The sequence below is a fragment of the Erithacus rubecula genome (assembly GCF_903797595.1).
Source record: "Erithacus rubecula genome assembly, chromosome: 11".
In the NCBI taxonomy this organism is placed as follows: Eukaryota; Metazoa; Chordata; class Aves; order Passeriformes; family Muscicapidae; genus Erithacus; species Erithacus rubecula.
The window spans coordinates 6,665,699-6,737,357 of NC_136663.1; the positions used below are offsets into that span (position 1 = coordinate 6,665,699).

Consider the following 71,659-nt stretch of genomic DNA (forward strand, 5'->3'; position numbering starts at 1 on the left):
AGGACCAACCTTTTCCTGGGCTATTAACCTTCTGTTTAAACTTCCAATTGCACATGTGCTATCTGTCACTACCCAAGCTTTACAGCATTTTTGAAAGTGCTACATCATTTCCTTTGAGCTCCTCAACTAAGGAAACATTGTACAGGAGCTTTGATTAACTCTCACTGTCAGTGAAGATACAGATTAGAACTCGAGTAGCCTGAATTGTGCTTACAAGGATTTTGTTGATGCCTTTTTATAGACAGTATGTTGACATTTTGTACAGATGGAAAAATCTGGATTTCTTTCTCCCACTTACTGTTCTCCTACGCATGTACACACAGTCTCCCATGTATATATTTACCAGCTGTAGGAGGATCAGATCATCACAATTACAAGAGGGGAGTTTTAGACACCAGATCTGTATGTTTATTTCTCACTCCCAATATCAGCACAGAGCTACATCTGTAATTAGTTGCGACAGCAAACAATTTCATTTGCATATGTAAAAACTTAATTTGTGGTATACTAATTATCATCCATTCTTAGGTCAGAATCACAAAGCTATTTAAATGCCTAACTTCTGGGGGTTTTCATTCCTTCTAAGGTATATTCTGTGATTTTAGCTGCCAATATCTTTAAAAACACAATGGTGTCAGTGTTGTGATGTGCTACAAAATGTGCTGCAAAAGAGAGATGCATGGAATGCATAACTTGCATATCAAGTTGTCTCTGCATTTGATTTAGACATAATATTGGAGCTTGAAGTTTTTTGGTTGGGCTTGGGGTTTTTTGTAAGAGAGCAGTTCTGGCCCTTGCTGTACATTTGGCAGGGGTCCCTTTCTTCTGCTCTAAGTCATGGCCATTACCTGCACACATACACACCTTTATTTCACAGTAGTAGTTCTTTTTTTCACATTTCAAGGTACCTCCTCCTGTTTCTGCTTTAAATTTTAATCTGTTTCAGAGCCCCTATTCCCTATGATTATGTATTTTGTTCAACTGCTTAATAAGACAAGAATCAAGAGGAAATAAACAGCTGTATATTTCTTATATTCCAGAAGTTCCAGCCAAACCATGCCTGGACTTTGACACTTGATTGCTCTGATTAAATCACAATTATAGACAGCAGGGAAAGCAAAGAAAGTTTAGTTACCAATTTCTGTCTTTCATGCTTGGCCTGAAACCTGCTGAAGTCAGTGGGAGTCCACAAAGTCTCCATCCAAATTCCCTCAGAGGCACAAACCTGCCCATTAAACCAGTGGCAGTTGTTTTTGTCTCAGCCTTTGGGATTTCTTCACTGAGCCAAAAGGCAGACTGGAGCACCAGGCAACAGGTTTTACTCATAGGTTTAAAAAGTTTTATGATAGAAACAGGAAATCTCTAAGAATAAATTAAAAACCTAAAGATAATTATTAAATTCAGAGCAGATATATATTTTTTTCCATGGCTTGTTAATTTACTTACAAATCATTCCAGCTTTCTGGATTTAACACTGCGAGGAATTCACCAAATGTTTAAACAAACAAATATCATATACATGCATCAGTTTGGCATTCCACTGTTCCATCTGGCCTCTGCTTTTGGTTGATAGGAAAAACAAACCTGATCTGTTGAAAGACTAATGAATATCTACTTATGGCTGTTACTTACTAGAATTATATCAGCCCGATAATTCTGTAATTAACTTCTCTTTCTGTTTCTAAAAGTATTCCTTAATCACTGTATTTCCAAAAAATTCTTATTGAGATAAAAATTAATTGGAAATCATATCACACCAATCCAGCTTATCATTTTTAATGAGAGATTCACCTGCTAAAGACAAAAAATAATTTTTAACATTTCATTTGTTTTTAAGGTATGTTCATGCATTAAATGGGAGCAAACACAAAGATAATTAATCTGCATTTTGAATTCGTATTGCCAACTGTTTAGCTCCTCATAAGTTAATTAAAGCAGTTTCAATTTTTTAGTTCTAGTGTAGTTTAAATAATTGCAAATTTAAAATAAATGAGGAGGCTGGTAATTAGTTTGTGATGATGGTTACATGCCTGGTTCATTGTGAACAATTGAGAAAACAATTTCTGATTTTTGTACATTGCTTTTTAGGCAGTATTTATTGCACATGTTGCACAAATAGAATGTTAGAGAAACTGACCATGAGATACATAAACAAGCATGTTTTTTTACCAGAAATAAACAGAAATCCAATTTTTAGAGACTTTTTTTAGCAACTTTTGAAAATCCATACATGTTCTATGACAGTTGCGAAGATGCAAATTTCTGGAAAAAGAAATTTATAATGAAAACGTGAATACTGCTGTACTACAAATGAAAGACTTAATAACCAAGAGAAGTTGCATGCTTAAGGATCTCCTTGTAGTGCTTGCAGCCTTGAGGTCAAATACTCACACTGTATTCTGCTACACCCTGGAAATGTAATTTTGAAGTCTAAGTAGTGATCTATTTTGCTGACAGGAAAGTTTTGGTGCTGCTTTAAGGTGCAATCACTCTAAAACTTGAAAATCAGAATGACTCTCCCTTGCTATAAACCAGGAGATACTGCCAGTCAGTGGAGTGTTAGAAGCTGGAAAATCCATGAAAGCCTCACAAAAACCTGTCTGCTCAGCACACCTGCTGCTGAGCCCCCATGTATCACAGGAATTTGCTCTGCAGGCAGGATTTCTAGTATTGTGAGCTGTACAGGTGGGTGTGTGCATATTGTCTGTGTCATGATTGCTGCTAAGTTGACTGCTGGGGTTCCTGCCAAATAAGTAAACTTTCACTCAGCACAGCCTGGTTTTCATATTTAAGGTTAAAGATTGTCAAGGGCAATGTTTCCTCCAGTAACCTCAATTTCACCTGAAGCCTCTAAGCACTTCTGTACTCTGCAGGCACAAAGCTCTGCACTGGGTGCACAGGCTGAACTCAGAGCCTACAAAGGCTCAGCAGTGCCACTGCCTGCAGCCAGACAGAGATCCTCAGCACTCAGAGGGGGGCCTCCACTGACATTTCCCAACCATTATTTCCCTTGTACTCCAGCAGGGTCTAACTGCAGATTCAGAGCCCGGGCAGTTTCCACAGTCTGTCTTTGCATATTTATAACATGCAGCTGACTATTCTTTGTCTACATGTTTCTAGAAATCTGAGATGTGCAAAGGTCCTTGACACCAAAACTGTGCTGAGCAGACTCCAGGTGAGTCTCCATCACTGAAATTGTACTTTCTTACAGACCATGCCAAAGCTGGGCTGAATAATGAACTTGTTACAAAGGGAAATGTTTGAATGGCAATGGTTTGGGTTGCTCCATCACTCTGAGTTTGGGGTTGTTTTCACATTTCCTCCATCATATTTGGTGATTATACCTGCAGACCTTGTTTTCCTCATAGTAGGGCTATTAATTGGCTAGCAGTTATTCTGTGCTGAAGGTCCCTTCATCAGTCATGAACTAAAATAATATCTTGGATATTGGACAGTCTTTTTGTTGCTTCATAAATTAGCAAATCTAGGCAGCAGGACAGCTTTGGGCAGAATTTTCCATAAGTCTAACACATCTGGAAGTACAACTCATCATTCTCATTACTGCTATTAGATTCCTCTTCCTTAGCTCAAAGGATATATTTAGTTGAATATTTCACTCCTGTTTGCAACAGACTAAAATTTATCTTCAAATGTGCCCCAAATTTACAGAGAATAATACGTTGACATGACATCTTGAGGAACTCAATCTTTTTGTCAGTGATAAAATGGGGCACAAAACCCTTTCCTGCATGAGATTTTCTTGTAAGCTTCACCAGTGATATTGGATACTTGGAAACATTTGAGAAGCAGCTTGACCTTGTTGCATTCAAGCTGTGCTCACTGGGTTTGGAGAAAATCTGCTTCATATTTCACATACCCACTTTGAAGTTCTGTCATGCCTAGCAGTGTTTGGGTTGTTCAGGGGCAATATCACTGCGAGTTTGACCCTGGGTCCAAAGCTGGTGTGGTGTAGATTCATCATCTTTTTACTGTGGGGGTTAAGGGCTGCAGGATGGATTTTGTGAGCTGCCTTTTGGCATGCACTGACCCGGAGTGTCAGAAGATCGACATCCAGCCTGCTCAGACAAGTCTGGTTTCAAAGTATCTGGAGTGTTCTTCCTCCAGCAGGGTGAGATCTTGACTTGTATCACTCTCCTGCAGAATCAGGACACTCCTGCCCACCCTGTGTTTACTCAGCAGATGGGATCAGGCACTACTCATCCAGGCAGTTCCTAAATCAATGGAACAGAGGATTAGCAGCATATGGATCATGCCCCATCCACAGGCCTGGCATCTCCTGCCCTGGCTTTATTCCAAACTCTTCCATTTATCATTATTCCTGTCTGAACTGTGGTGGCTGCTATTCTCTTCTATCAAAAGCATTTCCTATTAGGCAACTGAAGTAAAGCAAACAAAGAATTCAAAGAACAGCAGAAAATTTCTACCACTGAAAAGATGGAAAGACATTTTTAAAATCACAGTGAATATGCAGAAAGTATACTGTGAAAGAAAAGAATCAAAAGCTTGTGTGTGCCCTGGATGAGGTGGAACAACGTTCAGTATGTCACAGTCTTACATTATTTCTCATTACTTCTCAGGTTCATTACTATAACCTGAAAAATAGGAACAAAAATTAGAAGTTCATGGTCACATACTCTGCTCTGGCAAAACCATTTCTGAAGCTGGAGTTATTTGGGGTAATTTAGTTTGCTTGATTAAGATAATTTCAGGATGTTTTTGGCCCAGACAGAGAATGGATCACTTCAAATATGGAGTTAGCCCTCATGTTCAGGGGCAACTAATCTAACTTCTATGTATTATTGTGTTACGACTCGTTTTCCTGAAATGCAATTGATTTTATACAAAGAAGAAAATGTCTGTAAGAAGAATCTATTGTTGTAGGTGGTTGTGCTTTAACAGTAATTTTTTGCTGCTGTTTTAATTCCAGAAGTTGTAACACACTGGAAGTCTTTATTCATAATGTCTAATTTCTTGTACATTGTGTCTGCATATGAGGCTGGAGAAATGCTTACACAAGCAGAGTTCATGCTTCAAACAACTTTTTTTTTATTTTATTAGCTGTTGTATTTGCTAAGCAACACAAATTAACTCTTACTCCAAATACCATTCCCTCAAATAAAACTGCCTCTATTTGCAGTTGTGCCACATGGCTCAGGACATTGCACTTGCCACATAACCCATCCAGGAAAGGCTCCTGTTTGCACTGGATCTATGCAGGTGCATTAACCTTCCCATGCCAACCTGTGTCTAATCAATCTTAATGTCCAGACATTTCCATCTGGCATTAATGGCATTTCCCCACCCTGGTAACCAGCAATCTAAGAGCACACCTGGTCTCATACAGACCAGGAAGACTTGAAATCAAAATCTTGGCAACTGTTTGGTACATAGTAACTGTTGTGCCTCTTGTTTTATATTAAAACAGGGGTACATGGAATGAAACTAAAATATGAATTTGTCCTTCCACTGTCTTCCCCAAGTCTGCTACACCAGTGATATCCCTGCTGGCTTTGAACTGAGCTTCTGAGACCAGAGTGTTTGATACAAACCTTGCCCTCTAGGTCATGCTGCTTCCTAGAGGAGTCCGTGCCCTGATCTGCTGACAGCCACATTGCTATTTTTTCTTCAGCATTGTATTGAGGGGAGGAGTGACATTATGCTGTTTGCAGTGGGTTTGCTCCCCCTTCCACCGCCCCTTTTAAAATTAATTATTAAATGTGGTACCAGGGACAAATTATTCTTGGGAGCTGAAAAACTGGGATCCTTCCAATAGACTTGGATTATTTCCAACTGGTTTTAAGCACCTTTCTCCATTAGGTGGAGAGGTGATTAGCATGAAGAGCCTCCTGAGCGAAGTGTCCTTTAGCATCCTAAGTTAGCTCTGGGGAGCAGGCGCCAGGCAGCAGCTTGGTGTGCCCCCAGCCCATCGCCTTTTCCTGAGAGCATTGCCCGTGTTCCCTGTTTCAGCAAAGCCAGGTGACACTGTGTCACCTGTGGGCTGTGCCGAGGGGACCCTGGCCAGGGACAGTGCAAGGAACCAGGATTAGGAACACAGCGGAGCTGAGCCCAGCCCCGCGCCGCTGGCTCACGCCCTCTCATTTATTCACAGAATCCCGGAACCACTCGGGCTGGAAAAAATTCCGGAGATTATTGAGTCCAACCTGCGGCCCAACACCACCTTGTCCATTGGAACCACGACCATGGCTCCAATTGACCACCATGACCATCTTGACCATGGAACCAAGTGCCACATCCAATCTTCTTGTAAACAGCTACTCGAGCAGTGACTCCACCACCTCCGTGGACAGCCTGTCCCGATGTCTAATCACCCTTTCTATGAAGAAATTCTTCCAATGTCCAACCTGAACGTCCCCTGGAGCAGCTTGAGGCCGTTTTGCCTCGCCCTGTGGCTGTTCCCTGGGAGCAGAGCCTGACCCCACCTGGCCGCACCTCCTCGAGCGACCCCCGTTGAGGCGGCGCGGCCGAGCCCGTGACACCCCCCGGTTCTGGTCCGTAATACCCCGGTTCGAGCCCATGACAATCCCGGTTCGGGTCCGTAATACCCCGGTTCGAGCCCATGACAATCCCGGTTCGGGCCCGTGACATCCCCAGTTCGGACCCGTGACATCCCCAGTTGGGGTCCGTGACACCCCCGGTTCGGCCCCGCTCTGGGCGCTGCGGGCCGGGGCCGGCGGGGGCGCAGCGCCCCCTCCCGGCTGCACCTCCACGGCACGGCCTGAACGGGCCGCCGCTGCCGAGCCGGACAGGATTCCCGCGGGGAAAATCTGTGTGGTTTGCGCCGCGTGTTTTCATTATTCTCTCTTTAATTACTCTCTGTGTATAAACCAGAGACGGGCCTGCGAACAGGGCGGGCGGCTCCGCCGCCGCTCAGCGCGGTCCTCCCGCCCGCCGGGGGCGCTGCTGCCGCCCGGTCGCGCCCCGTCGTCGTTGCCCGAGCGGCGGTTCCCGTTCCGGGCGAGGCGGCGGCGTTGGCGCCGGGATGGATCGGGAGCTGCTCCGGCAGGCGCTGAACCACCACGGCCCCGCGCTGCTGTCGCTGCTCCGCGCCGAGCAGCACGACAACCCCGACTTCCGCGGGCTGCTGCCGCCGCCCGGGGCCGCCCCGGAGCCGCCTCGCGGGGCCCCGCCGGCCGCCTGGTGAGGGGCGCCGGGGCAGCGGCCGGGCGGGCCGTGAGGGGCCGCGGGGCGCGACTCACCGCGTTCTCCTTCCCCCAGGAAAGAGAGGGCGAGCATCGACACCGAGATTAAGCGCTTCATCGCCAAGAAGGCGGATCTGCTGTTCGCGCACTCGTGGAAACCCAACGGGCCGATCGAGGACACCATCGAGGAGAATGAGGGTATGTAAGCTGCGGGGTGTCACTGAAAGGACAGCGTTTGAATTTACGGTATCTTTAAAAACAGGCTGAAAATTTCTCCTGGTGATTTTTGTAGGCAGTACGTAAGTTTCCTGTTAGCACAAAAAAAAATAAAAAATCATATTTTTAAGTGTTTTGTTTCGTCAAATATTTTGTGATCTCGGGGAGGAGCTTGGCCGTGTGTGACTGGCTGTGCCCTTGTTGCAGAGTGTTACGCTGTCATGCCACCCCTGGAGAGGTTCTTGGAGGTGCCCAGGGAGGAGAGGAGAGAGCTGTTCTTCCGTGACATCGAGCGTGGCAATATCGTGATTGGGAGGATTACGTCTATCCGTGAATTTGGCTTTTTCATGGTGTTGATTTGTCTGGGAAGTGGTGTCATACGGGAAATTGCAGATTTGGAAATCACTGTAAGATACAGCTTTGGTCAACAGTTCATTTTTGACATCTGTTTGTTACTTCTTGCATCTCTTAACAGAGTGGAATGTGTGAAACAGCTTTGGGATGATGGCTAGAGTCTGACTGTGGGCAGCTTGTGATGCTTTGCTCAGCCAGTGAACCCATCTTGCTATGACCCACATTATTGGGAAGAAAAGACAATCATTTGTGGATGCATGAATTTCTACTTGAACCAAGCCATATTTTAAGAATTGCAGTTCCAATATGCATTAAGCTTAAAATAATATTTTTTGGCTTGATCTTGGGGAGGAAAGAAACCCCAACCCTCTAGCTTTATTTATGACATTCATGCTCTGTTCTGTTGCAGGCCCTGTGTCCTGTGAGGGATGTGCCTCCTCAAAGCAACCATGGAGATCCTCTGTCATATTACCAAACTGGAGACCTCATTCGAGGTGAGCAGCTGCAGAAGTCCTCAGGAATCGGTTTGTCCAGGGTTTGAGCCATTTCTGTAATTTTATCCTCCCCTGTATTATCTCTGCAGCTGCACTCAAGGATGTTGACCGTTACCATGAGAAGCTGGCCGTGTCCCTTTACAGCTCAGCCCTTCCACCCAGCCTTTCCAGTACCAAACTGGGCGTGATCACCTCTGATGACTTCCCACTGCATTATAAGTAAGGATGTGCTGTTTTGCACTTGCTGGTGCAGTCAGTGTTGGAAGAGCATCCCTTAAACTTTTCAGTGGGCTTTCTGATTTAATTGGTGGTCACATCCTTCTTGTAGTTCCTCTCTTTAGCATATTTGTATCTGGATATATAGGTGTGGTTGGCTTTTTAGCTTCTTTCCAAAAATATAAGGAAAGCAAAAGGCAGGGTGAGGTATCTGTTGCTTTTGGACTGTGTTAACAAACAAATAAAAAACCCTGAAAACCTTGGGAGACTGAAATAGGAATTCTCAGCATTTTAAAATTCCCTTTAGAAGATGGAGACACAGCTGTCTGTAACATTTTGTATGTTTTTGTGTGTCCTGGTGATAAGTGGGTGACCAAATAGGTTTCAGAAGCTCACTTGGGGTAAAGGACATAGGGTCAGTAAATATCAGGAAAATACATGCCTGTAGAAGAGAACAGTTTGTGAGCAGTAATACAGATATCATATAGGCATGAAATAGGGTAGGTCTCATTTGTATACATTGGTGCTGTTTTTAAGGAGAAGCCTGGAAGTTGCCAACACAGGAGAGACATTTGAAGAGGTTTTGCATCGTTCCCCAGGATTCGCTAATCCATCATTAGTTGAATATTTAACAGAAAAACTGGGGCTAAGTGAGTCAAATCCACCGTCTTTGCTGAGAAGTCTTCAAATGTAAGTGATTTTTCCATTGTTCCTCTCCTGTAACTCTGTGGAGATTGTTCTAATCCATTGAAATAGACTTGTGAGTGGGAATCCTAGACCACTTATACTTAAGCCGTTTACGTTTTGACTTGCATGACTGCAGCATACACTTCCTAAAATATTTAAAAGCAAACTCCTCTGGAGTGAGAAATTTGCATTTGAAGTCCTGTTGCTTTGAATAAGCAAGACACCTTACTATACACAGTGTTTGATATCAGATACTTATGGAATTTATTGTGTAGCTCTTGTCAGTATCTGTGGATCAAAATGCAGGATGTTTCGATTTTAATGTCTTCTGGCACAATGTTTCTTTTAGGTTTGACCCCTTTTGTAAAATAAGAGTCAAATATATGCAACAATTGATGTTGTGACCCCTATGTATATTAGTCTCAAAACAGGAGTGGACTTGGTATGTTTTTCTAAATGTACTGCAGTTCTGGTTCAGTTCAGCATTTACAGAATGGTTTCAGAAATATGCAAGAACAGATCTGACTGAGGGAGAGCAGGAAGGCATGGACAAATAATATTTCAGCATATTTCAACTGCACTGCATACTGTAAACTTGACTTTGTAGACTTAGACAGCCAGCTTAATGTTTTTGTTCATTTGTTCCTTAAAGTAAAAATTTCAATGAAGAAGACTATGCCCCTGCCTTGAGGAAAAAGCAGTCTGCATCTTGGGCCTTGAAATGGTATGTGATACTTCTTGTCAAATCTTGTTGTTAGATTGGGTTACAGATTATATTTCTGCAAAGAAAATACACATTGAAACAGTTTCTCCATGGTGTATGTAGCAAGGTAACCAGGATATTATTGAAAGTAAACCTGTCTGCCAAGTGGGAATGTGACGGATAAAGTCCTGAGATTCAGTTCCAAAATGTGTGTCAGGTTTAAGAGAGTCGTTCCTAGAATACTTTTAATATCCTGACCCATTCTAGAGTTGAGAGCAAGATTTGTGATAACACCAAACACACAATTTTGTGTTTTATAATTGAGTGTTGAATGACCTCATACTTGTCAAGTCCTTTAAGCCTCAAACTGTAGATGTAAAAAGTACACTTGCAGTGTTTGGAAAGTTAAATGGAGCAGCATCCCTGGATATTTACTTTTCTTTTACACTGTGCAGTGTATTTGCAATGTTGATTAATTGCAGAAAAGGTTGCTTATAATGTTAAATTAAATTTTAATTTTTTAGAAAAGTCTGTAAGGAATTGTTCTGGAAATCAGCTTATATCAATTCTCTTTTAATAAGTTAATCTCTTGGAAAATGTGCAAGAAATGTTCAGGTAATATGAACTGTAAAACCTCAGGATATTTGTGTGAGATGAGCTGGTTTGGATGTGTACCATCTGCCCATGACACCTCGTGCCATCTCTCTAATGGGGATTTTTAGCTTTGGATATAATTAAGCCTGTTCAAGGTTAATGATGGTAGGTCACACAAAGTTTTGTGCAGAAAATTGCTTAAACAATAATTCCATACATGAAAAACAATGTAATATACTAGCACTGTCTCCAGAAATGCTCTCAAGTGCCTTAAGATATTGGATTAAAGACAATACCTTTTTCACCTAATTGAAACACCAGTGTGAAGTACACAATAACAAGCCCAGGTTTGAAATCATAATTTGTGAGTAACAGAACAATCTGCACAGACTAACTGTACATACTATTTTCTAAATATTTTTTCTCTAGTGTAAAGGCTGGGGTGGATTATTTTAAGCTTGGACGCCACGTGGAAGCCATGAACGAGTACAACAAGGCTTTGGAAATTGATCCACAAAATGTTGAAGCTTTGGTAGCACGTGGAGCTCTGTAAGTCCACTTGTTTCACTTTTTTCCCTTTTTGTCAAAGAGAACTATCACTGTTTCATATGTAACTTTCTGTTGTAGGTATGCAACCAAAGGAAGTCTGAACAAAGCCATAGGGGATTTTGAAATTGCTTTAGAAAATTGTCCTACCCATAGAAATGCGAGGAAATACCTGTGTCAGACCCTGGTGGAAAGAGGCGGGCAGTAAGTGCTGGGGTTATCACTTTGGCTGGTTCCTAACAAGTTTGCTGGTGAGGACACAGAATGGTATCTTTCCTTCCTGGCTATGTGTTTAAAAAAAAAATATAAGTCCTTGGAAATAGCCATCCTTGTGTAACTGATGTACATTTTGTCCTCTGTTCCATTTAAAATCCTGGCAAAATATTTGAGGTTTAATCCTCGGTATCCTTTTTAATCCTTGATACCCTTTCACTGGTAGGATACCAGGCTTGCATAAAGTCCTGTGAATTGTTTGAATATATTCCAAAAGGTTGAGGATTGTTTGGTTATTTTTTTTAAAGTTTTGTAACAAAATTATGTTATGTTACTCTGCTGAAATATTGTTGACCCACTCTAATACAAAATTTTAGTTTTCAGTATTTAGGGAAGAGGTTGCTTTTAAGCCCTGTATTAAGAGAGAGACAGCATTTTTGAAACTGGAATTGGTATTCCAAAGAATGGTGTAACAGGTCAGAATTATGAGATGATAAGGTCAGAAATACTGTTTGTGTGTTAGTGAGGTGAGCTGATAGAGGGTGTCCCAGAGGGATGCAGTGGTAGTGTCATAGTGCAAATAAGAAATACTTGCAAATAAGCCCTAAAGTAAGAAATAGCTGTCAAAATCTGTGTCCTCACTGTATATGCATTATCACTTGAATTACAGGTTGGAAGAGGAAGAAAAACTGCTAAATGCTGAAAGTTATTATAAAAAAGCCTTAAGCTTGGATGAGACTTTTCAGGAAGCAGAAGAGGCCTTAACAAAACTCCATAAGCACATGCAGGTGATTCTTTACTTTCTTTTCATATGGTGACAATAAATGAACATCAAAAATCATATTAAATCCTTTGAACAGGGAGGGGTTAAGTTGATGGTTTGTCTTATTCTCTGCTTCCCTACTCCACAGTAAAAGTTTTCTAGTGAGCATTATGGCTGTACCTACCAGAAGAAAGGTACCTCTTGGTGACTCCACTGTTTTGGGATAGCAAAGAAATACCAGACAGTGGAGACAGGGAAAGAGCAAAGCAGGGATAAGAATATCCCATCACACAACATGATTAACGAGGTTAATTTAAAACATTCTGTGAATACAAATGGTTAAAGTGTAAAGTACTTCCACAAGCCAAATGTACATTGTTACATAGTCTGGCCAGACCTTGAGAGAGTAACACCAGGCAAAGCTGAGGCACAGTGAGCTCACATAAGAGGGAAATTAAAAGGCAGTTTGAAGGAAAGCAGCAGGAGGTGGAGGGTGGTCGGGCAGACAGTTTGAATATCTCAGCTTTCTCCTCTGCTGTCTGGTGGTTTTTTTTCTCTTCCCTTGCACGCAGCATTTTTCCCAGGTGAGCCTGCTGGGTCTCTGTGCTAATCTGAGTTGTCATCTTTTCCCTTTTATTTACCTCCTTTGCTTGTGTTGTCTTCCAGAGTGGGTCAAGGAGTAAAATAGAGCACTGAGGAACAGGCTTGTGTTGTTCTGTGCTTCTGCATGTGAGGATGTACACAGACTGGGGTAGATGGCCTTAGTCAGCAGTTCTTCAGTTGGTGGAGCCATAATGCTGACAGGATGTGTGGAAACAAGGGGGAAGAGGAGATAGGACAATCTGATAAAACTGAGCTACACCAGACATAGAGGTGTATGTTATTTGAGCAATACCTGCATTTAGCTGCTTTAAAAAGAGGTGTCAGTTAAAATAATGAAGAATATTCTCAGCAAGTAGGAGATAAATGTTACTCCTTTGACATTCTCCTGCAGTCATTGATGCAGCAGATAAAGAATATGATAGCTGTTGTTTGTTGCTGTGCATGGCCTTGGCTGCAGTGAAGGGTTTCCTTTGTTACAGCTGTTAAGACAGTTGCTGAGTTTTGAAAACTATAATCAAATTTTTTGTTTAATCTCAAGAGCGACTCTGTAGGGCTGTAAGTGGCAGAAGTCTGATCTCTTATGGACTTAAGTAGTTTAAGGATTATTTATCTACTTAGATGCTCTCCTGCATTTACCTGTAACTTAGTACTTAAGTGTGATACTGTCCCTGCTGTGTAGAGTAGCTGAAACAGCTGCAGTGTGTTTTCCTGTAATTCTGATTATGTGTTTTTCTCCAATGCATTTCCCTCTGAATGGAACTGTTGTTGCTGTGCCTGCCGTCTGGTGCTGCTCATCACCACCAAACCCCTGGAACTTGATTTCTTACGTAAACTATGCAACAAACTGCTCTGTGAAATTGTTACAAAACGGTTTGTATTCAAACATGGCCAACTTGAATTCGTCTTCAACTGGGTTCTGACGTGTTGCTCTTGTAAACTACAATAATGATGACACTTTCCCTCAAATTCTTCTCTCTGTTTTGGTTGTTTGGGGTTTTTTTTTTCCTTATTTTTCTACATGTTGGTCATATTGGGGATTTTTTTGCATATTCTATTTACAACTTTTGGATTCCATTTTTCCTGGTGTGCTGGATCATGGGTATCACTGCAATGACTGGTCAAATATATTTTTTAATGGAATAAAAACTGCAATATGGTTCTTAAATATATACCTGTAAATATATGTATAATATAATATATATACCTATAAATATATACCTTAAATAAATACCTGTCAAAATGGCCAATACCAAATTCCTGAAAAATACTAATTTTTGGTCTGGGAATCCTGGTAAAACATTCCTGGTGTATACATCTGGATGGGGTTGAATGGGGGTTAATAACCTGTGTTAACACTACTAATGTAATCTTTTTTATGATGCTTGGGTTCAAAAAAGAAATCTTTGGAAATGAGGGAGAAACAAGCTGCCAAAGAAGAGAGAGAGAAAGCAAAGAAAATAGAAACAAGTGCAGAAAAATTGCGTAAGCTCTTAAAAGAAGAAAAAAGGTAACTGTTACATTCAGTGTACTGGTTATGTGGCAATAAGTGCAGATGAGACTGTGAGCAATCCATCTCAACAAACAGTGAACTGGGGAGAACAACTCCCTGGGTAAGCTGCTTTTCCCTCAGCATGTTTTTGTGCATAGTGTCCTTTAGTGCGTAGAACTTTCAGTGGAGATGTGTGTGGAAGAGAAGTTGTTTAAGGAATATTTCCCAAGGTGACATATTTGCAAAGCATAATGCCATGTGAAATTGGGAAAGAGGTCTTTCATAACAGAATGTTCAGTGGATTTAATCTTAATTTTTTGATGAAATTTTATTTGATATTGCCAGTCAGGCTCAGTTTCTCTTCCCACTGTACAGTACAAGCTGGGGTATGCAGATTTGCTTTTTATGTGTAGTTTTTGCCTGACATGAAGGTTATCTCACAGGTTTATTATTTTTTTAGGTTGAAGAAGAAAAGGAAAGTATCTACTTCCTCCTCCTCCTCCTCTTCTTCTTCATCCTCCTCCTCCTCCTCATCATCAAGCGATTCATCATCAGATGTATCAGCTTCTTCATCCTCCTCTTCCTCTGATCACAAGAAATGTAGGAAAAAGCGTCGGCGTAGATCTGAGTCTGCTCGCAGCTCCAAAAAAAGCTCATCTAGAGCTTCTTCCCATTATAAAGATCAGAATAGGAAAGAGGAGTGGTATTCCCCTCCAGCTGATACCTCTGCTTCCTTTCTTAACCAAAGTTTTGAAGTGGAAAAGCTGCTGGAAAGGCAGGACAGCGTAGCGTGCCCAAAAATGGAGGTAAAAGAGAAAGACAGACATTGTTCTTTTTCGAGGACTTCAGGTGATGATGAAGACACTTTTGGAGGTAGGTCTGAAGATTCAAGAGATTCTTACAGTAGCTCCAGAAGTCAGCCAAGTCGTAGCAAAACTGAAAAATACAGTAAACCAGAGAGATTTTTCTCCACTTGGAGGGGTCCTTCAGGTTCGTATCATAAATCAGATTATAAACCCAGGATGCATTATTACAGGAGATTTGAAAGGGATGGAGAGTGGAGAAGAGAGCAGTTTAAGAGACATGGCTCAGGTCAAGACAGGTATTACATGTCCCCAGGGTCTGATTATTCTGGTAGGTCAGGGGGGAAGTACAGGTCATATTCTAGGAGCTGCTCACATGAAGGTGACAAAGGTTATGATAGTGACAGGCACCATAAAAATGAAAATGAGTCTAAGAATAGAAAAAGAAGTTATGAAGAGCCTGATAAAACAAAGGAACCAGATGAAGAAGTGTCGTTAAATGGTACAGAGCAAACAGAAAGTGGTGTTAAAAGAAACCTGCCTCAGAACTTAGTTAACATATTCAATCAGATAGCCGAGTTTGAGAGGGAAAAAGGAAATAAGCAGAAGAAACAGTGAAGTACCTGAAATTACACTACTTGGATGAGTGTAGTTATGTGAACTTTTAACTTAGTATCTTGTGAGGAAATACACACAAAGAGTGAGAGAAAGGCAGACATTTTTCTGCATTTCAGAATGTCAAAGAATTCTAAAACATCATATAGTGGAAGGAGATGGAAGAATATCTTACATAAAGTATCAGTTATTATTTAAAAGACAAGTTTCCTGTGCTCTTTAATTTGAGGTGTTCCTGTACAATATTCTGTCTGATGGGCTCAAATCCCTTGATACCCCTGGGTGTAGTTAGCTGTGCTCACATCAAATATGCACTTTAATAACAGCTGGGCTTGGTTTTCCTTGTCCCTGGGGTACTATTGACTGTTGATATTCTTCTATCAAACTTAACATCCAGCTATAGAAAAGGGATAATGGAATGAAGTCATGTGCCATCAATGTATATATAGCCCATTTGATCATTAAATTTTCTTAATTTTTCTTAATTTCTGTGTCTGTGTTTTTGTGAATGTTGCTGGGATGTTTCATCCTGGAGCACTGTTACATACTCTGTGTACTCCATGGAACTCTGCTGTGTCTGTGAAGGCAAGTGTATTGCACATTCTCCAAGAGTAATGTTAAAAAAAAACCCAAATACCCAACTTGAAGTAGACAAGCAAGTTTTGCAACACCATTTATTGTCCAGTTAAGCTCAAGTGTGAGTCCTTGGTTTGAGCTTTGGTGGGGATTTGCTTTACAGGCGCTTGGAGGCAGCAGTTGTGTTGCTGAAGAAAAGGTTACATGGTTTACAGGGAGACTTGCAAAGGTGGGTGGCAGAACCACACAGTGACAATTGTACTTCAGCTGCAAGTTTTCCAGGTAACTCCATGGATGCAAAAATTAAGAAATCTCAACTAATGTAGCCTTCAAAAAATGACTTAAGACTTCTTGCGTTGAGAAATCCCAGCGGTGCTGCCTCTGCTGGCTGGCTGGGAGCCAAGAGCTGCTGCTTCCTCAGGGATGTGGGTAGGCAAGGTCAGCTCCACCACTTTGGCTAATGAAGCCTGACCAGAGGCTGAAGTTTTTCTACTGGAGAATCTGAAAGACAAAAATTTACTAATTGCAATATAGAAATCCCTGCATCTAAAACAGAGCTGCCAAGGGTGGCTCACAATGAAGCCATTCAGTTGCCATGTTCATTCCAGGTGAAACCCCCTAGAAGATCTCTGTAGCCACCACCACTAAACAGCTTCAGTAACCCGTGGATCATAATTGGGTCAGCACAGCACAGGCTCTAATTGAGCATACCTTGAACAGGGGAAGAAGGTGCCAGTAAAAGCATCAATATCTTCTATTTAATTATGAAGGGGTGTTCACACTACCAAGTGTAAAATGTTGCTTAAATTTGTGCTTTCATAGCATCAAACAGTAAACAAAAGTAAATGTAATTATTCTGTAATTATTGGGTTTTCTAAACTGATGGATGCTGAAGTAAAATTCTTTGTGTGCTATGAAAATGTAGTTAACTTAAAGGACAGAGTAAGGAGAAAGTTTTTGCAGTCTTCAGCAAAAAGACAATTGAGATGACCTTCAAGAGTAAAGAATTCTTTAGGTTAGGGACTAATTTTGCTGGTTTAAACTCGATCTTAGAAAAACCTCAAAGCAACCCAAGAGTATTAGAACTTACCTGGTAGCAGGTAATGAGCTCTGTGGGGACTGAGGAGTTTGATTTCCACTGGAAGAAGCAGTTGAAGGAAGCTCTAAATTGAACTAGAAAATTTGGAAAGAAAAAACAAGTTGACCTGATGGTTGTATAATAGGACTGGGGTATCAGGAGCATTTATAGTGCTCAGCATTTGAAGAGAAGTTGAAAGCAGGTGAACATTTCCCTGTTTTCACATACTGTGAGCTGTCCTTGAAAGACACTAATAGGCTAGAGCTCTCAAGATTTTTGTGGCAGTTAAGTGGAAAGCTCACCTTGTCAAAGTGCATTTGAAAGGCTGCAGTTAAACCAGGATTTGCTTCTAGAACATCAGCAATCACTTGGTTGATGGTTTTGTTCAAGCCTTTCAATTCACGAAGACGAATGTCTCTCTCTTCTAGTGTTTCTGTCCCACCTTGCCTCTGTGACTGAATTTCTCTGGATAGTTTGGAACACTTAACACAAATATTTTTAAAACATTATTCTTATGAAAATACAACACTTTTTCAGAAACCTGCTAAGTTAAAACCACAGAGTTTAACCCATAGAGCTTAACCCACATTACTGTCTATCGCTGTAAAGTTGGAAGTTCTCATCAATAAGCACACAAACCTGTTTTATAACTCTCTCTAGTTTTGGCTTCTGTTCTTCAATTTCTTTCTTCAGCTGCAAAATTACAGCTTGTTTTTCCTTCTTTTCCTCTTTGAAGAGGGCCTGCTGCTTCTGTATTACATCGAAGTGTTGTTGCATACTCTGCAATTCATTGGAACAGTAATATTAGTTTACAAAGCAGGTTTGGTAGCCTTTCACTTTTTGTACTTCTTGTCATTAACTACTTGTTTCTACATGTAGCTCAAGCAATTAGTGCTAATGTTTACTGGAAACTTTCTGCTAGTCCAACTGTTTGTTGGATACAGACCTGAGCAAAGGAATTTCCAGGTAATTTACATTTTTTAAAGGTACTGTTAATGAAGTAATAGGTATGTCTTTTTAAATGTATCTTAGTGGCCACAAACTGTTTACTTGGCACCTTAACAACTTACAAGTGCAAGCTATCTTAAAAAAAACCCCATTGTTATTTCCTGTGGGAAAAGAGGGATTCCTCTGACCTTTGGTATGAATAAAATCAGCTCTGTAAGGACAGCTGGGTTTTTTAATAAATAAATAAATGAAACTTAAAGAAATTAAAAGGCAGAAATTAGATTGCTGTAACACCTCATTATATCCCAGGACTTACTCCTTGATGAAGCTCTGTGTCCCTTTTCTTTACCTTAACGAAACAAGTAACATCTCTGAACTAAGAACTGTGTCCTAGGGTGGTAGAATAAGCAACAGGAATGCTTGTTAACTGTAGGTAGTGACTCAGGTCTTAGAGCAATCATATGGAATATGACCATGTGCCTTTGCTTTCTTCTGTCTAATAAAATTATAACTGAAATGTCAGAATTAAGTGTTGCTCTTTCTTAAGGTCCAAGTGATTTTTTGATTGTCAGGGGAACCATGAGTCAGTCCTTGCTATGGAGCCTGAAAACACCAGCTCTTGTTTGCCTGTATTTAGGGGTCAGCCTGCTAAATTGCAAGTCAGCTAATTTAATCCTGTTTAACTGAGGAACTCTCAGTGCTAATAAAACTGAATCTGTTCCAGGAAAATCCTGGGATGTAGATGCCAGAGGTCCCAAGGTGTGTGGATTTGAATCTGCAGTGCTGGAGAGGATGGTACAATAGTGCTGTGTGCTGCATGGGAACATAGCTGCTTTAGTGGCTGCCACAACAGCAGCTGTCAGTGCATGTGGGATTCTGAAACTTCTAGCTGTATGTGACTAAGCACCTGAAGTTTTGGTGTGATTCAAGAAAACTCAAATAATCACTCACTTTTTGAAAGGGGATGTTGTAGAGTGTTCTAAAAATCATATCTTAATAAAAGAGCAAAAAAAAAAAAAAAAGTACCATGGTTTCCTATTATTCATCTAGGATGGCTTGCATGGAGCTAACTACATGCTTTAGTCCTGTCTGACTGGAACTTTACTTGTATTTCACCTGGAGATTTTCCTGAAGTTCCTTGATCTTTCTTTGTTTGTGTCTGTATTTTTCATCAGCATCCCTTTTGTCCTCTTCTAGTTTCAATCTTTCCTGAAGTTCCTCACCTGTGATCCCAAACAATGAAGCATCATTAGTGCTGTGAATACAACTCAATTTCCACTTGAAAATAACTGCATTTCAGAATATTACTATACTGGTGTTGCCAGTATTTCAGTGCCTCAGGGTTTGAGGGGTTTTTAAATACTCTTCTACTAATTCCAAATCACTGTGAAAAAATAACTGACTTCATAAGGGAGAATTATTTAAGAGCTACTGGTTCTAGAGCCAGCAGAGGGCACAAAAGTTAAGTAATAAGTTCTATTTTCTACCCAATTTCTATTTCACATACTTGTCTCAGGGAGTATCTTGAAAGAGTTTTTGTAGTTTGTGTTCCAGCTTTTAAGTACACACAAACTGTTTTCCATAGCTGTGATTTCTTTTTGAGCTTTGCAGATCTTTGCATCCAAATCATCACCTTCTTGTTGAAGTGCTTCCTTTTCCTGTGCAGCCTGAAAACAAACCCAGTATTTTAGGTGACTGCAGACATACTGCAACTATTAAGATAATTACACAGAAAATATTTATTATATGACCATATTTAGGGGTTAAAACCACTTGAAACTGAGACTTGGGTGCCTATGGAACTGGAAGGAGAGTCATCTATAGTACTGAAGTTCTTTGAGGTGTTTCATCCACATGCATTTCATTTTGGGTACCTGCCTCTGCCTGAGCTCACTTAGTCCTGCCCAGCAGCATCTACACCCTGCACAGAGCAGTGTCTGTGCCTTGCACTGCATATGTGAATTACATCATGTGCTTCACCTTTGCTTCCTTCACTCAAAAAATCCAAGATTTGAGGTTGTACATCATATAACCACTGAGAGACTGTTAGAAATCATCCAATTTTGTAACTCCCCATTGATCTGACCAGTAGATTTAAGAAACAACCAGCAGGTGAAGTATTTTTCTATAGCCCCTTGGAATATCTGTTACAGTGAAAAATCGCCATAGGTGGAGAGGGTATTTTGTACACCCACAGTGTACACATGGCTTCTGCAGAGGGTCTTCTGCTGTCCTGGATCTCACAGTAGCACAAATACCATAATTAAGAAATTTAACTTTTAAGGGTAAGAAAAAGATGAATTTCAGAACCAAGCTCACAGCTGCAAGTGTGTTGATTTAACAGGAAATAAGAGAATTTGTGGAGATCAAAATAAACAGATTCTTGTTCAAGAACCAGAGTATTGCATTTTGGATAAAGACTGGTTTGTTTTTTTTCCAGTGCAAAGCTGAACTATACATAGGTGATTGGTAAGTGAAAGGGAAAAGAAGACATTCTTCAAGGTATGAACCCCATATGATAAAATGAATACCTGGAAATAACTCTGACAGTTAAGGTCTCATGTGAGACTCCAATAATGTTTCCAGTTCATAGTGGATTATCACTTGACCACTAATTCTTGTGTACTTGAAAATTAATGAGCACTGAAGTGAAGTTTTCAAACTACCCAGAATTAAGGCTCCACATAAATTCTTGGGAAATTATGGTATCATTTAAATAATCAGTGGTGTCAGATAACATAAAACAATTAGACTCAAAGTAGGCAGTAGGCAAGGAGGTTGTCTAAGAGCCCAGGGAAATCTGTAGCTTAAATAATTGAATTATAATGAATGATGTTGATAAAATACCTTAATTGCATAGTAGGCCTGACTTTTCATCTCCTCTCCCTCAGGTGGCATCATGGAAAGAGTAAACATTTCATATCTGCATTTCATTTTATCAATTTTCCATAGGCGATCTTGAAATTCAGCACTGATTTGTTTGGGGAGAAAATAAATGGATTGAGAAAGTGTTTGGCAGTGTTTTGTGGGCAGTTCTTGTTGCAGCAGGTTAAATTCCTGGTGTTATGCCAGCAGCCTCTACTAGGAATTGTGCTGCTTGCCACAGGTCTTGCTGGTTTTCTGTGTTCTCCCAGCCACAAATATCCCTTGTTCTGGTTACTTATGTGATTTTGCATCTCAAAGTGCAGTCAAATGTGCATATGTAATTATTAAGTTTTAATTCATTATATAGGATACATAAAGGAAAGCTGTTTAGTTAAAAAGAAGAAAAGGCCCAACCAAACAAAATACACCACAAAGCAAACCAGTTTTACTGTTTGAATCAAAGAAATTATGGTTTTATCAAGCAGCTGACAGTAAACTCTCTTTAAAAGCAACTCTTTCCATTTCATGTACTTTGCCATACCTCCAGACACATGGTTTCACATGTCCAGATTGTTTTGAAAGAGGCAGAGTCAGACACACAGTGTTTACTGTAAAAAGATGTCTGTGGTTGAGGTCTCCTCCCCCTTCTGCTGAGGTTCCTCACTCACAGCAAGGCCACAGACCCCTGTTCACCAAGGGGTTAAAGCTGCAGCCTGGCGATCACATATGGAGTCTCTTGCTGGCTTCAGCTGTCTTGGCATAAAACTTTGAGCAAGATTTATTTAATCTTCAGTTTCTCTAATAGTGAAGGTGGGTAAAATGCTTCTCTTTTTACTTAAGTCCCCATAGAAAATTTACTCAGTCAAAGCTACAGGTTTAATTTCTATAAGAACAGTTACCTCATGCGATGCCTTTCCTGATCCAGCAATCTTATCTGGGAATCCAGCATTGCCTTATGGATTCTGATTTCCTCCATTCTTTCTGCTATGGCTTTCTTTAACTCCAGTTGCTGTTTTTCCAGTGACAGAACCTTCTCTGCTTTATTACACAGAGTATTCTGAAGACGCTTCAGTTCCAGTTTTAAGAGATTATTTTCGACCATCATCTCCTAATAAGTGCCAAATGGTATCAAAATAAAAAATCATTGTTTTAATTAAGATTATTTTTCATTTAGTAAGTTAGTATTTATTCATTATTTTACCTTTAGTATGTATACAACAGCAAGACTAATTGTGCTCTTCATTTAAAAATCTTGTTATTTTCTCATTTGTCAACAGTCACAAAGGTGATTGTGATGGAGGTAGATTGTTTCCTGAATGGTTTTATACAAATTCATCAGACTTTCTGATTCAGGCTGAATTTTGTGTTATTAGACTTTTCTTTCTACAACTTTTTCAGTTTAGGTGGTTTCAAATAAAATAAGAGACCTTATAAGGAGATTTTTGGAGCAGTTAATATCTCACTCAAACCCTTAATTCTTGGAGTATATTCTAGATTCTGTAGGCCTGCAAATCATGTTGTTACATGAGCAAATTTTGTATATACCAAAGCTTATGAAAAGCAACAAGTGGTGAACTTTATTAGCATGCATTAAACCACTTCTTAAAATCTTGTATGACGCCAATCCCACCAATTTTTATCTGAGTGCTTTCAGGTCATCAGCTTTTCTTGTTCCCCTGAATTTCATGCCTCCAAGAAAGTTCCATATTTAGGGAGAGTTTTCATTGAGGAGGAAGTGCACCAGCTTTTCCCTGCTACTTAAACTCTGCTTTTTTCTACTATGTTAGTGCCTCCTTTAGGAAGGCTAAAGCTTACAGAAAAAAAAAAAAGTGCAATAATTGGAGGAGTGGGAACTGTATTTTTCTGCTTATCAAAATGTGAAGAAAGGATTTACACTTTGTTCCTAATTCCTTACATTGGAATATAAATGGATTCAAACCATCTGTTAGAAAAAAAATGCTTACATTTTAATAATAATACTGTGCCAAATTTATTAGTACCCATCACAGATTGAGAGTAAAAACTCAGTGTTATGTAAAGACATCCTTGAACAGTAAATATATTTTCTATTTTAAAGGTAATTGTTTCTCAGGGGAAAAAACCTCAACATCACTGACCTGGTGGATATTGTGCTATAACTAAAGTGGGATTAAATTGATAGTTCATCAAACTTTATGCTGTGTAGAGAGGAGAAGCAACACTTTGCCTACTAAGATGATAGTGATGAAGATAAGTTCAAAATTTGGGAAAGCAGCATAAATTAGAAAACTATAGCAAGTGTCCTCATGTATGGATGTAATGATGTTGCTTCCACTGATGGAAGGCAGATGACACCCTAAACAAACAAGAGTGTCCTCTATAAGTAAATTTGTAAGATAATACTGTACCTGCTTAATGTGTTTTGCTTTTCTTAATTCCTGAAGTGATCTCTCATTGAAAAGAGTTAGTTCTTCTATCTTCTCTACCATACTGCTTGTTTCTTCTCTTGTCTTATCAATTGTTCTCTTGGTGATTTGGATATCATTCTGTTTCAAAATAAGTTATATTGAACTTATTTCAGTAAACCAAAATTGCAACAAAAGTTATCAGTTAATTTTAAATGAGATGTATTTACGTCCTGGAACCAGGAACCATCATCATGACGTGTCCAATATGCTCCTCTGCAAACTGCATGGCATGACCTCATGCAGAGTGCTGCATGGGGGCTTAGAACAACTTTAAATGCAACTGTACTTACAAATTTATGAAAACTATAAAAGTAATAGCTTTACAAATCAGCTCTCTCCTATTTCTGCACGGGCCTAATGATAAACTCAGACATTTGCAAGCAGGCAGTCACATCTTGATGAAAGCTTAGCTTGACTTTCCAACACTCAGTGCTTGTCTTCATGTTAAGATGCATCACTTGGGCAGTAAAAATCTATTTTTCTGGAAATTATAGGGAATTTATGAAGTTTTCCACATGGGTTACACAAAGTTCAGATACCTTTTTAGTCTAATACTAACTTCTTGATTACTAAGACCAAATCTACTTGATTCACTGAGGTTTCTAAATGATATGCAGTCAAAATTATGTAATAAGCAAGTTACCTGAAGTTTCCTGTATAGTGACTGTAAAGCATCATATGCCTTTTTCTTTTCTTCTAAGGTTTTCTTAAGTCCAGCAACTTTTTCTTCCAAAACTTGTTTTTCATCAGCATTAATCTCCCCTTCTAACCGTGACAGCCGTCTCTGTACTTGCTGAATATAAAAATCCTGTTAAAATAAATTTGAAGAGAATTAATAGTCTGAGATAAGCAATAAACTTGGATCTAAATGTTGGCTTTAGGACAGTCACCCAATTAAGCTATTGTTTTTATAATAGTTTCTGGCTTTTAGACCTCATTAGCAAAATATCTTAGATGACTGATGAGCAGTGATGGTTTGGGGTAATCTTCTAGAAGAGTAACAAAGCACACTCAGCACAGGCTGCTGTAGGGAGGCTTACAATGGAGTTGCCATCTTGTTGCTACCAGTGGATGCTAATATAAAAGAGAAAATTTTCAAAGTGGTGCATAGGAAATATGCACATAATCCAATTAGTAAATAACAGGATTTTGGCATGTACCTCTTGTATTGCTTTAAAAATATACCCTGAGGTGTCTGTGGTTCAGAGGGATCAAAGTAAAGAATGGATTTTAGGAATTAGTGGGAAAAGCAGCAGATCCAAAAAATAATGAAACACACAAGTGCAAAATGTAGGTGATACTTTGGCAAGTTTCAGAGATTTCAATTTTATCTGTACATCTAGAAACAGAAATAAATGCAGACTTCAAATTATACTGCATAACATTTCCAAAAAGGAAAACTGTTAAAGACTACAGAATTCAAGCAATGTGCTATCAGTAGACTCAAGAAACAATCATAGTGTGAAAATACATTAACATTTTACCTGGTTATATATTAATTCTTGTTGTTTTAACAGATCTGTGTCAAGTTTGCGCAGTCGACTCTTGAGATTTTTAAGTGATTTTTGACCTCCCTCAATTTGTGCCAGAACAATCTTCTCCTTATCACTCTGTGCTTTTAACTCCTGATTCTTCTTGAAAAATAGGTCCTTTAACTGTCTCAATTCAGTTTCTTTTTCCTGGTGACAAATCGATCATTAAGTAGATTAATTGCAATTAATCTCATCAGAATTAACCTCTGAGAAATTATTTGTTTTTATTAATCATATATAGAAAAAATATTATTACTATATCCATTAATATGAACATGGAATTTTGTAAGTCTTCAAAATGGTTGGCAAAAAAAGTATTTGACTTAAAGAGAAAGTAATACTTTTTAATTAATTTTTTAAAAATAGAATCCTACACTACAATTACATGACTTTTCCCCCCCAGTTATAGGAAAGCTACTTTTTTCAGCCTTTTAGAAAACTAAATTCCTGTCATTCTTTTCAAAAAAACCTCCTTACTGCCTCCAGCATCTGTGAGTATTTGAGAAATATAATACAAGCTTTTCAACGGTTTATTAAATCTTGTAACGCTCTGTGCACATATATGTACGTTGTGTGGTTATCTGAGGTGGAATAATTCTGAAAAATTACACTTTCTAGAATCACTTCCTTTTTCTCAGAGCTAAGTTGCCATTAATACCTAAATCAGTGCAGGAAATGAGGTTTTAGTAGGATAAAAAACAATGCTGAACATTGCAGGTGACCCGAAATGGACTGAAAACAATGAAAATTGAGATTATTTTCTTTTTATAACCCTAATAAGAAAAACAATTTTATTCTTTCCCTCCCTCCTTCCACCTCTCCCACTCAAGTAGCCAAAGACCCTCCAAAGCTCAGGCCATTGAGCATGCCAGTTTCCTGTGAGGTGTATCCTAAAACAAGTGATGTGATTTCCCCTTTCTGTTCCAAAGCACTCCTTTACACTTAACTCAAGTCTGGTACAGAATTTGATGTGCATTTAAATTAATATGCAAAACACCTGAGAAGTCACTTTTCTACATAGATTAACAATGCGTTTATTCTGGATTTAATATTTTCTGGATTTAATATGTATTAATTTCTGGCTTAAATAATAGTGAAAGATAATTTAATTCCTTCTCTGGTTTGTAATCACATTGCACATTCTACCCAACAGAATTTTTTTTGTAGAACTTGCTGTAAGTGCAATTTCAAATTCAAAACTCTGGATGTAAAAGGCAAGTGTAAGTTTAATATGAAATCATTATGGACGTAGAACATGTCAGTGGGCTTTGGATCATGCTTGAACAAAGGAAATTTCTTCTGGAAGCAAACTGATTTTTAAGTATGTGCTAAATGCTGATCTGTATTTCTGAAGAAAATGACAATTCATCCACTGCCACTGGATCATGATTTGACCTTCACTTCCTGGTCTTCCCTGCATATCTAAATTAATCTATTTAACAGAAATTGTTGCTCTCCCTTTAAGTGAAGTTGTTAACAGTTATAAAATACTCAATAAGCCTCACTGTGCAACAGTGTTTTTCCACAAATTGAAGAAGTACCACAGAACTAGAGAGCAAAACACTGACATTTCATCCACATTGTTCCTGTAAATATCTCTTCACAGTAAATTAACAGATGCAGCAAATAGCCATGTGTGTCTAATAGTGATGGAAGGGAGGCTTCTGACTAATACATTACAGACATTGTTCAAGAACAGTTCATCCTAGCTAAAATATTTCCCTGCAGCTGTGGAGCTGCCAAGCTCAATGTCATCTTAGGTTATCTGCCACAGACACAGGGAAAGAAACCCTGCTAAGGCTTTTGCCACCCTGGAAACTGTCTTAAGGGGAAGCAAAGAAGGTTTTCACTTTAATGAAATGCTACACCATTACTTGTTTTCAAATTATCTGAAAAGCCAAAACAGTAAGGCCTATAATTTAAGAAATTCTCTATAAAGGAAAGATATCCTGTCTCTAGTTTTTGAAAGTATATTTAAAATGTGTGATTAATGCCTGTGGAGTTAAAAAGTTTGGAAAATGACATTCAATCTACTACAAAGCATTATTTCACATGCATGCTCTAGGAAACACTAACTAGAGAAGAAAAAGAAAGAGCATACAGTGGTATGAAAGAGCATACAGAGGTACAGCTTTGTTGTCAGTCATGTGGGACACCTGCTGTCACATTAATTTAACCTGGTCATTCTAGAGCAATAAAAGATTCAGCACATCCAATGCTCAGTTGCCCAGCAAAATGTAAAAGAATATTTCTGTCATGTTCAGCCAGAAGCTAAGTAGTGAAAATACTTTAAGAGAATTAGTAGCAAAGTGACAAAACAGTATAAGCATTTCCTGAAATGCAGGAAAGTTCAGAAGATTGCATTACAACACTGCATTTATTCAAAAGCTCTTTACAGCTAAGTAGATGATAATGAATTTTTTCCCTATACTTAATTTGCAACCTAAGTAGTGGGTTTTTAATTTTATAAAAGTATTATTAGGCATGTTAAAAAATGGTAACCTTATTATAACTTGTACATGCCACTTCCCAGATCAAAATCTTTATTCAGAAAATTAATCTAAAGTGAGCCACTAATTATTTAACAGTCCACATATGTAGTATATAGTAGAATAATATGTAGTAGAATTAAAATAATGAAGAGTAGACCAGGCCAGCCAAATTTGATTAAAAGATTTCTAAATATTTTTAAACTATTTGCCAAAATCACAGCTCTCTGCAAGTTTATAAATTTTGGTGGTGTTTTACTAGAGTCACAAAGTTTTTGGTGGCAGTGATACTGAAAAGTTATCCTGACAAGATTCTTAGTCTTTAAAAACCTTATTGATGGGTATCCTGAACACATACAGTTGGAATTAATAGGATCATTTTCCTCCAGGGTTTTCTCAGCACAGACACATCTACATGCACACTTATTTCAGTATTTAATGAAATAGTCACATCATATCAATACTTTCATTTCATTTTAATAGAAAATTTTTACATTTAAAAGATCATTTTAAAATATAAAGCTTGCAAATACAAACGAGTCCTCAATTCTAGAAACCACGAAACCATTTTACCTCAACACTTTTTTCTTCTTCTTTCAATATTTCTTCCAACCTTAAAGCTTTCTCATCTGCACTGAGTGTCTCCTCGATTGCAAGCTTCAGTTTATCAGAGAGATTTGCAGTTTTTTCATTAAGAAGTTTTAATCTAAACCAAATGACAGAAGTTAAATGGAGGTTGCCTAGACAATGCTGCCAAAAGGAAGCAGCAAATCTGACAGTAGTTGCCTCAGTCTAAACTTCAATTTATGATAAGCAAGGCCCCCCCTTTTTTTATCCACCCTTTAAAAACACGAATTACCACGAGTATTTTGCCTAAATTACCAAGTGCCAAAACTGTGCAGGACATGAAACAACCAGAAATTTAGAGATTTCAGTCATCATCATTATTTAAGGTTCCTTTCTATCTCAAGGATTGGGCTGTATTACTAATCCTTACAAATGTTATCTTTAAAGGTCTGTTTCTTACCTGGCTTGTTTTTCCTGAATGTCTTTCTTCAGATTGGCTATTTGTGTTCTTGAAGACTCTAGATCAGAAGCAGTTCTGTTCACAATGGCTTTCAAAGCCTGCAGCTAATAAATTAAAATATCGAGCAATTGAGCTCTTATTTGCTTTTACATTTAAGATATTTAAAATGATACTTTTCTATTTTTTGGAAATAAATTTCTTTAAACCACACTCTCCAAATGAGGAGTGCTGCAAATTCTGAGGCACTGGTAATTGGCCCAGCTAGTAAATTCAATAGACTAATTACATAGTATGAATACTGGCAAAAAAATAATAATAATTATGAACATAGAATGAATTATGGAGGTGCTATGAGCTGCAATTCTTGTCCAACAGCATCTGTATGAGTGGAACCATGGTTTTATAGGGCACAGCTGACTTTGATGAGGTTCTTTGTGAACATGGATAACCTTATACATCTAATAAACATTTCTATGTCAAACTTTGCTGGATACATAAAATCATTTTGATTAAGATATCGCTGTGACAAAAATACACAGATATTTAATTTGGCAGAAATACATTAAAGCATGCATTCATTAAATAGAATAGAAATACTTTACAATCAATAGCTCTTTCATCTTCACAGTATCGCTTAACAGAATAAATTTAATTGTTTTCACTTCCACAGATGAAGAAAACTGATCAAGGGCAGGTATAGCAGGCTTCTTAGAGGTCACAAGTTATTGGTTGAACTGTCTCCTTTCCTTGTTTCCCACATGCATCCCACAGATGTTCTAATAAGGGGAGACTATTCTATTATCATGGAGTATTAATTGTGAAAAACTTCAAGCAAGAATTTCACAGCTTGAGATGAAAACCGACCAATTCTACAAACCCTCAAGCTTGCATGAATTATAGCATGATCTAATAGCCTACACCTTGTTTGAGCTACCTCCAGTTTAATTAAGAGATCAGTCTATGAACCACCTGCTACAGAAAAGCTATCCAAAACTTACTGTAAAAGCAGATGCAGGGTTTTTCAAAAAATCACAGAGCTTGCTGAGTACCCCAGTGTTACCATTTTCTTGTTAAGAAAAAACTTAGATAAAACAAGTGTATCTCTTCTCAGCAGAGTCATGAAACTTCAAATACTTCTTAGAAATACTTCTACAGGCATTTAAGTAATTAAGCAGTGCAGCTCGTTCCCAGATCTAAGTGCACATTCAGTATGGCCAGGGTCAAGAATGACTTGTTCACAGGGCAGCCCTGTCCCAGTGCCTCTTGATTAGAAAGCCATGTGAAAGCACTGGGTATTCTCCCCAGGAATAGTAACCTGACTACCAGACCATCACCACACACTTCTGAGAGCAAGGGACAGGAATTGTTTGGAATCTGGAAGAGATTTCTTTCATCTTTATACAATACTGCAGTCTGTGGATGCTAATGGAAAGAAGCTTCCTGAGGCATCTAACAGTGTTAGACCATTTAAGAGAAAATTCATCCATTTTACACCAATACAACAGAGAACACATTTCAGTCTTTGCACCACTCTCAATGACAGGATTAAGTGGAGGGTTCAGACCGCGATAAACAGGAGTAGGCTGAGAAAAGCAACATTCTGAATTATTAAGAGCCTAGTACAAAACCAGAGAAAAGGAAATGCTATTGCTGTATTTCCTCCATCTGGTGCTCAGTTAGAGATTCAGTCTGTTTTCCTGAACTGTTTGGCCACCCTTACCTCATCCTGCAGCTGAGTCCTGCGAGTATCCTGAGCCTGGAACTCTTTTCGGAGGTTGTTTGCTTCCCGCTCAGCAGAGAAGATTTTCTTTTCATATTCCATATTATTAACAGTTTCATTTACCAAAAAGGCAGTCTTCTCTTTCAGCAACATTTCTTTGTTTCGGATCTCCTGCTTTATTTCTGCAATTAGCTAGCAGGATAAAAACTTTTTAGAATTTCTTGCATTAGTTGTGTTAGATTAATAAAGGGTACAGCCAGAAGATCAATTCCTATTATGATTACTATTTGCCTGAGACAGTCCAGTTATCATTCTTAAAATTACTTTAATCCATGGATTACACGTACATCATACCAAAAACTGGAAACTTCCAAAATATTCCAATAATTTAAAAACAAAAAGACACTGCAAACTCTTTGGGAAAGAAAATAATTCTTGATTGATTGATTGAATTGGGAAAAAAAGCTAAGCAAAACTTCAGGTAGGCTTGAAATAGATGAAGTTAAACAGGAAAATTACCAGCATTAGTGATGCTTACCTTACCTGACAGATTTATAGCTACTCAGGGAAAATTCTGCATTTTGAAAATTATTGTAAAACATTAGCTACCCAGAAAATTATACTGTAGTTGTGATGTTAAAAAAAAAAAAAAAAAAAAAAAAAAAAAAAATCCCACACATCAAACCCCAACCCTAGATATGGATCAGTTACAGCAGTTTTACCAAAGCACATTGATCAATCTCCTGATCCCTTTTTTGCATCTGATGAATTGCATTCTCCCACTGCCTGATGACTTCTTGCCTTTCTTGATGAACCCTGCGAAAATCTTCAGCTGCTCTGTCAAGCTCCATCTGCTTAAAAGAAAGCACCTCCATGTTTTCTGAAGTTAAAAATGTCACATATAAACAAGGGATCTTTGAGAACCTTAAGCACAAACCTGAGCTGTCATGGTTTCTGTAAGCTCATTGTCCAGAGCTCTGCGCTTCTGGTTTGCTTCCATGGTCAACTTTTCTATTTGAAGGGTTAATGTCTAAAATGAAAGGATATGAAAATATTTTAAAATTAAGTATTTCAAAATAAATAGATCACATTTTATAAATTCCTAAAGCCCTGCTGCAATCAAGGGTTAAATTACTGAGGCATCAATTTTTATTGTGCTTTAGAAAACCAAAAATTGACAAATTTTCAGTCAATACCAGTGGCCATAAGAACCAAACTGCAGCAAGGCCAAAGTAACCCTCCACTGTGTGTAATTGTGTGTGGTGTCCCTTTGCATGCAGCAGTGAAAGTTTTTCTGTAAACCAAAGTTTTTTGGTTAAGTATTTAATGAGTGAAAATCAAAATTCTACTCACCCTATTTAAAGGCTAAAAAGGGTAATAACCAGGATTATTAATCTCTACATTAATAATATACTTGGGAACTCACCCTTATAAATTCTGAACTTTTGACTGGAATTCCTCTTTCTACAGATATATATGCTTTTGTCTTCCATTATTCCAGGTAGCTTTACTGAAGAAGCTGTTATTTATTCTCAGCAATGTTAATAAACTCTAAAGGGAGATTCTATTCTATTTGCCCAAACTTGGTGTGAATTTTTGAACAAACTCCTCTTAATTCAATGCCACTGCTTTCTAGACTTTATTATCTATTTGTGCACCCTCTCAAAAAATTTAAACTTAAATCTAATCTGGATGAATAAGCAAATTAATGTCCTCAATTATGTCTCTCATTATTGTAAAACCTGTTCTCTCAACTTCAAAATGAGCCTCATATGGAACTGCTATTGTTGTGCTAAATGGAAACTAGTGTTATACAAAATCTTGTCTTCATTTTATCTGACTTGATAACATAACAAAGTTTTCAAGTGATAAAGTGGTTCTTTGTTAGATTTGTGAAAACTGCTGTCATTTCTACTTACTCCAAGTTTCCCCTCATCTTGCAGTGCATACTTCTGGATTACAACAGCATCGTTATCAGTACGATTGATTTCCTGTAGCCAGCTCTCCAGAAGTTCCTTATCCCAGTTCATCTGTTGCTTTAAGTTTTCCAGCTTCTTCGTGGTTTTATTTATAGTATTCTAATAAAAGAAGAGAAAAATAAAAGGTTCAATATCAAATGTCTAATATCCATTGAATAGTAATTGAAGCAACCAGTTCAAGCCATTGTAACAAGTCTACCCACATGTTGTCGACAGAATTGAGAGTTTTCTTTTTTCATTAATTGTGTTGTACTTGAGGAATCCTATTGGACATCCTGGTCTTAATGAAAATGCAAGACAGTAGGTTGCCACAAATTTAAAATGTAAATAATTTTAAGAAAAGTCAGCCTCTGGCAAGATATAACTGTCTTAAGAGTCTTTTTTCCATATAATAAACTGATTTGAGGCCTTCAAAGGTAAAGGTTCTCCCTCACTCATTAAGGCCCAGTTGTTAGACCTTATCCTACATATCAATTTTCAAATGTAACCTCTTCACCTGACTGAAAAGACTTTATCCTGCTACCCATTCTGAGAAACTGGAGATTACAAACAGACTTAGGAAGAAAAAGAATATTTTTTTAATGGAATTAAATAATCAATAGAAAAAGAAAGACAATTTCAAACCCAGAAGATCACCTGCAATTTAGTAGCATTAGATTATTTTGTAACTTGAACCAAATCTTTGATCTTGAAATCATGACCCAAATTTATTTTATGTAGAGAAGATTTGCCACCAACAATATGATTTGAAAACCATTAAGAAAATAACTGTGAGAATTTGAAATACAGTGATTTGGATGAGTAGCTGTGTATCTGGCATTAAGAACATAATTCTTTCAATATCTAATTAATATTTGCTATGTCTTGACCAGTCTATGCAGTAATATCCTCAGTGTCACTCTACTTGCCTACACAGGAAAAAGCCCATCCAGATGATCTACTACAGTTTATAAACTTTAATTATGATTAGCTATTATTGACTTCTACTACTAGCTGTATGTGCAAGTGAGGACAAGTCATAAAATTTTGCAGTATAGGTGTTCCCTTCCAAAAATGTCAAATCTTACTTCTTGAGTGTTTTTCTTTTGTCTCAAGGAAGCTATCTCATCTTTCAGTTGCTTAAGGTCGTTTTTGAGACGTCCAAATTCTCTCTCAGCAAGGGCTTTAAAGTGATGTTCAGTTTCAATTTCATTCTCTTTGGCTTTGTAAAGAGACTGCAGGATAATAAAGTTCAGTATTATACAAAAAACAAAAGGCATACATCAACAAACTTCTCTTTTGCATACAATTAAATCCCAAGTCAGAGATGCTGTGGTTTCATCATGCAAATGAAGGAATTTTCAGAGAAAATGTATCTCAAATACACATATTCCTATATGTATGTAGGTAAACATTGTATCAAGTATCCACAGATCAACCTTTTGTAGCCCTAAAAACTAAATTCTAAGATTTTTCACCCAAGATTCAGAATCCTAGCATTTCACCATCAAAATCTAAGTCTCTTGATCCCCAGTGACTTTACATCAAATCCAGAAAGCACAGCAAAAAATATATTTTATTGTTCTGTGCTGAGACAGATTTCCCCTGCTGGCCAGTAGCAGTATCTTTCCTTTAATTCAAATTAACACTTGAATCTGGCAAAAAAATTAAGAAGTTGATCAGATGCAGATTTTTTCAGCCAGGATATTTTATCTGAAAGGTATAAATCTTTATCTCAAGACTCTTTGGAAATATAAACCAGCCCTTTTGCTCAGTTAATTTGGAGTGTAAGTAAAGACTTAGATCTTGACCATGACTTCAGTTTTCATGTCTATGAATTAAGAATTAAGCATTTTGCAAATAATTCTTCACCATTGTAAATATTATTAATTTTTTCCCGCCTTACACTGGTATTTACTTTGACCTATTTTTTTTATTAACACCTACAAAAGTTCCCATTCAGGAAGAATTCTAAGATGCACCCTTCCTCGATATTACTACTTAGGTACAGTAACTTGAATTTGTGTGGTCTTAATAACCATCAAATAATATCACTGAGTTACACAGTTTATCTTTTGTTTCCCTTGGCAATCCTGGAATAAAGCCCTAACAAACCTCTAACAAAGCTGGTAAAATATACAGAGATAGCAGCCACAGAGAGATATTCGGGTTACAGATGTCTGACAAAACGGATCTGCTGGAGGTGGGGATTTACCTGAGAGAAGTTAATCTCTTGTGTCACATTTTTCAAATGAGATGTCATTGCTTCTATGCGCTCCTCAAAGTTGGTCAACTCATTCTGCAGCTTCTCTTTTTCCTTCTGCAACTTCTGCAGCTATTTAAGGGTTAGAATCGGCAAGTTAATGTTTGCGGTTGAGCGTTCATTACCCGCAACTACCTAGAAACAGTCATTGAAATTACTAATGAAAAAATAAGGCAAGAAGTAGCTGCTGCATTCCTCCAAAGCAGCGAAATGAGGGATTTCAGGAGAAAACCCGGAGCTTTGCTAAGGGAACGGAGACAACTCGCTCGGCTCCTCCTGCGGGGCTCGGGGGATGCGGGTGCGCGGGTCCCACGCTCCGAGCGGGGATCGCCCTCCGGATTCCCCGGGCAGCTCCGCGGAACCCGCTTCGATCATCCCTCCATCCCTCCCTCCATCCCTCCCTCCATCCCTCCCTCCATCCCCCCCGGCCCCGGGGAACGGCGGGCTCCTCTCCCTGCCGGCCGCGGCCCCGCGCTCACTTCGTCCTCCAGCGCCTTGTTCTCGGCGTTGGCCACGGGCACGGCGTAGCCAGGCTCCCACTGCAGCTCGGCCAGCACCGTGGCGGCGGAGGGGCTGCCCAGGCTCTCCATGGCCGCGGAGGGGCCCACAAGGGTCGGGCTGAGGCAGCGCCGCGGCTGAGGCGGCTCCGGGCGCTTGGCAACGGCGGCAACGGCGGCCCGGGCCGGGCGGGCCTCGGGTGGATGGGCGCGGCTGGCAGCGGGCCGGGCACGGGCTGGGCCGCTCGTGGCCGTGCTGCGGAGCGGGGTGTCAGTCCCGGGGCAGCGGGCAGCCCCTCAGAGACCCTCAGAGCCTCTCAGAGCCCCTCGAGCCCCCCAGAGCCCCTCAGAGACCCTCGAGCCCCCCAGAGCCCCTCAGAGACCCTCAGAGACCCTCAGAGACCCTCGAGCCCCCCAGAGCCTCCCAGAGCCCCCCAGAGCCCCTCAGAGCCCGCCGGCCCCTCCGCCAGAGCCCACTGCGCCGGGGCTGCGGCCGGCAGAGCGGCCGCTGGTCTGGCGCTGGTGACACCAGATAGCGCTGAGGCTGACACCGACACCACCTGCGCTGGGGACACGGGCTGGCAGGTGTGTGTCTGTGAAGGGACACCGACTGACAGGTGTGTGTGAGAGGGGACACGGGCTGGCAGGTGTGTGTTTGAGAGGGGACACCGGCTGACAATGTCTGTGAGGGGACACAACACGCCCTGTTTCTGACAGGTCTTTGGCATTATCTCCACAACTAATGGGTGAGTTTCCTGAAATGCACAGGGTTCCGGTGACCATAAACACTAATGCAACGTCCTTCTGGACTTGCCTGTCACCTTTTGAAGTGTCCACCATCTGTACTTCTGGGTTGCCAATTACCCTATGCCACCGAGTTCCACTATTTGCAGACCAAGACAGACACAACACTTGTGGCAGCAATCATCGGGTCATGGAAAGGTTTGGGTTGGAAGGGACATTAAAGATCAGCTGTTTCCAACCCTTGCCATGGGCAGGGACACCTTCCTCCAGCCCAGGGTGCCCAGAGCCTCGTCCAGCCTGGCCCTGAGCTCTTCTAGGGATGGAGCATCCCCAACTGCTCTGGATAACATGTGCCACTGTCTCATCACCCTCACAGAAAAGAACTTCCTCCTAATACCATATCTAAACCTACTCTCTTTTTAGTTTGGATCCATTCCTACTTCTCCTGTCACTATATGCTCTTGTTAAAAGTCCCTAAAGAAAGGAAGGGTAGCCTTGATGCAGAAACCCTCCCATGGTGACAATTGTCTGGCTAAAGCATCTGAAAAAACATTAAAGGAATTAATCAAAGCATGATTGAAAGGAGCCTGAGCCAAACAGCATTAAGCACTGACAAATATTTGGGAGGTGGTTTGGAAAAGCAAGGAGTTTGCAGTGAAAATTCTTACAAACATGGGCCCATGGCAGACTACCAACACAGACCACAGAAGACATTGGTCTTGCTACATATCTATAAATGTATTATGGGATTTTTTAGAGAAGAAAAGTTTACTGAAGGGCAATATAAGTCAGGCCTGATGAGGACACACCAAAAGCATGATTTGAAGTGTTGTGTAGATTATTGCTGGTCATTTCACTGATGATCTCCAAGGAACAACAATGTATGGGGGCAACAGTTTCTTAAAAATGAAGGAATGGTACAGGGTTCAGTGCCTCAAGTTACCTGTGAAAAATATATAGATGTCATGAGGAAGATCTTTTTTGCCTCTTGTCTTACCTGGCACAGCTGGCTGTGGGTTCTGAATAATATTTTTGAAGAATCAAGGAAAACTGTGTCTTGAGACAGTAAATGGCAGCAAGCAGCCTCCTGCCACCTTCCTGCTTGCCCTCTGGGATGTATGAAGGTGTGATGGCCAGTGTCCTGTGTTTTGATCTTGCTGTACACTTTCCCAGTCTGCAGCTCAGTGGTGATGTGTCTGATTGTGAGAATGATCTGCTGAGTACAGTTAGTGTCTTCCAGAGGGACGTGAGATGATTGAACCTTCATCACCAATGTGGGCAAGGCAAAGATGCAGGTGATGCAAAAAGATAGCTGAGATATACAGCTATTAAGAAGGGAAACTTCTACAGGCAGAAAATTCAGACTTATACATATATTCCTGATTCCAGCATACATGGAGGAGACTTCTAGAAGCTGGACATGTGTGTCTTTTCAAAACTAAATCTTAGGACCAGCAGCTCGCAGCACTGTGTCAGAAATGGGGATTAGCACAAAGGGATCAGTGCAGAGGTGATGCAGGGGTGTGAGGACAAGCAGGGAGCCTCAGCTGAGCCTCAGTGAGTCAGGACAGTGCCAGGTGAGTGTGGCATGTGAAGGACTGAGCCCTTTGTCCCCCTCGAGGGTCATGTGCCAAGAGCCACCTACTGCAGAGTGCAGTGAGGTGACCTGGCCCAATGGAAAGGTGGAATTCCAATGACACTACAAGCTACTAGAGAGACAGCAGAGACTACAATATGTACATCCTTGTGCACATATTAGGGGCTCCTTCCTTTCCTACCCAAAAAGAGAAGCTCCTTTTACTCACTACATATGAAGAAAAAATGCAATTTGCCTTGCAGGGGTTTTAGACTGACACCTGTAATTCAGTGGCTTTGCAGTGATGGGCACCTGATAATCTTGTATTATCCAAGCTGAGCTTGTGTGTGAAAGAACATGAGACCATGTAGTGCCTGAGAAGAAGAAAGCAAATTATTGGAAACTGTTCAGAGGTGAGCAATCAGTCCTGTTCACTAAGCAAGACTTCCTGTGAAAAAAATGGTGATTTATAAGCATGTGCCTTAATGCATGCATGAAAGAAATCAAATAAAATAAATGTTGATGCAGTTAGTTAAATTACATACCAAACTTCTGAATTTTTGTCATAATAAGAGTGCTGTTCACATATTTTTGAGTCCAGATTTATACATACTGTCTGAAAAATACAAAGTTTTATATGAGTAAAGACTATTACTTCACAATTTTCATGGAAATTCCACCCTTCTCACTTTCTCTTGCCTAATTCTGACTAAACAAATTTCCAGGATATGCTTTTGTTCATATGCTTTTTCTATTCTACTGCCTGTGGAAATGTGTTCAGTAAATGCAGAACTGTTTGCCAGATGTGCTAATCCACCAGATGGTGCTGCATGCCTGTAGATTTAGTGGGGTTTTGTTGGTGTCTCTTATTAAAATAGCACCAGTTAGTTATTGACTCTTCAGTTAAAAGGGAATATAAAATTCCTGTTCTCATATATATACACATATATATATACACATACAGAAGGGTTTTTTGTTTTATTTTTAAAATTGTATCTCTTATTTTTAAAAGTGTTAGAGGAACAGGAGTACTTGTAACATGGCAAACTATTTTTCTGTTAACATTCCTTTTGGGTTGAATTTTCACTTTAGTTGACCACTGTGCCCATTTATTCAAAAGACTTGAATCTCCTCTTGTACCTGTTAAAAACGTCATTTTTTGGTTTTTTTATGCCAAATCTCCTTAAACAATTATCTGTGTGAAAATAAAAATTTCAATTATGGATCTCTTTCTAATGCATGACACTTTTGCTGTATAAAATATGGGAAAATATTTTTTCCTGACTGTACATCTAAGACATCCTCTGAAAATAAGCCCTCATTTAAGGGATTATTGGATTGTTTGTAACTAACCCAATGTAGCCAGTTGGTGTCAGTTAATCATTGTTGATAATCAATTTTGCATGTGAACCTGCAAGTGGCAGGGTGGTTGATAATGGGATGTAATGGCCTACACTGTATTTTCTCTTTCAGATGGGTACACTAAGGCTGCTGGCACAATGGAAGAAACAAAAACAGGAAAAGAGATTGAGGGGACCACACAAGTGAGTGTGAGATCAGGACATGCAGGAAGTCTGAAAGATGGAAGATCTGGCATAATAATGACTGAAGTATTGACTAAAAGCTAAATGTCTTTATTGAAACCTGGACCTCCTGGCTTGGGTAGCAGAAGCACAATTGCATAAAAAGGAGAATTGCTCATAATTCAGGTCTGATGTGTTATCAATTATGTTTACTCTATCACTAACCACTGAAAGATATAAATTAACAGCAATTTAATACATTGGTCTCGGGGGCTAAAAAACCCGACAAATATGAGCAAAAATCAAATACTTTTGAAGTCTGAGGAAGCTTAAATTTGTTCTCTATCCTGCTCTACACTTTTTGCATAGTTGTGCTGGCAAAGGCTGCAATGTTTTCTGGTACAGTGGATTTTGTGCTGGAGATGGGTGCAGAGGACAAAACCCCCACCCTTTTGCTGCAATATTCATTTGAAAAGTTACTATAAGACAATGTGCCATAGGGTAATTTATTTTACTTGTATGTCCCGAGTTTCAACAAGCACTGGGAGGGCAGCTGAGAGCAGTGCCTGTGGAAAGGCAGGAGGGATTTGTGGAGGGGCAGAGCAGCCCCTCCAAGGCGCTGCCCGGCGGGGCGGGGTGTGCCTTCTCCAAACACTGCTCAGAAAACGTTCATGTAAAACCATTACCAGGTTTTATTTAATAACCTCCTAACCCCCTCTCTCTCTCCTCCTCCTCCCCTCTGTTCCTCTAATGCCTTTTACAGCTCTTGCTGCACAGCGTGAAGCCTCAGAGCTGTATTCATCAATGACTCACACCCTTGCTTAGGGGCCAATTTTCATGGAAGCTATACAGGAAAATTTTGAAATGCACCTATCTCATGCAGGGCACAAGATGATTTCTCTATTCATTACTATTCCAAAAGGACTTGTTGTCCTTTGGCAATGTTCATGTATTACTTACATTTGTGTGTGCATGCATACATGTGCAGGGCTAACTTGCCTTTAGATTTGAGTGGTCGAAAAATAAAAATGTATTGTTATTATCATTGGCACTAGTGACTGAAAGGTAACTAAGGGCCTGCTTACACTGAGTGAAAGCAGACAAATGTAAAGGAAAATGCAGCATTGTGCTCTAGGTGAACAAATTCTACAGACTCAAGCACAAAACTTGTTAAAAATCACCCTTTTGTTTGATGCTATGAGTAGCAGCTTTCTGAGGAATTTAGGAGTAAAGCCAAGGACTTACTCTGAGAAAAAAAAATTGCAGTTTTGCCTCTGAAAGCTTTTCATGTTGTTCAAGGTTATAATACCTTTCAAAAACACTCCAAAAAACCATTTTCATTTCCTTTAAGGCACCATGAGTTAACTCAAGTTTTAACTTTGAGGGGAAAGAGAGGTAAAAGCATAGAAATTATTATCCAAAATGACCTTTCAGTTTAAAACCCATTTGACAGGAGGGGAATCGTTACTGCAGAATTGCCAGTCATAGACTAATTGTGTTCTCAGGGGTTGCTAATTATATCCAAAATTACTTTAAACAGTTTTGGGGAAGAGAGTGAGACTTACTGCTAAGCATAAAGCAGTTTATTTACGCATGTACAAAGTAGCTTACATCCCTAAGGGATTAAACCAATTTCAATATTTTACTGTAAGTTGTAAAAATTGTGTCATGCAATGATGAATCAGAAGTGGTATGAAAAAAGAGGGCAAAACATACTTTTGCTTTTCATAATTTTTCCTACAGGCATTTCAAATTTTAATTCTAAAAATAGCTTTTTCCTTTACTTTGTTTCTTAAACAGAATGGAAAAATCTCTTTCTGCAGATAAGCCCATCCACTGACATTAATTTCTACCTTCTGTCTTTGCAGGTGAGTCCCTCAAGAATGCGTTAAAGATCAGATTTGGGTTTTCCTTTTTTGTTGATGTTGTTTTGCTGAATGAATTTTGCTAACAAAACTTTTTGTTTGAAAGATGAGCTTTGTCCATGGCCTAATGAGAGCACTGTCTTACAGGAATGCACAGAATTACCAAACTCCACGTGTATGTTATATAGGTCAGAAAAATTCACAGCCCTGTCAGAGCCAAAAAACCATACTGAGTCCTATGCAGGCAGTAATCTGGATCCTTTAGAGATGACAAAAGAGGCATGAAGAGGTTAAGTAAATTCTCTCATATTGCCCAGAATACCAAGCAGGAAAATAGAAATTTTTGTATTTGGTTTTTATTTCCAGGCCCACTTTAGCACCTCTGGGGAAGTAATGGCTGTTTTGTTTACAGTGGGTAGCCTGTATGCAGTTCTTCCTTCCCAAAGTCCATTTGTGCTGTAGAGAATATGGAGGGATTGTGAATGTACTCATAAGTAGCATTCCACAGTTGAACTAATTGCCAGGCCAAGCGAGAGACCACAGTAAATGGGTGAATAATTTGATCCAAGATGGATTTGTACTCTACCAACACAGCCTGAAATCTTCTAATGCTTTTGGATTTGACTGTGAGCTGTTCATTGTTGTTTGAGCCTGTTCTTTTCTATTACCATATTTTCTCTGGATATCATTTCTGTGTACCTTATCTTTGTATAAAAGGCCACATCTTTACCATATTTCCAGGGAGTAGTCAGTAGAGGCATACAAAATTTACTGCTGTAGACCAAAATATGACAGATAAAGGTAGTGCATTACAAAGTTCTTGCCCTCAATCATGCAGAAGGCTCTCTATGCTTCTGTGAGGAGTGGCACAAATGTGGCTGCACTGTAATGGGAGAAGGGTTAACAGCAAACCACGACATTTTCTGCAGGAAAAAAGAGATGGAATCTTCTCCAAGCAATTACCTTTTATGTAATAAACAATGTCAGTGGTCAATAAAGGGAGTTTTCTTACCCTAATCCCCTTTCATTTAGCTTAAAATAGAAGTGCTGTTAGTTTGACTAGGTGGTTGGTGTATCAAGAACATGGTCATATCTGGTGGTATGTTAAATTTAACTGCCAGCAGAAATTTAACTGCCAGTTAAATTTAACTGCTTCAGTAACTTTTGTCTATGCTTTCCTTGAATAAAACACAATAATGCATGCTAGAGCTTCAGTGGTGTTAGGTGCATTTGTCAGATGTGTCTATTGATAGGCTGCAGCCTTTTGGAATACAGAGTGCATTGTTTTTTATTACAGATTTTATTGGCATCATGAAGTTGAGAGTAGCTTCTCCTGTACTTTTATCTTTTATTGGCTCTGAAAATCCAGCTCTAATTACTAATGGATACTTTACCAAATAATTTCTTTCTGGTAAAGGATGCACACAACCTGTTATCATGAGATGTCTGCTGACAGTACACACAGCTTGTACTTTGGCTAACCCTTGAAGGAGGGGAGGGTTTGATAAATGAGAAAAGCCAAAAGCTTTTGTGCTTATATGTGCTTAAGGTAAGGTGGAATTTAAATATTACAACAGCATATCTGTCCTCCTACATATGAGTTGAGGCTTTCAATAGATGTCATGTTCCTCATGGATGCAGTGAGATGTGACAGAATGGTCACACAGCTGAGTATTCCATGGCTGAGTAGCCCTCAGCTCAGTTACAGGACACAGAAAAACAGAGCTTCAAGGCACCATGTTTCCTTTGTGTTGCATACAAACTGCACCTCTGTCTGCTGTCCTTTCTAGTGGAGTGCAGCTAATGTGATCTCTTTCCTCACCATCAGTTTTCTTGTGTCTTCTTTTTTGCTTAAAAATTACATTTATTTGAAGCAGACTTAGAGAGAAAAAAAAAAAGAAATAAAGGAAATAAAGGAAAGTTAGTCCTACTTAATATTATGAAAGGTTATATGCAGAATCAGTGAAGACTGCAAAACTTTTTAAATTTCTTTTAGAGTTTTTCTTTTGTTTCCATTTTTTTTTATCACCTTCTTTGTGGAGTATAATGTTAAAGCAAGGGCAGTGCCATGGAAAGCCAGAGGACTTCCAGTTACAAAAGGGTGATCAAAGAGAAGAGCCTTAGCCTGACCTCAGCCACAGCCATTCCCAGCTCTGTTGAAATCTCAAGCAACTGTAATTTCTCTGTTCCCTACTTGTGTTTGTGAATTCTCAGTGCTTGAATCCTGCTGCTTCTGGCTTATAAAATCATGTGTCTGTAGCAAGTTTCTTCATTTTCTTTCTGTTTTTGGCACTACTGAAGGAATCAGAACACTTTTAATTGTTTATTCCTTAGCAGTTCTGTATTTTGTGGAAGGAAATTTGCCTTCCTCCTGCCAGCATCCATGGAGCTAGAGAACACCCCAGAGTTGTCAAGGCAACAGCTTTTGCTTGGGGATCTGCAAAAGAGAAAGGGACAGGAATGTCCTCTGGAGAACCAAGGGCTTTTTTTGCAGGGCACAGAAACCTGTGTGATGTTCTTTTACTGCAAACACCATCTATGGGTGGGTCAGGGAAAGCAGAAGTTACTCACAGTGCAAGATAATGAGGTGGAGCTTCTGAGAACAGCATCCTGATGTACACTCAGGTCTGGAATCACAGGCCCAGACTGGGCTTCTCTTCAGTGTTTTTGTTCTGTTGTGCAAGTGGTTTTAGGCTTTTGGGAAGGAAAAGGGAGTTTGGTTCTCTTTACACGTACAACTTCTAGCAAGAAAACTTTCTATTAAAAAAAAAAAATTCCTATTCAGTGCTCCAGAAGGGTGTCTATTGGTATAATTACTGACTGGATTCCTGTGGTGATATTGCTTGCCTTTGCTGGGAGATTTGCTTTTCATCCTGGACAAAGCTTATAGTGAAAAAGATCATTAGCTAGAGTAAGGCACAGGGCTCACCTGAGCCAACACACCTATGCTGAAATTTACCTCATGCAGATTATGAGCTGCATAATTTCAACACAGAAAGTGCCATTGCAAGAGCTCTAGAAGTACATATAACCTAGGAAAAGGTCCTTTATTCTATCCCAAGAACAAGGATACTGTCTGCATTGTAGTATTCCTGGTATTTCTTCTGCTTCAACAGCCAACGGTTAGAAAATCTCACACCTGTATATTATACTTGGAATAATCAATGCATATTTCTGTGGAGGCATGAAAAATTATTCATTTCCCATTAGACACACAATGAGGCTATCAAGGGTTTAACAAAATATTTTATATGAGGAGCTCAGATGGCCCCAAGACTTGTTGCTGTGCTTAGTATTTGGCACGCAGTGTCACTCTCTTCATGCAGTAGCTACTTGATATCTCTGAAGTGCATATTTGCTGTCATGTTACTGCTATGTGCATAGTAAAATGATATATAGGACATAGCATAATCTTGTTTGATATTATGATCCTGTAATTTACTTTAAAAAGATTAATCTTGTAAATACTGTAAAGTTATATTAGTAGTTGCAGTAAGCTGTTTAAGATTTATGCAGCAGCATTATTTATATTTATAGTCAGTGACCTTGATACTTTCTACTTAGAGTTGAGATATTTTTATGTTACTTTGTTTCTTTATTTTCTTGGCCTTGGTTTAAAAAGAAAAGCACCCCCAAAAACTAAACAAAAACATTAGATTTTTGATTTTCAAAAGATCTCCCAAACTTTTACAAACTGTAATACACAGATTTTTAGAGGTTATTTTAACACTTATTGCCATTTCATGTAGTCATTGAAGTCATTAGGTCATGAGTAAGGTACACTTTAGAGAGACAGGACATTATCTATGTATTAGCCTCTTTGAAGTGCATTTTATTGTATCAGTCATTCCAGAAAAAGGTTCTGAGCCTAAGAGCACAGATGAAAATATATACAATCCCTTTAAAAGGTGGAATATTTGAATTTAGCTTGCAACATAGTTGCATGAAATTATCACTCCTGTCATGTCAGCTGAAATATAGAAATCCTATTTCTAATCCTTTCCATGTAATGTGGCACAGGAACACAGATACATATCAGCCCCAAAGGGAGCCAGCACAGCCTTTCTGACAGACTCTGCAGGCTGCCTACAATTCAATTCCCCTTCTCCAGCCTCCTCACCCACTGGTTGAGCCTCTTGTTGCCCTTCCAACACCTAATGCACTCCTGACACAATGGAGGGAGGGCAGGAGCAGTGTGGTGAAAAATCAGACACTGCAGACAAAAACTTGACAGACTCTCTGCCTCCCAGTGCCACAATATGAACTGGCCAAGTGAAAAGTGATGGCCATTATCCTGTCTCACTGAATTACTTAAATGACTTACAGCCACACGCAGAGAAAGTTCTTTGGACTATTTCCTTTGGGGGTTTTAATTTAATTTGCATGATAAGATGTACAAGGTAGGTTTTTACAGTTTGAGGCAGCTTCATTTTCCTCTGAGTCCTGTGTAAAGTAAGGATAATTTCACCAAAGTCATTGGAGTAACTTCATTATCAAATGGATGTTGGGAGAGCACTTTCACAGTCCTTAGGCAGCTTTCCAGTCATTGCTCCTCAGTGCTCACCATAAGCTCCTATTTACATCTTCCCTGAGGCTGAGGAATCTGCTGGGCACTCATCCAACACTGGTCATCTCAGGAAACGTGGCTACTGATGGATTGCTCAGTGTAGTACAGGACAGAACCTGAGTCAACAGCCAGCAGTCTCATGCACCCAACTTCTGTATTAATACCAATCTGGAAAATGTAGGTGTTCTAACAAGAACAGTGTTGTATTTACAGCTTTAAAAATGCTACCTCAGGTTCCTTTGAGCACTTTGTCTTTGACATTCCAGGCTAGTACCTCTATGCTGGGATGTTGGCCACGGGTCTCTTTCTTTGCTTTGTCACAGATCTTGACTTGGGATATTTTTCTTTCTGAAAGTTTTGCTAAAATGGATAAACTCTGGTGAAATGTTTCAATTCAGAGAACTGATTTCTTGAAGAATCCCCAGCAGGTTCTTTACAAAAGCTCTGACAAAAGCAACTACTCTGCCTCCTTATCCAGTGACTCCTGCTAACTCAAAAGCATATCCATGGGCTTGAGAAGAGCAGCTGTGAGAGCAGAAGCAGCCAGAGACTAAATGTAAGCAGAGAAGTGATGGAGCAAGATCTGTGTACTCCTGTCATTGTTGTATCACATGGAAACTTGAGGCACCAAGCCTGGCTATATTCCCTGTTATGTGCTGCAGCCTCTGGAGCCTGACATGTCCAGTAAATCCTTTAATTATTTACAATTGTGCCATACTTTTATACATGTCCAGAAGCCAGGAGAAGGCTGCTTAGACCCACTCACTAGTCACTGTCAGTGTGTGCCGTTGTTAGAAAGCACACATGGAGCAGCCAGGAAGTATGACTTGAGAGGCAAAAAAAGATGCTGCTTGTCTTGTATTTATTCCTAATGTAGATAAGGTACTGTAAATAATGGCAAGCCAAAAAAAGAAAAAAAATCAGATTGTTGCAAGTGCAACATACCAGAAACTGCTTTGCTCGCTTTGCAGTGAAAATGCATTTTACAATCTCTTCCTATTTATTATTTCTGATAGAAGCAAAATCTTACCACATGATAAAGCAATATTTCATATACCTGAATCCCCATTCATCCTTCCAGCAACATCCTCCATATTTTCTCCCTTCCTTTTCTTTTTTTGGAATTTGTGATTAGGCAGTTTTTTTTGAAAAATAATATTCTTATGAATTATTACTTGCAGAAAATCAAATAATAATGTGTGCTCTTTTTTGGGTTTTTTCCACCTTTGTTCTGATGTGCTAAAATCATGTTTTTTGGCAGTTGAGCAGTCTGTTGATGAAGCCTGAAGTACATGACAATATGAGTGAAATTCATTATCAAGCAAAGAGTGTAGTGAACTTTGCAGCAAATCATCACAAAGTAATCTTGCTTTTCTCTCTAGTCTTACTCTAAATGTGATTTGCACTCTTATGGAAAGGACTTTGTGCTGGTTTTGATGTTCCACACAAATAGTCCTGCTTTGTAAAATTCCCATTATGCCTGTTTACATTTAGCAGCAGTGCTATTGATTCAAGCTGTTACTGATTGGAAAGCAGAAGTTGTTAACACTAAGCCCCTTCAAAGTTTTTCATAAATTTGTGGCATTTTTCCAGCGTTGCTCACAAAACAACATAGAGCTGCTGGAAGGAAATTCTCCAGCTGCAGGGATAAGTGGAGCCAAAAAGTAACATCCAAACAGAAATTATCCAGTTCGTGATTTTGCTTTGATCACCAGATGTTTGCCATGTGACTTCAGCATTCGAGAACACAAGAGAGGAGAATGTGATGGGGTGGTACCTAGCTTAAATCTAACACAGGGGCTCATAGCTCAGCAATAGATATACACAGCTATTGGCTTTTGCCATTTTTTGAAAAATTCCTTGCTTTATCATGATACTGATTACAGCAAACTATGTCCTCATGCCATGTTTTGCTTTGGTTTTTCAATTCTTTAAACTCTCAAAGACTTTGGAAGCAGAGCACGATACACTCCAGATTAATTGCATAGTTTACTCTGGTTTGGTTGGTAATTTGTCTCTATGAAGACCCTGGTTAGTGATGTTAGCAAGTCATAAAGAGCATTACTCTCCACCTCTAAGGGTTTCAGATTTAGATTTGTATCTTTTTCCTAGTTTTTAGCACTAGCAGTCATTTGATTTAACTGCCTCAAATACAAGGTACTCAAGGGAGATTTTTCAGCTTTTCTTGGTTAAGAATTAGTTGAGGCAATTCAAAATGCACAGAATTAAAAGGACAATTTAGAATTTTCAAGTTGTAACCCTTGATCAGCTTTGTCAACCATCTCATACAGTACAAAGCTTCATTTAAAATCTTACCGTTTTGCTCTTATTAACCTCTCAGGGTGGCTGATCGAAATTTTGGGTGCTTCAGAGATCAAAAAGTCCCATGAAATGTCCATTCAAAACTTACCCTGAGTCTGTTTATAGCCATTTATTCCCATAATTGAAAAATTATGTGGTGCATGCCATAGAATTTCTAAGTGAATTTGGATAAATGACTCTATGTATGATTTATCCCAAAGCAGCAGTTCTTCCCCCTCCATCCTCTCCCACCTGGACACACATTTTTTTCTCTTGCTGCCTCAGGTATTTGCCAATTCTTTTACTGTGTCAGTACTTTACTGTGCCTGGTTTTGAAGGGATATTTTTATGTTGGAATGGTGAACCAGGACAGCTCAGCAAGTGGCCTGAGGAGCTCACAGAGAGCCAGGGCCTGGCAGTTGCCCTTCTGGTTCAGCTTGCTCTGGGACTACAGCCTCAATCATAGATTGATAAAGGTATGATAATTCTTTCTTTCCCAACATTTTGAATGATAATTCTTCATTTTCCAACATTTTTACCAAAGTATCTGCTTAGATTTTAAATTCTGCCGATCAGAGTGTCTTTTAGTGACTTGCACAGTAGCAAGCACAGTGGAGTCCCACATTTAGATATTAAGACAGTGCAGATACCATAGAACCTTTTTGATTGCTGACCTTCTACCCTCCCTTTTTATGTTGTGCTGCAAATGTGTCCATCTGAATATAATCTGAAAACAGATTATATTCTCTGTCATTTGCTTCCAGCTTAATATTTACTCTTATAATGTGAATTCTTAATTAAGTCAACTTCTTTTTTCATTAGTGCAACAGCATAAATTTCATTAACCATATAAATTCCCACATTTCTCTTTTACATGAAAGTTTCTTGATTGTGAACCTCCTTGACCTACTTAGCAGTTCTAACAGCAAATAGCACTGATCCTCTTTATCTATTAACCTCTGAAATGTGTGATATTGACTTGCAACACAGGTTTTAATGTAAGATGAAATAATGCCACATATTATTTTGGAATATGGACCAAAAAAAGTATTTTATAATGGGTTCTTTTAAGTGAAACAAAGTATTCTTAACATTTTTAACTATTTCTGAACATACTGTCTCCACCCTTCACTACAGTATTTTGCATACATCTTGGATTGCTGGGTCTGTTTCTCACAACAGTGTTGAGAAAATTTCATGCTTTCACATTTTTCAGCTGTAATACTATTTGCTTTGAAGAGAACTGAATATCCTCTAGTATTCTGCCAGGTCCCTCTCTAGACTTCCACAGTGAGGTAGTTTTATTTGATCCTTTTATGTGAAAGATTAAATTTCCTTGTGTTGTATGGTGAGATACCAGTGCTTATTTTTCAGGGAATTATCTCATGGAATTTTCTGTGTTCTAAATTATTTGCACCCACATCCAAAATGCCAGTAGTCTTTGTTTCAGTAACAGAACATCTGATTTGCTCTTGTGGTTCCAGGGAAAGTCCATTCCCCAATATTTACATATGTTCTCCATCTTCCATTAAGGAGTCAACCTCTTAATTCTTACTTAGGAAAAAAACTCAAATAATTATAGTTATTAATATTCCAAAGGTAAATGGATAAACTTACATTGAGTCAACTGCTGGGAAGGAGTTCACTGAGAAATTTTGAATGTTCATTGGTTTTCAGCTATATGAGCTTAAACTGAACTTAAGGCATTTATTCCAAAACTTTGTGCAATTTATTAATTCTTGACTTTCTGAAATGTTCATTTAATTTGCTATATGAATGCCATAGGTATTTCAGAACCTGATCACATTTTCTATGTTCAGACAAATATCCACTTTCTCCAGTAAGGAATTTTACATTGTGATAGGAGTTTTGACTGAGGAGAGGAAGCCAGATCAGTCCCACATGTTGTAGAGACTTAAAATCAGGAATTAATATGCAGCAGAGCTATGACAGTGGCTTTAATTCTACTCACATTAATTTTCACTGTTATTATTAATTAAGCCCTGAAATTCAGGGATTTAATGGAAACTCTGACAGACCTTTAATTATAGCATTTCAACAGACTTATAGTATAGGATGTCCTCTACTAGCACACAGGACATTCTGTACTTGAGAGGGTATAAAAAGGAGTCGTAGTTTTTGGTGTACTTTATGTTCAAAACGTTCTTTAATTCTTGATAGGCTTTTATTCAGTGTTGTCTGCTGCATCTGGGTAAGTTACACAGAGTGAATACTCTAACTGTTGTGTTCAAGAACGGTTTGAAAATAATTTTTTTAATGCAATTGCTCATTATTGTTCAAAGCCATCTGTCATTGTTTTAGGAGAAAGGGTTTCTCACCAGCTATTTGTGTAGCAGAGTGCATTGTGCTCATAGATACATCTACAACTTAAATTATTTAGATTGCAAATTTCTGACAGGAAGAATGACCTTTTTTTTCCTCCTGTTTGTGTGCCATCTACCATAGTTGGGTCCTAACCAGAATTTCTATGAGTACCCATAATATAAGCCATAAATTCCAGCCATTCATCCCACATGGTTTTACCACTGTGTCTCAAGTCCTTGCATTATCTGTGTTCCATGGAGACTTCACAATGACAAAAGGTGAGAGTTCTGTCAAAGTGATTTACAGACATAGAATTGCCAGGAGGGAGAGGAAACTGTCAGATACTGTGGGCAGCAGGGTTCTGTAATGTTTAGTGCATCACATTTCAGTTTGTCCAGATATACAACCACATAATGAGCAACTTTTGGTGTGAAAGTCAGTATTACACCCTACTGGCTAATTATTACAATTTTACCACACATTTTGCAACAAAGAATGTTCCTGGATTCACAGGGATATATGGTAATTGAAAATGTCATTGAAGAATGAAGATAAATAGATGTAAAGCTCTAACCCTGGAAGAGGTACAGTCTGAAAATGAAGGAGGTACAGTCTGCAAATCTCAATATCAGTGACAGATTTGAAGTATTTGTAGCTATTTGCAATAATTATAGCTAAAACAATGAATGGTTTTGGAGAAATTGAGTAAAGAGTTTTAAAATATTTTTGGTACTGTAAAAACTGCTATTTGATCAATTAATCACCTGTTCTCTTGATTAGATAACTGAACCATAAGAAACAAGTCAAACATAAGAAACAAGGCAAAAGTTACTGATGTGTATAAAGCTTAAGTAGATACACAAAGGTAGAATTGTTCTCCCCAGGCAGGCCTTCTGCTGGCCATGCTCAGAAATGGCCTAAAACTCAGCTGAAGTTCTTGAGTGCTGGCCCAGGAGCTCACATCAGCACAGGACAAGATTGCCAGGTCCAGAAACCAATGCTCTGTGCCACCAACCAGAGGGGGAACCCAGTGCTGAGCACCTCCTGCTCACCCTGTGTTCACATGAAATTTAGAACTAGAATCTAAATTTACATAAACAAACTATTCAGTTAATTCTTTTCTTCTCTCCTTGTCTTTGTAATGAACCCAGCAGAGTTTTAGAGCTCTGCAATTTGTTTGCAATCTATGACTATTTTTACCCCCACTGATGGTTTTTCATTCTGCTATCTATCCATAGCCTCTTTTTGTTCATGAATGGACTTTTGAAATACCTTTGTGAAACCATTTGTTCTTAAATGACAGCCACGTTCTGTCTCTGCTTTTATTTTTCCATTCTGGCATTTATTCAGCCATCTTCTCAATCAGATAAGGAACCCCAATTCTCAGAAAACTAACCTTACCAAAAAATGGATAGTTTTCTCCTGGCTTATTTCTGTGAACTGAAATATGGAGGTAGAGGAAGAGCAGGAGGGCTCCCCATAGTGTCAGTGAACTGCTGGATTTTCAGTGCTGTAGTGTGAAACAACAGTCTGAGAGCTGGCCAACATTATGTGCCTCTAGTCCCTCCTGAGAATGCAGCATGAAATAAAATAATACCTATGGCAGAAAACAAATAAATATGCATTTCATGTAAATTTATGGAGAAACTCCCCCAAAATAATTGCTTTGAGTCACTAGGAAAACTGCTTTAGTGTGAGGACTAAAGAGACTTCTTCTTAGCAGGATCAGCATTGAGTGGCTGGCTTTAGCCAAACGCTGGGGATGTCAGCTCCAGTCTGAGTTGTTGCTAGCATTAGCAAATTGCCTGCTGTGTGGATGGGCTTAATGCACTATTATATGGTGTGGATGCAAATTTAATGGGCTTGAAAATAGAGAAATTGAGCCTGAAACCTGTAGGGCATGTCCTTGGCCCAAACTAACCCACACCATTTCTAAGCAGAGTCAGTCTAGTCAGAGAAGTGGAAGGTATTAAACCAGTGGCTGATTAGAATCGGGACCCTGTTACTTAAAAAGGAGCTTTGGCTGAGCAGGTGACCACAATGGTTGGGGGGTTTTTTTTGCTTTTTTTTTTTTAATATTTATATTTTTTTCAAGGAGCAGAGCAGTCATCCATTTAAATGCACATGAAATACAAACCCAAAGTGTAAAAATGACATTTAGAAATAGCATAACAGTACAGACAATGTTAAAAGAATGCAATTTGAGAACGTGTCCTTCCTCACGCAGTAATGGGATTGCCACTGTTGCTCAGCACATCACAAGAAAGTTTTATCTTAAAAGAGCAAAATAATATCATTAACAGAAAATTAAACTTAAAGTCACCATGAACTATGGACTTAAAAGACCCTCAAGAAATGAAAACCAATTGTCTGTTGGAAAACCAGGAGGTCAAGTAGTCATTGACCAACCAAAAGCTGCACCGATTGCTGAAACGTACAGTACTTTCAAATCCAATTAACTGTTTCAAGCAGACAGTCCTCATTTTCTCTTTCATCAGGAAGGGAAATTTGCAATCATATATTCCAATGAAAGTTAAGTTGTTTTGATCTGATAATTGTTAGATGTATTTATCTTAATTTGTAAGTTTTTAATGCTAAAGCTCCAAGCTGTTCAGATATAACAGAAGTACTGGGAAATGAGGTACAAAATGCTGGAATTCAAATTAACCAATAAATATATTTTAATATATATCAGCAGGACTCTAGAGGATTCCATTAATGTTGAAAAATAGAAAGGATTTAGGTTAATTTGGTAAGAAGGCAGGTCAGAACGTTTACAACAGTGGCATAGAATTGTATAGAGATGCAAAATTTTTCAAGAGAGCAGAATTTTTTCAAAAACGCTGACTCTAGCTGTCACAGCCCTGCCTTGGTTAAATCCAGTGGAGAGATATGAGGACTTTCTAATTTGCTTTCCCTCTATTTTAATAATAGCTGTGCATAAGTAATTTATGAAAGGCCAACCAGGCAGTGGGCAACAGAAAATTAAACTCATTTTATCTGAAAGCAGGTGGATTTCTATATATCATTAGCATGCATAGAATTCTCACAATGTTATTTCTCATACTGATGGAATGTAACCAAATAATATATGAGTTTTTTGCTTATGCACGAGTGAAATTTTTAGATAAAAGTGCCAGCCCCAATGGCAATTTTCTGCAAAACGAAAACTAATTCTGCGAAGCTTCTTATTACTGGGAAGACTCATTTGGCTTGCATTAGAGACTGACATAAGTGACTTTAGGATTTTACTAACAGATTAGATGAGATGTGCTATATGCAGTAATATCATTAGAGAATGTAGCAGCAGAAGCAGAGGAGTTTGTGGCACTTAAGGACACTGGCGCAAGTAAATTGTTTTCATTTATGACAAGCTTTTAAATGATTTTTTTTTTCTTCTGATGAGAATATGTTTTAGTTTTAGGTTTCCCTTCCCCAAGACTGAAAATAAAGCTTCTGCCTGAATTACTGCTCATATTATTTCAACCCCTAATACCAAATCTATTGTATGTGCCTGTCTTATCACCTGCATCACCTTGAGAGGGGCTAGATTTTTATGAAGAAAAAAAGAAATACTAAAACTAAATAGATGTATTGCAGTGTTATGAAAATCTAAATAAGGAAAGAAAAGCAAACCACATATTTCTCTACTTGCTATATTTTCACTATTCATTAACAGAAATACATTTGGAATCTCTCCACATATCATTCAAAGTGTTTTAAAACATTAACAGATATGCTGCAATCATTTGACTTAAAAAAATGCAGCTTTCCTTTTCTTACCTCATAAAAGTCTGTTAGGAATTTGGTTGTTTTTAATTATGATACCCAAAGGTATATCCTGCATAAGACTTTTTCCACTCTTACATCTTGTTTAACAATAAATGGCATTGGCCAAGCAATATTTTTCTCTGAGACAAGAAACAGTAAAAGATCATGCTAATTCTTATCCCATATAACATCATTTTTATTATGTGGATAAAGGTGAAACTTTGTATTTTTAATTTTTTTTTAATTCAAGAAGCAATAGTAGCAGCTACTGGGTGCTAGCAGTAACTACTCTTCAATAGTTGTATTGGCTTGTACTTCTAACTTTGTAGTTTTCAATATATTTTGTTCACATTTGAATTTCAAAAAAGAGGGAAGATCTGGCTGTGCTGTTGGAACCAATAGCACTGACCCAAGTCATATAACAGAGACAGTCCTTTGTAACCCTGGCCCATGTGAGGTGACTGTGTCCAGCTGTTCTTAAGTTGTTTATTCAGTTTCTTCTGTCAGCACTCATGTATGTCACACTTACATGACTTTTTTATATTACATGACTATTTTGTTGGTTTACTTAGATAGCAAAATTTATATTGTACAGTCAGTACTTTTACAGAGCTATCTTGACTTCCAAAGGCCCTGAGCAACAGGAAAATAAAATTATGAAGTAAACTGCATGGGTGTAAATGTAGAATAACTGTTTACCTCAGTGAAGCTAATCAGGGTACATAGTACTCTGCTGAAAAAGCTGAGTTTGACCCAATGTAACCCATATTGAAAACAGACTTCATGCTAAAGAGAACTGTAAGTGTTTTTCTCAGGGGAGATGCTGGTGTTGGCCATGATGAGGCAGACACAAAACACTTCTGCTGGGGTCAATGGATTCCCTTGAGACATTGCTCAGCACAAACAGGGACAGAGTTTGGCTCTGCTGTGCCATGACTCAATGTATGAAATCATAAGGATTAGAATTCAGTGGTAATATTCAGATAGATACATCACAAGGCGCTTTACATACTCTGGATCATAAAGTTGCACTTGCCACTGTTAGCAAATGTGTAAAAGAGAGAGAAGAAATAACTGAAAAAATTTTAAAAACCCTGGAACTTTCATAGTGAGGTGCATGGGCTCCTTGCTAGCATCTGCTGAGGTCTGGCTCCTGTTGGAAGAGGAGAGCTGAATATGTCCAGGGACAGGAATATGTCCTTATTCCAGATCCATCCTTCCCCATTCTGTGCCACTCCTCCTAACAAATAAACTGACCAGTGGTTATTTTTATGTGATACTAATACCTAGCATAGAACCTTAGGTCAGGACTTTCTGGAGGATCTTAGACCACTAAATCTTTTTCTTGCAGGAAGTTCAAGATATGTCACATAGTTCTGACCAAAAATATCTGAAATTCCATCTTAAAGGAAGTTAGGTACTCTGTCCCCACATTCTTGACTGGAAAGCTGATCCAAAACATCCCTCTGTGAATAAATTGACCAACCAAATTTAACAGCAAGTTTGTTCCAGTGCTTCCTTTTCTAACTTTGCTCTAAGTCTATTTTTATAGAAGACTTGCACAGTAGATTCTCATCTCTGCCCTGCTATTCCATAGATTGAACAGATACTTCCTGAGTCTTCTGGCATTATCCAATCATACATTCAAACAAATATCTGTTAGAAAAGTCAGTTCAACTCCTTCAGTGACTAGGAAATGCTCTTTCCTGTATAATATTTCCATTTTCTAACAGGCTTCTGATAAAGAGGGCCTACAAGACAGTCAGAGAGGGAATTTTGATAAGACCATGTAGTGATAGGACAAGGGGAAATGACTTCAAACTGAGAGAGGGCAGGGTTAGATCAGGTATAAGGAAGAAATTCTTGACTATGAGGTAGGGAGGCCCTGGAACAGGGTGCCCACAGAAGCTGTGGTTGCCCCATCCTTGGAATTGTTCAAGGCCAGGTAGGATGGAGCAACCTGGGTTAGTGAAAAGTGTCCCTGCCCATGGAAGGGTGTTGGAATGAGGTGATCTTTAAAGTCCTTTCCAACCCAACCATGCTGTGATGCTGTGATTTACCTGTGATAGTTTACAGCTTTACAGTTTAGTGAGGGTTCCAATACTTAAGGCCTTAATTGTGAGACTTCTGTAAGGTAGTACAAAGTATTTAACTTGATTATAGCAGTGATCAGAGAACCAACAAAAGACAGGAGAACATAGTAAGTAGACAATATGATGGAAGAACATCAGAATAATTTTTCATTGCAAGTAGAGTAAAAGAAGATGTATATTTTTCTCAGTTTTAATCTTCTTTTTTATCATCATATTTTATTCCCTACTCAGAACATTAAAGTCAAAACAAGCACATGGATACGTCTTTATTTCCCCCCATTTTCATTTAATATACAATATTTGAGGGTGTTCAACTTTCTGCTTTTTATTTGCAGCCAGCAATCAAAAAGTATTTTCACTGTGTTATTAAAAACTGAAAAATAAATACTATATTTTTAATCTTAAGCACTTTAAAAATGGAAGGAGATACCAGTAAGTGTCAGTAAGTCTAGCTCTAAGTTGCTTGTGTTGACATACTGCTGAAGGCTAAAAACAGCTTATACAGATTTTATTTGTTTATAGGGCAAATTATAAAATGTTCCACTGAAATAAGTAATGACAATTTTTGTCTACATAAATGTGCATGTAAATGTAATGATGTTTGTTGTCATTTCAACATGACTGCCATTATTGAAATAGAAGAGCCAGTACTAATTCTTGCTGTCATATTTCTTAAAAAATGAAAATAAGGCATTTAAAGAAGCGTCAAGGTTTTCAGTGTAGATCATTCATTTCCTGCATGCTCTTAGAATAACACCCTCAGCAAAACAGACAGACAAAAGCTAACTAGGGTTCTGCTCTCTAATCTTTTTAAGAAACATACATTTGAAGATATTTTCCAACTTCAGAGTGTTCTGGAACTCAGCAAGACCTTAATGAATAAGATGTAAAGTTTTGTCATTGTTTTAAGGGTTGTGTAACCTGGGCACAGGGTAAAAACCTGCAAAACTCTGCCTTTGATCTCATCAGCCAAAAGAAACCCTGAATTTTAGCTGAATACTTGGATGTGCCATGCTGAGCTCTCATGGTGTCCACCCTCCTGTGGGACTGTACAGGGTAACAATTGGCAGCAACATGCAGGCCAAAACCCCCTCATCACTGAGCTTCTGTGTGATTTTTACAAACTCTTTGGGATTTGTTCCTTTTTTCTCCTTCCCTTGTCAATCCTCACCCCGGCCAGTTGGCTTCAGCATCATCAGGAACAGAACTGAAAAGTATAATTGCTAGGTAATAATGACTATTTTGAGTAGGTTATATGGCTGAGTAGATTTAAGAGTTGAGAAATCTTTAATTCTAATCTCGGCCCTTCCACCAAAGTGGCACAGGACCCCAGGCAGAGGTGGCAGGGAAGGTGGTGTCACCTGTTTTTTGAAGCAACATCCTAATTTTTTATGCCTATGTAGCCAAGACTTCAAAAGGCCTGAATATTCACACAGCTTGAAAACAATTTCAGCTTAAAACTACAAGCATGCAAAGCCTTTGAAATAAAATTCCTCACATGTTCCAGAAATGAAAAGCTGAGTTTGAGGCATTTCCTTTTCTCCATGCCTCAGTTTCCCCCAGGTTCCAACAGAATGAGACAGAACCTACAACAGGAGAGCAAGAGGGATACTAATTACTTGATATCTGTGAATATGTGAATGATATTAAATATTACCATGTGCTTTTCCATTCCAGAGGCTCACAAAGTGCTGTGAAGTGGGACAGGCAGCAGTCCCCCCACACACCACATTAGAACACATTCAATGACAATTTCTGCAAGGTAGGGGCTCCCTCTATCCAGTAACTTTCTGGGCAGCAAAGCACAGTCAGGGACACAAACCTGCTTCCCTCATGGAGTAGAAAGCTGGAAGATGAAACTGTAGGTTCAGCTGAACCCAGGAGCTCTGTGCTGTGCTCTGTCTAGGTTAATCCAACAGAGCTTTTGCTAACTATAAAGCACATCTCTAAGAGATAAGCAAACACAAAACCAGCAACTCAGGCAAATTTGTGAGTCTTATTTTGGAGAAATGCTTCTGATAGAGGTTCTAGACATAACTCTGATCATAAAACTCAGGAAAAATATTGGAAAAGTTTTCTTCTCCCCTTTGAAATTGATTGACTCCCCAGACACTGCTTTAATTATTCATGCAGATGATGCGGTGTTTTGTGCAGCAGATTCTGGGAATGCAGCACCACGGAGAGCTCCCTGATTGTTACTGTCATCACAAACTGCCCACCATCCTTCGTCTTATGTAAATTTAATTCCAAACACACCACTTCATGCTTTATTATCTCACAACAGCAATTGCATTTGGCCCTTTGATTCATCTGTGGAGAATGCATTATGAGGCAAAGCATAAATATCATAAAATGGTTAGTTCATGGGGCTTCTAATTTCAGGAACACCACAAAATGCTAATTCTTAGACTTCATACTAGCACAAAAAATATATTTCAGTGGATGTCGTGAGGGTAAATCCCTGCTTTCGTCCTTCACTTGGAAAATGCTGCAGCTTAAAGAAACTTAAAAGCTCTAATAAAACTTAGAGCAAACTAACTTGCTGGAATGTTCAGCTACACTGCAGTGTATTGTGAGTTTAAAAAAAATAAAATTAAAGAAGCTTCAAAATAGTCCAGAAGGGAACTAAAATAAAAAAAGAACAGGTTGCATTTTATTCTCTTTTACCTGTCATATATTATGGTGTGTAGTTGTTTCCCTGTTGGTGAAGTTCTTATTTAAAAATGTCAAAATGCACCTACCTTGTCATTTGCTAATTGTAATGGTGCTGAACCACAGCAAAATCACTCCATTTTACCAAATGTTGTTCAAGAAAGAGAAAAGGCAATGCCTAAAGTGGCATCTCTGTGCATTGCCAAGTGAGGACAGTGTGGCAAAAGCAGAAAGTCTGGGCTGGGGTAAAAGATTGTATTGAATAGAAAATATGAAGTACACTGCTTACAAACACCACTCTTGTTCAGTGCTTTTCCACTTCATGATGTATGTGTGAAAACTTCATCCACAGATGTTGCTCCATCGATTTGTTTCTGTTTTCAAGAATAATCCATTCTGCAGATGCATGGGCTGGGCAGATACACAGGTTTATTTCGGCTTGAATGTAACAGCATAAGTAGCAGAAATCGTTTAGGCAAAACTTTCCAACTGTTAGAGGCAAGTGTGGGGTGTGCCTGTCTGAAAGAACAAGGAGATTGAGGTGCTCTGGGCTAGCACCTGTACAGCCCATCAATAGGTGCTAATTAGTGCCTTGTGAGAATTTATGAAGTGATCTTTGCAGATCGTTTCCAGAAGTTACCAACCCAGGATGCTGAATGCTGCTTTTTAATTTTTTACTCGTTTACACTTAATTCCTCTCTTTCTGCATTTTAACAAATATGTTGTGATATTTAGTGTTAATTGTACCTTCCCAGCAGCAACCAAAGGTCATTTCTGTGAGCATGAAAAGCCCTGTTCATATTGAACAGCTCAGTGGGAGCTAAGTGAATTTAGTTCATTGAAGAATTCCCTGGAATTTCTGCCTGCTGCCCTGAAGGAGCAACCTTTAGACCATCCCCAAATATGTCACACTTCTCATGTCTTCTTTGTCCACTCACTTGTGAGGATGGAGGTTGCATTTTAGTGCTGTTGGCCATCCATCTCTTGATGGTGAGCAATTTGGGGCCTAAAGATCCTTCACAAACAGCAAAGGACTTGTTAGCTCCTGCTTTCCTTGTCTATTAATTATAAAACTTTTCTAAAATCAAAATGAAATAATTTTGTTACACAACAAATTTTGCCAAGAATTTTTGTGTCACTTTCCACTTCTGGTAACTAACACAGCAGGCTCAGCTTGTGGATGTGTGTATGAACATGATTCTTTCAGAAAAAATAAGCAAATTTACGTAATTTGTTCATATTCCTGAAAGCATAAATGTAGAGTAATCTTCTCTTAACCATAATTTTAACCTTAAACCCAACATTGTTTTCTAGCTCATGCCTAGAACTACTTGAAAATTAATTTATTTAGATTATTGACTGATGCAGATTGAACCTGCTTTTGCTGGGGTGCACAGAGATCTATTGATTTGTATTAGTGAGGATATAGTTCATTGTCTCTGAAGACTATTTATGAAGCAGGGCCATTGTATTCCTCAGCAGGAATTCTGACAAAAGCACACCTACTCCTGCTCTTCTGCAGTCAGTTGTATTTATATATGTAAGTAGGAAAACACTAGCTAATCCAATTTTTTTTTTTTTAGTGGAAATGATAGTAATTGGAATAGGGAAGAAATGGGATCCTGTGCCTAGCACGGGCAGCGCTATTTCTTTTTTAGATTTTGGATCATGCTTACTTAGGATCAAAACATTTCTTTGTGTGATGTGACAACCTTGATTTTTGTACTGGCTATCAAAACTGTTGAGTTTGTAATTTTAGACTCTACAAATTGTCATCATTATTTACTCTTAGATGAATAATGTAGATATGTTACTTTTATGAAGACTGGATGGAAAATTGAGTCTGTATCTCCAACACCAGCAGAGAGTTTGTAAATTGTATTAGGATGGAGTTTCTGAAATCCGGTCAGTGCTGTAGATTATTTTATATATGAATGGGGAAAGGTGAAGCATATTTATTGCAAGGTGCATTTAGATTTTCAAACCTGTAGGTAAACTTTAACTTCTTAATATTAATAACATTGCATTGGTAGGAAAACACACTTGCTCACCTTGTGTTTTTATATTTTCTTTAATTTTGGATCTTGCAAACAACATAGGCATGGAAAGCCATAATAGCCCATGATTTCTAATATTGGGTAAAGCACAAATATAAAATATACTTGAAGCTCAGCTCTAAGTAGATTATAAACATTTAATATAGAATGTTATCATAATATTCAGAGCACCAAATTGCAGACTTCTGTCACCCACTTTCAGGCATGCTTCTGAAGATCATAGTTAATTCTGCTGATTTATGGTAATGCTGTAGCACTATCATATGCAGCATCAGAAACCACTAACAAGCTTAGTATAAGCTTGGACTGAAATGGTTTGAGGTTTAAATTTCTGTAACGATTATAAACTGGAGGGAGTGAAATCCCACTTCAGCAAAAAAATAAAAGTGTCTTGTTACAATTCAATATTGCATCCTCTCTCTCTCTCCCCCTCTCTCATTCCAACCCCCCTTATTTTCTCTTCTCTCTTTAGCTTCTCTGAGGAGCCATATTTGAGAAAAGTAATTTTAAATTGTGACTGGCATTTTTAAATTTAAAAATAATCCTTTTTGTATGGTAATGCGCTTTATAATTAGGAGACACAATGCTAGCATTTATTAGAAGTAGAAAAAAAGCTCAGCTGAAAAGTATTAAAATCAACTAGATTTTTTTTGCCCATTTCACTTGAAATGATAGCTATTTATAAAACAAATCTGATGAGTTTGCCAACCCTTTCCACAAACATTTTAATAACATGTCATATTTGACTGTCTCAGGGATATTATGGACTGCAATTACCATAAATCTGGTTCAACACTTTGCACATAGGGTTAATAGGAAGGTGTGCAAAGAGAAAACATTATGAACTCGAACTTTAAAGAATACAAATCATAGTGTTGTTGCTCCAAAATCCAGTCAAAGGAACTGCATTAACTCGGAGCTGTTGGGAATCTACCTTTGGTTGTCCTCTGAACTGGGCCCCTCTCTCCTGTGCCTTTGTGGGAGCTGTGCTCAGGAGCCATTTCTGGCAAAGGGCTGATGCTCTACAGCAAATACAGAACTTCAGGACCCTTGTCATTGGCTTAGACAATATACTGCCATTTTCAAACTCCAGATTCCCCACTCCCATCACCTAGATTGCTTTTTCTCTCTGCCTCTATGAAAATGTAAAAATTGCCCAAGTTTTCGAAAGGATTTGAAATGTTTATGTTGTGGACATGTAATTTGATAGCAACAATCAAATCATGATTTCTGAGTATTGAATATTAAAGATGGATGCATTTAAGTTATCTCAGTTTGGGCAGGTTAAAATATTACAAACCACTACTGTCATCCCTCCCATCCCCCAGTGCTGAAATTCATCAAAACTAAGGTCAAGTAAAACATTACAAGGAAAATCAGTTATATTTTGCTTTTTTTTTTTTTTTTTTTTTTTGTGAAGCTTATATTGAACTGATTGTTCTACTTTGGTGCAACATATTTGATTTTGTAGAGTTCTCTTGATTGTTTCTTATCTATTAGAAAACAAATCATTAGGAAACAACAGTGATAACTTTATTATATTGAGTCAAATTCAGGCATAGCTCTTGATGTCAATGGGAAATTTGTGAAGGCAAGGAAAAAATAATTATCAGTTCTTCGTAATTTATGGAGGCTGAGACACATCTTGTTTCCAGTAATACTAATTGTACCTCGGTATTGCCTTTTTCATTCCAAATGTTTAAAAAGAGGTATCATGAGTTAAGCAAACTTCTAATCATTTGCACTGTCACCTTTTCCCAAGTAAATTCTGATTTTTCATCTGAATACAACAGTAGTTGACTGTATCGTAATGAGTTTTTCCCTCATGATGAAGAAATTGGTACAGCAACCAAACATGTGGTATGTTCACATAGAGTCCACAAGAATCATGAGCTCACACACTTCAGCACATCTGTTTAGACAGGCACATGGAGTCCACTGCCTGTCTGTTGAACAGCTGAGAAAGGACATCATTTCTTCTGGGGTCTGAACCTGTGTCTCCAAGCTGTTCAGTTGTTTTGCACCTCCTGCCAAAGCTACTAATGCATCCAATGGTCAAAGATTTTACTGTAAAAACAGATCAAATGAGTCCTATTTCTTTTTCTCCATCAGCCTAGCAGAGCTGTGAGAAGGAAGCCACCAGGTTGTGTAAGATTTGGGAGGGCTCATCATCCGGTGCTGCAATACTGACTCCACATGCTGCAGCTTTCTTTTCAGGATGTCACTCTCCCGCCTCCACACTCACCACCAAACAAACACAGAAATCTACTACTGTTCTCCCCATGCACTCCATTTTCTTCCAATCTGAGAGCCATTTGTGTGTATAATTGAAAATTAGCAGTGCAGCTGTTTGAAGAGAGTAATTTATCACAGCACATTGTTCGCTCCTGACACTTTAGACCTGGCTCTAACAAGGCAGTGGTTGCTGGGGGTTGAGCTGCAGAAAGTGATTCGGCTGTAATGCCGCGTTTCCCCTGCTTTGTTGCTAATTGTAGCCTCTTTTTCTCCATTGAATTGGGAGTTGAGTAAAAGAGCTTGTTTGCTCTGTGCGACGAGGCTGCCAGGGCCGCTTGGGCTATTATCACAAGATACTCTTGATCTTTTGAAAAGCAGGAAATAGAATTTTTCTCCAACAGGGAAAGTAATTTGCGATGCGTCCATTAGTTCTTCATTAAAGCAAGATTAAATTGCACGGCAAATCACATCTGTGTTTGGATGATTAAAGGGTGGCATTTTAGAGGCCAAAACTAATTACTAGCCAAAATGAATGGGAGTGAAAAAACAGTCATGTTTTTACATTAGATAGTGTGGCTTGTAATTAGATTCAAGCTAATTCCACTATTTTTTCTCATTTAATGAGATGAGCCTGTCCTCATCTTTTTCTAGGCCATGCTAACAGCCCCAAATGTATAATTTTGATAATACTGAGAGTTTACTTTATTGAAATTTCTTAGCTACCTGCCACAAGTGACTGTTCTGTCTAGTGGTGCTTCATTATACAGCAACACAAGCTACTGTGCATGGCCCAAGCAATATCTCAGAAAATCTCTGTACATTTATGTACATGTACATTTACACAGCTATGAATTTGTGTGTCTGTATATGCACACACATATGAATATAATGCCTATAGTATGTGCACATATTCTTGTTAGATGATTATAGAAATGTTTAAAAGAATATGGAAGAAAGGAAGGGAGTTCTTTGCTTATCCAGAAATTACAAATCTTTACATAAAAATCCTTTAATTATGGAGGTTTGTGGAGGTAGTTTTTCTTTAGACATGAGAAGAAGGAGGTAAATAGGGGCATCAAGTGGTGAGTGATTGAAATAACACAGTTATTTCCTAAATTTAAAACAAAATGAGGTTTTGCTTGTTATTATAGCAATAACTTTCAGTAGATCATTGGAACTGATAGCTAATTCTAAATGGCCAAGTAATTAATTGACTTTAGGATATACTATGTTCCTAAGATCAACATTTCTTTTTTCTAATAAAGAGATTTCTTTCTAATAAAGAAATGAAATGTGCTATTTTTTCTTCTTGAGTTCCTGTATTGAGAAGGAGGGAGGTGTAACAGGCCACAAATTGGATGAATATGAGGCCCAGAGTACAGATATTGTCCCTTGATTCTTCTACTTGGGGATTCTCTAGAAAACAATAGGCTTTTAACAACAGGTTTTTAAACAATACTTACCTGTTCCATACAATTTCATTGCAGTTACTTCCTGAGACTCAGATGTGTCCAAGTGTCTGTTCATAGACCACCACTGGTGGGTGTTGAGAGGTAGCTGCAGCAGGGCAGAGGGGGAGGAAAAGTTCAGAGACAAATTGATATTAGGCCTGTTCTACAAAATCTTCTGGCTGTTGGTTTATTTTTGTGAGCTAATTATGGGTATGTTAATACCTTTAGTGTAAGTGTGTAATCAGTCAATTGCAGGGACTTAAGTACCCTCTTGTGAGCATATATTTGATGAATAAGTGGAGTGTGTATTTCCTTTTTCTTCCAGTTCCCAAAGCGTTTTTTTTTTTTTATTTTAGAGATCACCAATGCCATTCTAAAGGGAATTTGCCTTTGCCTGTCTTTACTATTCCCTGAACCTTTGCTGTTGGCCACAGTCAGGAGACAGAACTACAGAACTTTTCATTCAGTCCAGGCTGGCAATTCTTATGTACTTGGCACTCTCTGATAGATTAGTCACTGCAGGATGCCCCAAATATACCATCATGGTGGGCTGGTGAAAAGGCTATAAACTAATTTATAATGGAGAGCTCTGCTTTAATAAAGTACTCACTTGAGCAATACCAAAGAGTTCCCACTACCTTCAAAATTCTTTTTATTTTCACTAATATATTAGGGCATTTTTTCCTAATTTTCTTTTCCATGCCTTCTGTCTCCTGTGAAACTTAGAAGAATCAATTGTGGCCCATTTATTGTCTGCATTATTTTCACTGGATCATTGATTTATATTCATTATATCACATTTCCATTAAAGATGATACTTCTAAATAAGAGCCATGAGCCATAAGCAAGGAGCCATACCTCCTGGCACAATACCACAGAAGGCTTTAAGCTCACTTTTGATTAATTTTTAGAGTTTTGGGGTTTCTTCTAGAAAAGCAAAGATGTATTCCAGGATTGCCAGTTTCATCTAAATTTCTTATGGACATGATGCAAAACAAATTGTGGAAATCGTGCAGAAGTTCCAGTGAAGGAGAAAGTGAGCTTCTTGACTGCAAACTGAAAATACAGTTACAGAGAAGTCAAGTTCCCCTTGACCATGGAGTCCTTTCCTTCATCTCATTCAGGCACTTTCCAACAAATTAGCCAAAGGGACTGGCTTCATTGTGTTCTGCCCCATGACAGCTCTCTTCAGAGACTACTTGCAGCTGAATGCCCAGTCTGCTACTTGTTGATTTTGTCTCCTAGATTTCCAACATTAATTTGGGTTATTTTCTTTTTTTTTTTTTTTCACTTGTTTGATTTTGAGTCTGCTTAGAATGAGATTTTAGTGACTCAGGGATCCACTATGTATTATTTCTGTTTCCCTGGATTGGTTTCATGTTCTTGACTAATGAATATGAGACTCATGGCTTAAAGATTATTGATATCGATGTAAAAATCAGGAGTTGCACTTGGCAGAATTTTGAACATTTTAAAGTTATAGTCCTATTGCATGCATAACATAATATCCACATTACATCTTCCTGCTGCAGTCCACATAGACTGATAATATACAAGAAAAGCTTTGTATTTTGAGTGTTTCATCTAAAATACTTTTCTCTATTCTTTATAACTTTTAGGGACCCATGCCATTGCACCTGCATTTGAATTCTCCTGATTATAGGGAGCCTTGCTTGCTAAAACAATGAGAGAAATGTGTTCATTTATCATTACTTGTACCCAGAAGAACTATGACTAACATTCCTGCAGGTATTCTGGCAAGCTAAAAGGTTTCTTACAGCTAATAGGAGGGACAAGGATTCATTTGAAGACAGAGGGTTCTATTTTTCTCTAAAGACAATTTATATCTTCTAAATTAGGGATTGCAGATTTCAAAACTTTTCTAAGCCCTCTGCTGACTTTGAACACTCCCTGCAATAATGGAACCAAAGTCTAAAATAACAAGCCTTACATACTGCTTCAAAATCACTTGCATATTCTGTACTTTTGGCTTCCTAACATACTTCTTTAAAACAGTGTATGCAGCTCTGGTGGTTTAACCCCAACTCAGCCCCACACAGGCACTCATTCACTCCTTTACAGTGTGATGGGGAAGAGAATCAGAGAGTAAAAGTGACATAAACCCATGGGTTGAGATAAAAAAGCAAAAGCTGCATTGAAAAGCAAAGCAAAACAAGAATTGATTCCTCATTTGCCATGGGCAGGTGTTCAGCCATGTCTAGGAGATCAGGGCTCCATCAGCTGTGCCCAGGGAGACAAATGCCATCACTCTGAACATCCCCTGTTCCTTCTCCTCCCCTAGCTTTGTGTGATGAGCATGATGCCACGTGGGCTGGGATATCCCTCAGGTCAGTTGGGATCAGCTCTCCCAGCTTTGTCCCCTTCCAATCTCTTGTGCCCCCCCCAGCCCCCTTGCAGCTGGGATGGGGTGAGCAGCAGGACGGGCTCTGTGCAAGCCCTGCCCTGCCCAGAGCTAAAATATCCCCTAAAATATTACCTGTACTGTTTCCAGCATAAACCTCAAACACAGCCCCAGAATAACTGTAAGTTTTACTTCTCAATCATCCAGCTCTGTACATCCAAATAATTGTCCAACTTCACTTCAGAGGCTGAAAAGCTAAAGAGAGGATAAAATACAAGCAATATTTTTTTTAATCCAGAAACAGAGGATTTATAAAAATCTACACTTAAAGAATTATAAAAGGCCAGATTATCTTTTTTCTTCATATAATAAAGGTCAATCAATGAAAGTCTCCAGTTGTTTCTCATTGTTTTCCAGGGAAAGAATAACACTACATATCACTGTGTGTATACACATATAGTTACAGAAATCATTGTATATGAAGACCTTGCAGTCTAAGGGAAGATAAATATATGCAAGATTAATATATCACTTGGTTTATTCAAAGGTTATCAAATTATCAAAGTTACCACATTTCTGATGGGAAGAATAATATAATCATAGAATATACTGAATGAGAAGGGAGTTAGCAAACAGAGAAATTGGTAAGTGACTTCTTAATCTTCTTAATTATCATAAGTATTTTCATGATTGTGTCTTTAGGATGGTAGAAGTTTGGTCATAGCCCAAGAAACACTGTGAGTTATGAAGAGGAAGTTGTGAGAAAAGAGGTTTTATGGCCTGCAGCAGAAGGAAAGGATCTTTGGGCAAAAAGATGGGCAAAGACAGCAGGAGTGGTAGGAAGAGGTAGAATAGATGGTGAGGATGGCAGCTTTAGCAAGACAGACAAGACTGAGATGGAAGCAAGGAGGGGGAGCCAGAACCATGTGACTCTCCAGCCAGTGTTTGCTGCCACTGGTATTGCAAAAGAAATCTCAGGAATAAAATTTTATTTGAGGCAGAATAATTTATCTAAGTCATGATCATGGCATTTGGAGGAGATACTTTAATTATAAAAACTTGATCAGATCTTCCAGTAAGAAATTCTGTATGATGACAAGTGATATTCAGGTCACACTTCTCCTTTGAAGTTTTAATGGCCACTACAATTTTATGTTAGTCACTTACACATGTTTGAAGTTGGCATGCAAAGCCTTGGCTGTCTCCATTTGTCTATAACTACTTTAGAAGCTTCTGAAGGCACTGAACTCATAAAACTGCAGGCTTCAAAGAGCTTATTCAAAGATTCCATTCTACTCCTGCCATTTATCAAAGGGACACTTTTAAAATATATAGTTCTTTATAATAAAATATTTTTTAAACTATAAACCTGACAGTGGGGATGATTAAAACAAAATCTCCATTGGCTTCAATGGCAGCAGAACTGAGTTCCATAGCTTTAAATATAATTTTTATATCTCTACAAATAATGTTATAGTCAAGCAAGTTCCTAATATAATGAACCACAATTCATTTTCCCCTCTTTTTATTCCTCCCTCCCCCCGCAATAATAATTTTTTGGAACTTCACTGTGTGTTTAACCTTGAACTTTAAATAAAATTTTAAATTTAACCCTACCATACAGAAAAGGATTGTCTCCTAAAGAAAATAGCAACTCATTGTTTCTAAGTAGAATTAATTCCATTTTCTGATGCAAACCTGAAGGGTCAGTAGAATGTAAATGTTAGATTCTAATTTATTTTTTAAAAATATATCCTAATATATTTTATTTTATCTTCTAATTTTTCAGTTCCATGATAGATCTTTCTAAGTTCTAGTACATGATTCTAGATAAACCACGTGACATTGAGTTATTTTTGTCATCCCATTTAAAAAGAATAACAATGCTTACCTACATGACATTCACAGGACATGGTCTGCTGTCCAATTCTGTGCCCCAAAACACAGCAGGAGACTTCCCATTGACTTTGTTAGATCAGCCCTTTAACTCATCTTCTGTAAGAGTCATGGCCTGTGGGGAAAGTAGAAGTTGATGTCTATGGAATGGGTATGATATCAGCTAAAATTTTTAGATTTTTGACTTCAGAAGTGCATCTTTAGGGTAATAAAGTGCTCCTAATCCTTTATTAACCCAGCTTGGTTGTTTGTTTTGTTTGCTCCAAGAGAGGACATCCTAACATCTCATCTGTTGCCATGGGAATGGCTGTGATCTTACAAATTCAGCTTGGTGTCTTCATGAAACCAGGCAGAACAAAAGAAATGGGCAATAAAGGAAAAGCTGTTGTTTAAGAACAAGGGAATTTGATTCTAAATCCAGGCCTAAAACTTTTGTCCTTATTAGGGTAAGTCACCACTGAGCACCTTTTGAAGTTATTCCTTTTCTGTTGTTGCTTACAAGGTTTCCCTGGTTGATTTGGGAAGGGAATTCCACATGCAGCCTGCTTGAGCACTGCCTAGCAGAGTGGTCTGATTTGGGTACCTGGACTCATAGTACAAGGAAACAAAGATAAAATTATGATAATGATATTGTAAACACAGGTAGGAGCACTTGACTTTTCCTAGTCTGGAGTAATTCCCCATCTTTCCAATTACAAATTACTTTATTCTGAATTAATTTATCTGGTTTGGATAACAATCATTTTTCTAAAATAAAATTATTACTATTTTAGACTAAAATTCCCTATGACATAGCATATACTAGAATACCTAAATGAAAAGTATCTGGTAGATGCCCTATTTGCATAAAACTTCGGAATCTGGACTTTTTAAACAAGTCTGACAAGTTTGGTTTTTTTTTGTTTGTTTGTTTTGGGTTTGTTTTTTTTTTTTTTTCAGTAGCATTGCTGTTTTATCTAATTTAAGAGGAAGTAATTTGAGTGTTGCACTACATCTACCAATCATTGTTTCCAAAGTGTAATTTTGAATTCCTAGCTATTCCTGGAATACACAGTACTGCTTGGAAAACCATGACTCTGCTAATGGCCTGCTTTAAAAGTAACACAATTGCCAATCAATAAAAGTTGGCATAGATGATATTTGAGAAATGCAGACAATTCATAGACTCCATAGTGCAGTTCTGAAATATCAGGGTAAATTATGGTCTTTCTGGGAGTATTATACAAATTTCTGTTTCATCTTTGCAGAACCATTTAGGAAGGTCAAAATAATGATATAATCTTGCACCTAATGTTTTTCACTCAACTTGTGCATCAGTGACTGCCTCTCTCTGGAGATGGATTTGACTGATTTTTAATTAATTTTTTTTTTCTGGATGGACAAAATTAAATTCCCTGAGACCTACAGTCTTGCTTTCAAAATAATTTTGACAAACTACTGGAACTTTTTCCTTACACACACAGTGAGACACTTTATAGTAAAATTGAGGCATTTATTTGAAAATCCAAAGTTTTGAATTCTGTAATAAGCCATGAAAGGCTCTCTCGGGGAGACTGAAGTATTGTGAATGTTGAATGCCCTCCCCTACTGCCCCCTCTCCACATATTAAACCGAAGATGTGCAACTTTGGTAAACTGCAGCACAAGCTCTTGTTACTTTGATGAAAAATATGAGGTGGTATCATCTATTTCTTACAGATTTTGATGACAAAAGGGCTTGTTTTTAAAGTGGGACTTGCCCAAATTTCCTCAGATGTCCTCAGATGTTCCATGCAGTTGCAGTGTGATGTTGGAGATGAGGATGTGCCATAGCTGTGCACACTTTCAAGTTCTCCAAGTTCCTGAAGTCCTGTCTGGAAATCAGCCAGGGCATTGTGCTGCCCCAGGTAAGACCAGGAGAGCACATGGGCTTATTCCTTCTCTGCAGGCTGTTGCAGGATTGGTATTTTTTGGTCCATTTCCACCCATTGCAGCCAACAATGTCTTCTTAACCATCAGCCATAGGATAAAGTACTGAAATAATCCCGGGGTGAGAGGTGGCACCTTTGTTGTTTGCTGTAGTGTGGTTTTAAAGGGAAATGTATTTCAAGGCACCTTTGATCAGCAGCATTACTTGGCAAAAGTATTTTTTCTCTATGATAAACTATTGAATAAGAACACTGATTCTTGTGGTTTGAACCTGGCTAATGGGTTTATGTAGTGTGAGGTTGATCAAACCAAATATTTATGGTAGAGAGAATAAAGAGGCTGAAGCAATTATTGCAGTAATTGACTAAATATTTTGACTAAAAAATTCTTCTGTCTAAAAGATGGTGTTAGCAAATAGGTACAGACTTGAACTGCAGTCCTTAGAAATGTACACCTTGGTACAACTGCTGAAAACAATGAGGCTAAAAGAATGACAAATAGCTTTTCAAAAATATGGAGCAACTCCAAAATATTTCAAAACTGCTCCATGAAAAGGGGTGCAATATTGTGTCTAGCTAAGCTAGCATAATTGTGTCAAAACTCAGCTTCAATTTTGATGTTTATTTCAAGCCCAAAACCACTGTAAAGCAGGTCTTTCCCATTTATAGCATTTTTTCCTAATAAATTGTATCACCTTTCTTCACTTTATATGATTTACTTATATAATGCAAAGATACACCACACAGGAAAAATTTTTGAGGTATAAGAGCAAAGCCACACTGAACAGCTTGAGGACAAAGCTGTGATCACATGGGAGCAGTTCTCACTGAGGCTCTGAATACATTTTCATAGCCAGACTTTGCACCTGATTAGTTGCCATATTTACATTTCCAAATAAATATTGGTGTTCAGTGAAAGATAATTACAAGAGGCATTGTGAATCTGAACACAGTGTCAAAAGCAAAGGTTATGCTTGTTTAATAATGCAAACAGAATGGGAAGCTTTATGTCTGAAACACTTTGAATCACATCACAAGAAAATGGAAATAGCACTTGAAATGATGCAACAGGGATCCAGTGTGAATCTGGGTGGAATCTCTGGTGCAGAATCAAACTATCAGCTATGTGCATTGCAGACCTTCTCTGCTGATCAGGATTTGAATGCTTTTGTTAAATCTCATAAACACTCTCTAAAGCTCTTTGTGTGTTTTCAGCAAAAGATAACACATTGACATAAATTCCATTGTGCTCAACTGTTAACACCAGAGCTAAGTTGTCAAAATCATACTTATTGAATAAGTTCAGATTTCTCCTAAGGTAAAAAATAACTCACTGTTGAAAAAACAAGAGGAAGACACAAATATAGCGACAGATATCCCGAGTGCATTTTGAAATGCAGAAGTGTTGTTACTTAACTAATAAAAAAGTCATTACTCTGGGTAGAACCAACTTAGTAA

General features: G+C 38.5%; 3 protein-coding genes and 1 long non-coding RNA gene across 6 annotated transcripts; 2 read left to right on the forward strand and 2 right to left on the reverse strand.

The window, feature by feature from the left end:
* The first annotated feature begins 6,962 nt into the window (after nt 1-6,962).
* On the forward strand, nt 6,963-15,962 carry TTC14 (tetratricopeptide repeat domain 14). 3 transcript variants are annotated; one of them, XM_079314839.1, is made up of 12 exons: nt 6,963-7,179; nt 7,258-7,379; nt 7,605-7,804; nt 8,161-8,245; nt 8,335-8,464; nt 8,999-9,151; nt 9,801-9,872; nt 10,875-10,994; nt 11,073-11,195; nt 11,875-11,992; nt 13,985-14,077; nt 14,520-14,658. In XM_079314839.1, the coding sequence occupies exons 1-11, from the start codon at nt 7,022-7,024 to the stop codon at nt 14,054-14,056; spliced, it is 1,353 nt and encodes a 450-aa protein (XP_079170965.1). In that variant the 5' UTR covers nt 6,963-7,021; the 3' UTR covers nt 14,057-14,077; nt 14,520-14,658. The 3 variants fall into 3 exon arrangements, 2 of the variants coding, with proteins under 2 accessions (XP_079170965.1, XP_079170964.1); XR_013775438.1 differs by having other exon boundaries at nt 6,964-7,179; nt 11,875-13,440; nt 13,968-14,077; nt 14,520-15,962; XM_079314838.1 differs by having other exon boundaries at nt 6,967-7,179; nt 13,968-14,077; nt 14,520-15,962.
* On the reverse strand, nt 13,129-13,972 carry LOC306806274. The gene is made up of 2 exons (XR_013775439.1): nt 13,802-13,972; nt 13,129-13,742 (listed from the first exon to the last, which is right to left on the reverse strand). It is a non-coding gene; the product is annotated as an uncharacterized lncRNA (long non-coding RNA).
* A 172-nt stretch (nt 15,963-16,134) lies between the features above and the next one.
* CCDC39 (coiled-coil domain 39 molecular ruler complex subunit) lies at nt 16,135-35,073 on the reverse strand. Its single transcript, XM_079314837.1, has 20 exons — nt 34,860-35,073; nt 34,333-34,452; nt 33,206-33,352; nt 32,079-32,237; nt 31,097-31,189; nt 30,882-31,010; nt 30,160-30,351; nt 28,440-28,543; nt 27,986-28,118; nt 24,876-25,070; nt 24,035-24,199; nt 23,332-23,469; nt 21,844-22,052; nt 20,927-21,050; nt 19,587-19,746; nt 19,196-19,302; nt 17,771-17,911; nt 17,434-17,613; nt 17,144-17,226; nt 16,135-16,554 (listed from the first exon to the last, which is right to left on the reverse strand). Exons 1-20 carry the CDS (start codon nt 34,968-34,970, stop codon nt 16,395-16,397), a joined length of 2,850 nt encoding a protein of 949 aa, XP_079170963.1. The 5' UTR covers nt 34,971-35,073; the 3' UTR covers nt 16,135-16,394.
* Nucleotides 35,074-35,081: 8 nt separating this feature from the next.
* Nucleotides 35,082-46,043, forward strand: LOC306806484 (uncharacterized protein; the record flags this gene model as incomplete). The annotated part of the gene is made up of 4 exons (XM_079315294.1): nt 35,082-35,462; nt 38,671-38,741; nt 40,521-40,588; nt 45,631-46,043. 3 exons carry the CDS (start codon nt 35,082-35,084, stop codon nt 40,558-40,560), a joined length of 492 nt encoding a protein of 163 aa, XP_079171420.1. The 3' UTR covers nt 40,561-40,588; nt 45,631-46,043.
* Nucleotides 46,044-71,659: the final 25,616 nt, after the last annotated feature.

Coding starts and splice junctions, on each gene's coding strand:
- CCDC39 (XM_079314837.1), bottom strand. CDS start 34,970: ATGGAGAGCCTGGGCAGCCCCTCCGCCGCCACGGTGCTGGCCGAGCTG. Junction 31,011..31,096: donor CAGAAACCATGACAGCTCAG/GTTTGTGCTTAA, acceptor TCTTTTAAGCAG/ATGGAGCTTGACAGAGCAGC. Junction 17,912..19,195: donor AACTTCAGGAAAATCTCCAG/GTGAAATACAAG, acceptor AATGAATTGCAG/AGTATGCAACAACACTTCGA.
- TTC14 (XM_079314838.1), top strand. CDS start 7,022: ATGGATCGGGAGCTGCTCCGGCAGGCGCTGAACCACCACGGCCCCGCG. Junction 8,465..8,998: donor GACTTCCCACTGCATTATAA/GTAAGGATGTGC, acceptor GCTGTTTTTAAG/GAGAAGCCTGGAAGTTGCCA. Junction 11,993..13,967: donor AACTCCATAAGCACATGCAG/GTGATTCTTTAC, acceptor GGTTCAAAAAAG/AAATCTTTGGAAATGAGGGA.